This window comes from Hermetia illucens, chromosome 5 (assembly GCF_905115235.1).
Source record: "Hermetia illucens chromosome 5, iHerIll2.2.curated.20191125, whole genome shotgun sequence".
NCBI lineage: Eukaryota > Metazoa > Arthropoda > Insecta > Diptera > Stratiomyidae > Hermetia > Hermetia illucens.
Genome location: NC_051853.1, coordinates 38855715 through 38927803, shown reverse-complemented (window position 1 = coordinate 38927803; position 72089 = coordinate 38855715). Strand labels below are relative to the sequence as shown.

The following is a 72089-nucleotide window of genomic DNA, read 5'->3' as shown; positions in this document are numbered from 1 at the left end:
ATAATAATAAATAAATCCACGACGGATCGCATCCTCGTTTGTTACTTCCCCTGGCTCAGATATATGGTAAGGCGTGGTCTTCGATGTTCCTGGCGTGCCTTAACATTCTCGGCCCACCATATTAGAAGATCACCCTCCTTAGGAAAGTTTTGCAAGGCTAAAAAGGAGGAATCTGCTAGAAACATTCCCACTATCAGTCCGCCACGGCTCGTCAATCGGTGAGCAAAGTATCGTTCTTGTCATTAACGTACCAGAAGCATTCAACATCCACTGTGCATTGACGACAGCTTTTGACAATTCGATATAGATTTATCTCGCCACTCATATAGTCAAGAAACTTATGGTAGAGGCGTTTTTTTTCAAAATCCCCGAGGGCGTTTTCAACTGCTAATGAATCAATACAAAGGAGAGTTATTGTTAACAAAACCTGTGTTTAGAACATTTTAGTAAAGTTCTAAAACTAAAAGTTAGATTTTTATTTGTAAAGTGTATAATTTATATTAGCAATGAGTCGAGTAAGTGTTGTTGATTGCAAATCAGTAGTCTCTCGACGAGGAAGATCTTTCGTTTCAGTTTCCTCCTTTTCTTCAGCTCAGATCGATGACTCCAATATTGCCCCAAAATACACAAAATACACCGGAGTGCAACCGCTCATCAGTTGCTAGCGCAGTTCGCTACGTAGGTAAATACTGATCCAGTACTAACCAGCGAGTAATACCGAAACAGGAATCCGACTTCATAGCATCTCGACTTCTCGGCCACCGCTGCCATCTGGGTTCGGGACGAAGTTCGACTTCGTGTTTTGACCGAAGCGGATGGAATGGGTTTGTCTGGATTCGGTGTTTAGCGATATTGTTTTTTAGCGTTTACCTGACGCTGAATGCAACAAGCACGGAGGGGCGAATCTTGGTAGGCGGAATCTCTAGCACCATCGGTAGACGGGTGGCGAGTCCTGGAAGACTTCTCAGCAAGTGATCACTAGTAAATCGACCCGACGCTCGCCCTGCGTGTGGAACGTCGCGAGGGCGACATCTGGAAGTTCGTCGAAGCTCTTGGATCAGGCAGAGTCGCGTTGGAAGGCGTTCCTGCGGGGGGGGGGGGGGGGGGGGGGTGGAACCGTAATTTACGCACCGTATTTTACGGGCATTATTCCCCATGTATCTTGAACGGGTTAATGTAAACAACGCAAAAACGCCGAGGACTGCCCCCTTTTCAAAATGAGGTAGCTCGAGAAGCGGTTCTCACTAAGGAAAAAAGAAGGCGCCAGGTCCTGATGGCATCCGGGCGAAAGTTTACCAACTGGCATTCCGTCAACGGCCACACTGGCAGCTTGGGGCGTTCAACGCTTGCTTGAAAGAGGGCATTTGTTCTTGTATCTGGAAGGTGGCCAGACTAATGTTGATCAGCAAGGGAAAAGGAGACCCAGAGCTGCTGTCTACATACCGACCTGTGTGTATACTTGACACGGCCGATTTGTTAATTTAAAAATTACAAATTTGAAGGAAAATCCGAAGGGATTACAACTCGATCACGATAAAAGGTATCTTAACTATAATCTTAGTAATGTGCTTCAGCACTCCAAGGCGGTGTGATAGTTGAAATATTGTGGAAAAAGTAGATGCGGTTTTCTTTCTTAATGAATTTTTGCGTATTTATTAATTTACTGAAATCTGTCAGATATGAACACTGGCATCCGTTGAATCTGTTCAACTTTGAAATTCCGAAAAATATAGACAAGAAAATAAAAAGAGAAATAAATACAATAAATAAATTTCACCGGAAGCTCGCCTCTTCAGGTAAAAGGTTTTGTGTCATGATGTAATATTAAATATTCGGCAATATTTTTTTAAAATCCAAGATACACATATGTACATACATATCAACAACACAAATATTGTGTTCATCCTATCCATACAAACATTGTCTATTACCATATTAATAAATTAATCTAGCATTTCCACTTTACTCCATGCACAAAAAAACGTACTTAAATTAAAAGCCACTGGTAAGGTACACACATGTCTATTATACTGGTTACTACCCGCAAGCTTTATTACACATACATATACATTCACATGTCTACCTCGTGTAATTGACACTAATATGCAAATAATTAAAAACAGCCAAAAAAGGAAAACTCAAACGTCCCCATGGACACCCCGGTTCTTATAACTTTATTCGATGATGGCCTCATACACGTTTTAAGATGCAATAAATTTACCTGAAGTGCGAAACTTTGACTTTCCATAACTTTGTTAACAATAGTCGGATTGTTTTTCAGAATTGTCTTATATTATCGCCTATGATGCTGCCATATTTTGTACTTCTGGGTTGAACTTAAGGGGAGCTTCCCGGTAAGTGTCTAAAACATGGCAATATACTATTATTAAGTTTATTTGTGTAGGTATCGGAACGGAATGTATTTTGATGCCTAGATTTCATACAGATCATCACTGTGATTTTTTCAGATTTTTCGGTTGGGTAGCTTCTGAGAACGAGACCTGTTTCACTTTTTAGGCACATATTTTGAACCCTGCCTCCCCTATGTTTTACTCAATACCAAAAATAAGACCAGTTTCGGAAAACCCTATTCGAGCGTGAATTAGTCCCATTAGTATGTAACACGTAATATACCACTATAATAGATTAGTCCGGTTGTTGAGAGCCAAGGCGCCCTTTCAGATCGGCAGTATGCGTTCCGTAAAGCCAGATCAACCATTGACGCCATCAAATTGGTTACTGGTTTGGCCGAAGAGTCATGGAGCCACGGAAAGAGTAGTACCAGCAAATATTGCGTGGTAGCAACCCTGGACGTCAAAAATTCATTCAATTCCGCCAATTGGAGTCTAATACGCAAATTCCTGTCCAAGGTTGATATTCCCGCCTATCTCGCTGCTATCGTAGATAGTTATTTAACTGAAAGGAAACTCTGGTATGACACTGATAACGTTTTGAAATAATAAAAAAACTTTGTTTTTTCTTATTCGCTATCGCAAGTGTTGTTAGCACTGATGTAGAGAACAAGTGGTTCCCGAAATATCGGTACTTGCAAAAATAAAAATAGCAACACCAGCGAATAAGAAAAAACAAGTTTTTTTATTATTTCAAATAATTAATTGCTGGAAGCACCGTATTGGGGTCACTACTGTGGAACATTATGTACAACGATGTACTTAAGCTTCCCCTTCTGAGGGAAGCCACTGTGCTGTTAAAAGTTGGGTAGAGAGTTCTAATCTAACACTTGCGGAAGAAAAAACATAAGCGGTCCTCATCACTAAGCGCCGGAAGAGAAATTACGCCTGTGTTAGAATCGGGAATCATATCATTACTTCCAAGCCGACCATCAAATACTTCGGGATGGTCATAGACAGGACAGGAAGCTCAGCTATAGGTAACACGTGCAGTTTGTTTGCGATGAATCATCCACTGCTAGTATTTCCCTAGCGAGGATGATGCCGAACGTGGGAGGACCACGGCATACCTTTAGGTTACTTATAGCCAGGGTGGTGACCTGAATTATGCTCTATGCAACCCCAGTTTGAAGGGAGGCGTTGCGGATGTCAGTTAACACTAACAAACTGGGAGGACAACCCTGAGGGTATGCTCTGCCTTGAGGACTGTCTCAGATGATGCAGCATTCGTCATCTCTGGAATGATGTCCATCGACATCTTGGCAAATGAGATGGCGAATATATACAATGCGAAGCCCATCTCTCCCTTATCGCAGACGGAGAACGCTGAGAGGGAGAGATCCATAAATAGATGGCAAGAGCGGTGGGAACTACCTTATGCTGGTTCCGTGGAGCAAGGGGGAGTCGGGGGTGACTTTAGTGGGCAAAAATCCTACACTGTTGGGTTGTCCAGTCTCTTTGAAGATTTCCACCTCCTCAAAACAAAAACAAGTCGGGAAACCGGAAACTGGGCGCTTCAGGTATGAAAGGTTTTGTTTGCTTCTTCTGTGAGTATATTGAAGTGTAGAACTATTCCATTTGTACGTAGCCCGTTATGTAGTTGCATTTAGCATGTCTGACTACCCACTTCAATTTGATATTGATATTTAGTTGCAGTAAATTTACAGGAGAGAGTCAATTTTGAGCTACTTTAACTTTGTTAGTAATAGTATGATTCTGATCAAACCTGGTTATAATATGCTTCATATTATATTTTATACTACTGCCAACTTTTATAACTCTGGGTTAAACTTAAGGGGGGTTTACTCAATTTCCCCTAAAATATGATAATATACTTTTATTAACTTAACTTGAACAGATATCGATATGGAGTGTATTTTGAGGCCTGGGCACCATATGGAGGCAGCTTCATGAATTTTTTCAGATTTTCCAGTTGAGTGGTTTCTGAGAATGATTCCGTTAAAGAAATCATCACTTTCCACCCCTTCCACTCCCCGCCTTTTTAACAAATCTCAAAACTAAAACCGGCTTCGAAAAGTACTAATCGAGACCTTTCATTTGATATCCCACATGACTACATTCGGTGAAAAAAAATTTTACACCCTCCTTTTACACATATGGGCCCTCCTCCCCTAAATTCACTCACCGCATAGCACTCACCGCATGTCTAGGGGTCCACAGTTCCCACCTTCTCACCAAATTTCGTGTCAATCGGTATAGCCGTTGCTGAGAAAAGTGCTTGTGACAGACAGACAGACAGACGAACAGACAGATAGACATTGAACCGATTTTAATAAGGTTTTCTTTTGCAAACAAGGACAGACAGGCAGACAGTAAACCGATTTTAATGAGGTTTTGTTTTACATAAAGCCTTAAAAATGTAGAAGATAAAAAAAAAGAAACCATTGCATGATTTAGTATTTAATGAAAAATATGTTTAACCGTAAGAATAAGAAGAATTCAAACAAACAATCAAAATAATAAAAGTAAACCACCAAAAGAATAAGCTCTACTACTAGTGGTTAGGATATGTACCTTATTAGAATGTAAATTTTTAAAGCTTTTTTGTGTATATCTTATATGTCATATTCCCATATTTAATCTTACAATTAGATTTTCTAATATCCAGTATTCCCACCATATGTAGAAACCTCAGATATTATAACTCACTTTTATATATAAATCATAATCCTACGTTGTTTTGAGGCTTGTTTTGCTTTAACTCTCTCCTAAGAAGCGTCAGTCCTTCCATGCACCTAAGGTTCCCCCAATTATGTTTGAAGCTGCGGGAGGCTAACATTTCGATCGGGATGCATCGGGCTCCCAATGCAGGGGAAAGGGTGCAACTCGTCGAGTAGGGACCAGAATGGGCTCAGGACTAGTCCGAACCCGTCAATCCCTCCCGCGTTAGTTTTTTTTGTGATTCTGTCCCTACCCTTATTTGGTCCCTGTCCTGACAGGGAGGAAAATAAAATTTGTGAACCAAGACCCTCGGCTCTCATCTGGTCAAACTACTAGCATTCGGGTTAGCTCCTGCACGTGCCCTCTGGTTCCACATATTACCTCGTACAGTCGGTGTTCACGACTGGCAAACCTGTTAAGGGAGTTTGGTTGGCTGAGAGCCTTCGTGACCGTGTTGGTGCCAAGTTGATGCAACGCTGAGCTTCTATAATAACAAATTCCTATTTTCGTTCGCGCAGACGGTGAATTTAAAATACGTCAGATCTTTTTGCACATGCTGAGATAGACGACGTCAAACATTTTCTTAATTGACCGCTACCTAAATCCAATAAATGCCAAGCACCTCATATTATTTGTATTCAAGCAACATGAAGAAAAGGTATATTGTGACAACAGCTATTTTCATTAACGTCCTATAGAATCTCCCCGGAAATGTACCCTCAAGGAGAGATACTATACTTATAGCTAGCTTGCATTATCTATCCGGTTTCACCGGGTCAGGGCCCCTAGCAAGACTTATATTATATTACAAAATATCCCGATAATTATTGAGAAGTTTGGTCGCATTGTGCTCCACTCAGAGGCCTTTACTGGCCATGTAAATGTCCTGTGGTTCCGTCTTAAGCGTCCTTATCACTTCGCAGGTAATAAAATATCTCCCACATCCTCGATATCGCCAGCATATCATTGACAAATCATTGCTTTCATACAAATTTCTTATTCACAATCCAAACAGTGTTAATTTCTCAACTTGAAGTAGAAATTTTGTCCTCTCAGTAGCAAAGCTTTTGCAATGGGTTTTCGGCTCTTTCATCAGTTTTTGTGTCCCCAGAATAAATTGCGTTGAAATTTTATATCCTTTTTGTTACTTTCTACTGCTAAAAATAATTCTGAGTGCCCTGGAACTCACCACTGAATGAAAGAGTCTCACCTGCACAAAAAATCGAGCTGGTGCGGTAGCTTTTCTTTCCTTCCTTCTTCCAGTCTATTTTTCAAAGACACTGAATTCGAGCGGAAGCCGTCAAACTCTTCATCATTCTGCCAGTTAAGTGAGATTTCCATTTTATAGAATATTAAAAACCATTCATCAGACTCCTCTATTTTCTTTCATTTTCTGCTTAATTAGCTTCTAATGTATTTTTTCCATACAGTCAATTAGATAGAAAAAGCGTGCAGTGATGTCAGTGCCTCGTGGTTTTCATGGAATCCCCCGGCAAGTACATGAGAAAAGGGAATATAAGGGATGAGTTTTATGTATAAAATATAGAGTTTGTGGAGCCAATATCACAGTAAGTTGCTTAGAATATTTACTTCAATCGTTCACGTTTCGCGGAAGATATCAGAAAATATATTTTGTTAACAAATTTAGCCACGTTGCTTCCGCTCGCGCGAGATATTTTATGGGGGATGGCTAGGAGTTGATAAATGGGGGATAACTTCTGTAAGCCCGGTGTATTGTTGTTTATATACCAGCGAGGCTGTACTAGTACTCACCCCTGTGCTCTGAAATTTTCACTGCAGCTCACGGTGGATGGATTCCATAATTTAGTTGACAATTGAAAAAAGTCTGATACTTGAAGCATACACTGTTGATCCGTATGATATACAATGACTGGCATCTGAGTGGCCCAGATGGGCTGCAGCTTTAGCACAGCTATTTGAATGTTTGTTGGCTTGTAACAAAACCGTAATCGTAGCAATGTGAAATATGGAAACCCTAGCTAAGGGGTTGGAGAAAATGTTGGGGGCAAGTGCCGTGTGCGTAGCTATTTCTCTATTGAATTGACAAAGGGAGATCCGTGGCCTTCTCTCAACCTTAGTTGGAATCATGGTACTCCACTGCAAGCACCACAATGCATCCCACCCCCTATTCCGATAGATGTGCGTGCATTTTCCATTTACAACAAGTTTTCTATTTCGAACCAATCACCCTCGGTATTGAACAATGAAATACCCTCCATAATGGACCTTTATGGGCTTACGTACATACAGCGAGCTAAGTACAGTTCAATACACTTTACCCATGGTCTCTCCACCTGCAAATATGCAGGCTGAGCTACTATTCGAGCTTTTTCGATTTTTTCCGTTGCGTAGCGTTGCGTTCTCTTCATTTATGCGTGAATGAAAACAGCCCGGGGCTGAAAAACAAGGAAACAAGAAATAAAAACTTGTGGTTATTACCCACACATATGCCCACACTGGCTTCAATGCAGCCACGACTTTGCTGCAGTGGCAGCTTTGGCTTCCTTCCATCACTGATTCCCAACTTTTTCGAATTTGAAGCAACGTTCTTACGTAGCCTTCGCTTTAAGATGATGTTCGACCGCAGTCCTGCTTTGTAAGTTTTACTTCAGTTTCCTAGAATCTCATAACTTACTTCTGGGTTAAAGAAAAGCAACTCATGCTTTGTAATGTGTAATCTGAAGGACTTGAAGGAAAATCTGTTCTCGCCGATTCCCAACGTTCTTGTTTCCAAGGGCTGTAACTGCCCGAACTCATCATGCATACTCCAAATTGGCGGGGTTATGTAAACAGCCCACACCCCCTGCTGCATTCAGTTTCAATTTATATTCAATGCTTGTTTTATTCAAAAATAAAAAAATAGGAAAACTCGTTGCTTACTAGAAAAAGTTTTGATGTGAGGATGCATGAGTTGGAAAAGTTATCAAAACCATGAGCACGAGTAGTTCTCAAAATAGAAGAGGGTTGAAGTTAGGATGGGGGTTTGGAGATGTGAAATCGAGGGTTTATTACCTTTCAATCTTGCCCGGGGAAATGAGTTACGCATTTAATGATGTTCGAACTAATTAATTTCCAGGACTCGCAGTCAATTTATATTCGAAAAAATACGTCGCTTTTTTACTCAAACTTAAGTATTGCATCAATCATCCGCAGCAAGTGGGTGGGCCATGCGCCTATTTAAATTTAAATTAAACAGAAATTCAAGAGTAACATACCAGAATGGGTATACGTCTTACGTTTTTACATTACTTAATTATTGAAAGTTTTCCGGGAAGTTATACCTAACAAATTTCCTAGCATGCGAATCATTTCATTCTACATTTGTTTAGTTTTTTGGAGGAGTCGGAGCTCCAAGCACTTTTGTTAAGCCCATTGTACTATCTCGGATAATCACTTATTCAATGGTCTCCTAAGTGTGACGTTCGCAGGCGTCTACGAATCCGAGAACATTCTCCAGAACCAGAGAATGCGCAGATCCTTCTTTGAAAAACCCTTGCCAAGCAGTTTTCGTCTGAGACTCGAAAAGGCCGAGCAGCTATATATGAAGTGCAGGACCGTCTTTCCCTTTTCATATTAGCTGTATATAGTCGAGACAACTAACCCAATTTTTCCAGTTTAAGGACCAGTGTCCTGTAAAAGGCCCAACTGAGGTATTTCTGTCCCACTTCTCAAGGCATAACATGAATGCCGCTATAGCGCCCCCTCTTCTTTCACATAGATTTTCGGCTGCTGACTGACATTGAAATCTTGCATTCGAATGCGTGAATCCTTGCAATTTCACCCTTCAGAGTTGACTTGACAGTAGATGACCCAATGCCAAAAGCTGATTCAAGCCAAGACTTTGTGAATCCTAGCGTATAAGTTTCCTCTTTACCAATGAGGTTCGAGTGCCCTAGCACCCACATCAGAAACATTTCGTTCAGCCAGCCACGTTTCACAAGCAACTGATGGAAATTCCACACCAACCGACTTAATATGGCTGTCGGAACTAATTACCCCTCCATTACCCCCCATTCATTCCCAAATATGTTCTGCTACCAAGAAAATCGCACATATCTCTTATTGGGCTATGGTCGTCATTTTTTCATATAAACGCAGCCCGCCTTTGTTAGCAAAGTTTAGTCAGGGGTTCATTCATATGTCAAAATGGGCTTTATTATGGATGTATGCATCTGGTGGCTAAAGGGATTGGTACCCACGATGGAGCACAAAACCTGGGAAACGCCTGCTGAACCAACATCAACAGCTCTACTATCAAACGCTATCTCCACCTCCACGTGGTGACCCCTCTTTCTTAACGAAAAACTGCAGACGGAGAAGGATGAAGGCGAGTCTCCCTCACCTAAAAACGGGATAAATTGTGCCAACTGGTCCTCCAGGTTGGGAGATGGGTAGGGCTGACAATCGTACACGGAAAACAACTCAATTAACAGTGTCATACGAAATGTTTGCTGGAAGTACCTGGTTTGCGCGGAAAACGGTCCACAAACAAACGTGGGCCTCTTCAGGCGGGACCATTTTCAACCAAATTGACCACGTGTTAATCGAACGTCACCACCTCTCAACCTTGATGAATGTCAGAATATATAGAGGGGCCACTCACTATCTCGTTCGCATCGTGTTCCGGGCTCGAATAACAACACCACCTTGAATCCTCTCTGACAACAAAGTTAGAGGTAACACTGAAAACATCCACAACATATCCCTCCTTAACACCTATAAAAGTGAAATGGATGCCGCCGAAACCGAAGCCAAGAGAGATCCTGGAGATAAGTGCGGCCATTCTCAACGGACGTGGGCACGTGCGGCGAGTTCCCACGAACTCCGTCGAGCGGAGAAGCGACTTCACAGGCGGAATAAGGGAGCCAGGGAGAGCCAGCAGGTTTGTGAACTCGAACAATACAGGGAGCAACCGCACCAGGCGCGCAAGTTTTACCAACAAGTCAGCAGGATGACGAACTGAAGACAACGGACAAATACAGTCACCACCAAGAATAGAAGAAACAGTCCGTGCAATTCATCGGCTTAAAAATCATAAGTCGCCAGGAGTTGATGGAATTACAGTCGAATTGGTTATATATAGAGGCGACAAAATGCACCAAGCGGTTCGTAAACTGATGCTCAAGGTGTGGGACAGCGAATCAATGCCTGACGACTAGCAACGAGACATTATCTGTTCCATACATTAAAAGGGAGATATCACGAAATGCAGCAATTTTAGAGGTATTACGTTGTTGACTACCATCTATAAGGTATTCTCCGCTATCTTGCTAGGTGGGATGAAGAAGAAGAAATTTAAGGTCCGGCACGGATAACCGGCGGGAGTCGTCTGACTTGGTGACTGGGTCGGGCTCCCGTAATGGACAGCAAGGCGTCGAAACCGCTATTTGTAGGGCAGTTCGGCGTCTAGGCGCCATGATGACCAGGAGCATTGCTCCGCCTGCTGCATCTGTTTCGCCACAGTCTGTGGCGACCACTTCAGCAGGTTCGCGTAGGCAGCGAATGAAGTGGACTGAGGAAATGAACGACGGGGTGAGTACAACATCTTACCGCCCCTTGCTGCATCAGAGATTCGTCGATCGTTTCTCGCAATTTGCGCACGTCACTGTGCAGCGAGTCGCAAACCAGTATCGCTATATTACTCTCGCGGACATCATCAGGGAACGTGTTCGGCTTGAGGTCATCGCGGAAAGGGGGCGGCATAAATAACACCATACCAAATTGCAGGCAACAGTTTCAGTACTCGCCGAAGAACTCTTCTTCACCATTCGGCTGAAGTCTTCGCTACAGTTCTGGACGAATTCCAAAGAGCAACGACGGTATAACGAAAGTCATTGCACACGTGTCCAGAATGCAACATACGCGAACGGAAGTTTTTCAGATCACGCAGCGAATCCCAACAGAGCGTCCAGACAATGCAGTTTTCGGTGGCGGAAGCGAAAGGGTATTGGGGTGGACTTTAGAGGTTACGCGACCAGCATGCTGAGTATGAGCAAATTCGACGAGCCATGAATAGCTCGAAGAGCTGGAGGGGCCCAGGTGTGAATCGAGTGCAGAATTTCTGTTATAAGAAATTTACCAGCGCAGCCGTTTGGCACGCAGCGTAAGTGAGGTTATGCGTCGACCGGAGGATTTTCCATCCTTCCTCACTGCGGGGATTACCTAGTAGTTGTAGGAAAAACAACTAGATGCCAAAAAAATCTCTTTAGTTCCTATACCGATTATGCCAAGGCTTTCGATAGCGTCCCACATGCCTGGCTAATTGATGTCCTACATCTGTATCGCATTGATCCAAAACTAACTAATAATAAATGGCGACAGTCATGAAAGGGTGGCACACCACCTTATTAGTGCATTCACCTGAGGGTGCCAATACCTCAGAGCCTATCAATATATGCACGGGCATCTCCCAGGGGATTCTTTGAGTCTCCTTCGGTTTTGCATGGCACTAAACTCTCTTTCATGGCTACTGAATGATGCTAGGAGGCATGGTTTTGCAATAAAGTATTACCTACGCGCTAAGTGCGGAGTGACACACGTGATGTACTTAGATGACACCAAGCTTCATGCTGGTACTGGCGACCATCTTAGAAGTCTGTTGCGAATGATAGACATGTTCAGCCGTGATATTCGGATGGAGTTTGGGTTAGACAAGTGTCGAATCCCAGCCATCCGCAAAGGCCATCACGAGCCGCATGCCGGACATAGCATTGGTGACCTCCACACCGAACCTATGACCGAGAAAGACTTCTACAAATACCTAGGAATTTTGCGAGGAACTCACGCTCGAGTTGGTGATCTGAAAGATGCCTGCTATCCGAATTCCTGTGACGTGTAGAGCTGGTACTGAAATTGCATCTGTCGTGGAAGCATAAAATAAACGCATTGAATGTATTCGCTATCCCTTCACTGGCTTATGCACTCGGAATATTGCCGTGGATGAAGACCCACCTGGAAAACGTCCAACGGCGGATACGGACAACTATGTCCAAGTTCCGAATGCATCATCCAAACTCTGCTGTGGGCCGGATGAACCTACTTCGTGACATCGGAGGTAAAGGCGAGGTTATGTGGCGGCACAACGTCATTGCCAAGCCAACCCGCACGCGGCTGTCTGTAAGGCAGACTGTGGGCTGACTCCACTTAACTTGAAGGATCAATCTTTCAATCGTCTGAGTGGGGTGAAGTCGGACCAAGAGCGGATCGATGAATGGAAGTCGAAGGCAATGCACGGTGAACACGTGAATTGTCTTTGGCAGCCATTTGTCGATTTGCATTTGTCGACCAGATGGATGTGTGCTAGTGAGCTCTTTGCTGAGACGGAGGGGTTAATCTGTGCCATTCAGGATGGCATGTTCGCAACCGGACCTTATAAAATCATGAAAGAACGGGTGGAGAACGACCAGTGCAGAATGTGTGGTTCAACGTTGGAGACGCTGGAGCATCTCATTTCTGGCTGCACTGTTATAGCACCAGTGCAATACATCACCCGGCATAATGCTGTATATAACGTTATCGGTTTACCGATATGAGCCCCAAGCAGTACTTGATAGTTCTGCTTACAGCATTTATTGGCCAGTTCTGACTGATCGCCATATTCCACATAACAAGCCTGACGTATTGTTAGTTGACAAGACGGGTCGCTCCGCGTATATTTTCCAAGTTGCTATCCCCATAACAGCAACATTGAACGGAAATACGTGGAGAAGAAGGTGAAGCATGAGCCACTGGCTCGGGAAATCAAAGAAATTTGACGTCTTGAGCGGGTGGTTGTAGTTCCCATAATATTTTCAGCTACAAGTATTGTACCTAAATTCTTCACAGCTTCCCTTATGTCCTGGGATTTTTGCACAGTCTGGTTCAAACCATGCAGAAGTACAGTACTCTGCATACGTGCTCGATGTTGCGGGGAGTTCTCGACGGATCCTCCCATTGACCTACCGCAGGCCACTGCCATCAGCGCCCTTTTAGTTTATAAAGTAGGTAGGATCATCCGAGCCTAAATGCTTGGCACTTAGTGCTAGCAACATCGAACTATGATCCGCTGACGCGGGCAATCAAAGCAATTTGGCGTGTCGAGGGGTGGTTGTAGTTCCCTTAATATTGTAAACTACAGGTATTGTACCTAAATTCCTTACGGTTTGCCTTGATGACCGGGAACTCTCACACAATCTGGATCAAACCATGCAGAAATATACCATTCTGCATACGTACTCAATGTTGCGGGGACTTCTCGACGGATTCTCCATTCACCTGCCACCGGCCACCACCACCAGCGCCCCTTTGTAATTTAACTAGGTAGGATCGTCCGAGCCTAAATGCTTGGCACTTAGGGCTGGTATTAGGTAAAATCCGTTTTCGGCCACTCAGGATGGTCGTTTGATCATCCTATTTCCCATAGGTTCATTACAGTGCATAGGAAATTTCCCACACAAGATGAACACAAAACCTTTATGCCTGAGGCGTCCAGCGTCCGGTATTCCGACTTATTTAAACTTTCCTCGGATCCGATGGACTGTTCCGCCTCTAGCGACGTCACCTGCGTCCTGCGTCTTAATTACGTAAAATTTTCAACGTGCCCTTGGCAGAGCTCGAAGACTACTTCCATTCCCCGATTCCTAGGCTTTGCCAAAGTTAAAACGCACAACAACTTGGTCCTTTTAGCTTCTTTTCTTTAAGCAGTTTTAGGCTTTGGATAAGATTATTCCTTTTTCGTCCTCCTGAGGGCAGTAAGTAAGTATTTATTGTCCTCTAAATAAATAAAATAAAAATAAAACTGGTTGAAGACATTATCTTTGTAATCTGCTTATCCTCGTTCGAAATTGTCAGCGACTCATCTTCTTAGTTTAGTCCTGTCTTTTCCGGTACTGTTAGTTATTGGATTTATTTCTTAACTTCTTAACTAGTGTTCCTTCTAAAGGTACCTTTTTACTTACGCACAATAAGAGTTGGTATAATTTCGAACTATCGAGATCGTTCATCCGGACGAAGGTTTGATGAAAAAGGATCTCTATAGCTCCGCATAATTAGGAGTACACGATTATTAGCATTCTCAAAAATTTTCCATTTTCATAAACTTTTTAAAATGTTTTGTTGTTTATTCGCGAAGTAGAGTAACTGGATCATTCCGGAATGTGCACAAACACAAAACAACTGGGGTATATTCTTATTTGCTAACCACCATAAACTTTGAAGTGGAGCGTCACACTATACTCTCATTTATTCTCCTATCATAAAGTTCTCCAATTCAACATTTTCGCTGAAATTTCACTATCAAAAAGTCAGAAACTCCTGAAAAAAGTAATTCATTTTTGGAAAGTTTCCAAATCAGCTTACAGAACTTTCCAAGCCAATCCCATTCATTTATCTTCTCAGGCGTCGAACAACAGGTGTGCAGTCCCGAAAATTGCAAGCATACAAAATGGAATTCTCCCAACCACAGTTCAGGACCTACTTTTCCATTTCACTATATAAAGCCAACTCTCTGACTCGAATGAACTTTTCCGGATAATTTTCGGGACCTGTTGCATGCTATTTCGGCTCTATTTTGTCATGGCAGCTGCCTACCCCGACACTATATATCCTCCGGGTGCCTCCGTGCTCTGCAACAAACATGAGAGACGGAGGAGGATTTGTAGGATCCTTATCCATATTGCATCCTCATACGAACTCTTCGACCATTGTAAATTTCCCGTTCTTGCTAGTAGTGAGCGAAATTTGTTTGCATTTCACTTTCAGTTGGATTTTACGGTTTCCGTAGACCGGCAATTCGTTGGTAAGGGTATGAACCTGAATCGCCTGGGTGGGTATGCCGAAAGTTGTCATGCCTTTCCCGTTTGGCCCATTCATTCTGCAGCTTATCCCGTAATTCCTGAATAAGTCGGAGGGAAATGAAAACAAACTGAATTTTGGTTTTAACGCTGTTTGAATGGGCGTTGAATGGGTTAAGTGCATCAACGGTGCTTTGCAGAATAGAGCATACACGCTACATATGTATATATTTTTGGCTCGTTTGTTGTTCGGCGGCGTGAGTGCATGTCAAAGTGAAAGTGAAATTTTTGGCACATGTTTTGGATACTCGACAATAAAACTTTACTGGGAAGTTAATTGCAAGGCATTGGACTGCAAATTGTTGGTAAGAGTTGTTCAGGGTTTTTTGCAACATTTTAGCAGTTGACATTGCGTTATCATTTAATGAGGCATTTTTAAAACAAAGCCAAACACAGCACTTATCTGTGGCATAATCAAATTAATGTCAATTAGGATGCGGCTCTTTCTAAAGTATAAATAGTAGTGCCTTGTCATCACTTTTTGGGCATAGTATTCATAATATGATAAGCCCCTTCTCAGAATGCTTCTAAGTGGCCCAATATAAACAATTACTTCTGTTAGGTCAAAAACAGTACGAGGACGAGGAAGGCACTGGCCCGCGCGTATTAAATGGTGGCTATTTCGTGATAAGAAAGAAGAAATGATCTCACTTATGCGATCCACAAAGCGACCTGTGCAACCCTCAGGGTCATCAACCCAGGTAAACGGTCAATCAACCGAGACACCTGGCTTTAGAATGACGAAGTTGGAATAAAGGTCCGTGAAAAGAAACGCCTCTACCACAAGTTTCTCCACGACAAAACGCTCGCCAACTAGCAAATTTATAAGAACGCCAACCGAGAAGGAAAGAATGCGATCGCTGTCACCCGAGTGGTCCATTATAAAGATTTTTACGATAAATTGGACACTTGGGATGGCGAGAGGGATCTGCATCGACTTACCAAATCCCGACACCAACGCACACAGGATATCGAATGGTACTTTACTTGCCGACAGCCGAGACGCGAAGTATAGATGGCGAGAATATTTCGAGCAGATTTCAACTGGAGAATTTGTTCATCCTCCACTTCTACAAGCACTGCCGATATTTGGAGCAATTCTACCTCTCAGCGCAACTGGTGGTCAAAGTGGCAACGAGAAAATGAAACATTTCGACCAAACCAAAACCATGTGGCTGTGGAGAACCTTCTCAAGGTAGCACCGGGAAATGCTGTATTCACTTTGGTTTGCTGGCCCCGAGGCAGTAAGCGGATGCTCCATGGTCTAATTAGGGCGGTTAGACTCAAGCCTGCTTGGCTTCTGAAGTAGCTTCGGTCATGAAACCTTATCAGAGGTATACTGGTGCCATGAGAACTGGGATTCCCGTGAATTCTCACTTTTCCAGAAAAATCCGGGAGCGGTATGAATTCAACTCAGTTGTTTGTGCTTACGTTCAGGCGAACAAGAGGTCTTCGGGCCTCAAACGTGGTGCTATGGTTCAACACAGGTCCGTACTCCAAAGTTCAGTGAAGGTTTAAATAGGTCTTGCGTGCACCAGTATGAATAAACTGAGCCACGCACTCAGTATAGACTGGTACGGTTGTGCTGTGGTTGTGATTGGACTCCGACTTCCAAATGTTTGCAAATGCAGGTGGATGCGTTTGTCGCTGAAACCTAAATATTGGGCCTAGCGAATAATCTAAACAAATCCAAATTTATCTCCTTGAAAAGAAGCAGGGTAAACCCTCTGCTCACTAAAATTAATGACCATATCCTAGCCCATGTTAAATCCGTCACCGTTCTGTAAGATACCACTTGAACTCTATTCTTCCTAAAACCCTCAAGCCTGGTGGGTGGACTAATTTTTCAACTGGTTTTCTTTGGTTCTCCCACTCCAAAGATATTAATCTCTATAGATTTTTGGTAAAGCCCATCATAGAATATGCCGTAACTTCCACTATGGACCCTCTAAAATAATCTAAAGACAAACTCAACTCAATATCTATTTGTATCTTGTATCAAAGAACTTTTTAAATTAAAGGAAAGGAATCCTAAAACTTATCAATTGGTAGAGCAAAAACTCTGAAGAAAAAGGTGATGTATATGGACCAGCAGTAACCCATACCGGCACTGTAGAAGTCTATTGTAAATATCTCTTCCCATAACTTACCCAATTGTGCCTAGCAGTCAGACAATCTACCTTCCTTTAGGCATGCTTCAAAGCCTTTAAGCATGCTTCAAAGTCTTCGCTTCCAAATCCACAGCTTTGTTTGAAATACCAGCGAAATCCTGCACCTTGTTGTCACCGATGTACTTGTTGAATTCATGTCTGTCCATGTTTGTATAGCCAGCAGAGTAATTTTGGCAATATTTTCCATCCCCTGAATTCTTCTCCAAACCAAAAAGGGCTTTTCACGCGAATTCATGCAACCCAGTCAATACCTTTCCAAGGCTTTACACAATGATCCCATTAAAGTCATTGCATTCAAATATAATGATCTATTTACTACCGGCGGTCATTTTTATTTTGCGTAAAACTTCTCATGACCATACCTCTGAATTTCTTAAGATTCAGCCTGAGATCTCTGAGGCTTCTTACGGTAACGTTTTCTATCAAGATGTCAAGCTTCGGGTTTGTCATGGACTTTTAGAGAATGTCAGCATATGCTCCTGCAACTACTATTTTTCTTCAGGCCTCTATATAGTTCCATTAAGGTCTCCGATTTTGCTCTTTGAAGCCTCAAAACTTCGACTCTTCCATGCACCTTAAAAATTCTGCCATCTGTTCCGCCAACCTAATACTTCTTATCATGGTCTTTATGTTCCGATCCATTATTCCATCACCAAACGACATAAAAACTGTTTATTATGTTATTACACCTAATACCCAGTAATTTATAGGCTCTAGAATAATCCTTTCAGCTCTTTCTATTGTCCTCTTGCAGGTTTATAACGTACCTTGTATAGCAAAGGGCACTGTCGTAACGACGGGGCATCATTCTAATTCTAAGTAACTATGCTGCCGAGTTCAGTCCCATTCACTTCAACACGATTGTAATATTAGATGCCGCAGTATTCACTGACTACTAAGACACAATAACTTTTATAAGTTTTAGGCCGGGGTCCCCTAAACATAGTGCATCAGATGCATCTACGCACCCTAGTTGTTAGCTCGTTGAAAATTGTTTCAGCTTCAATTAACATATCCAGAGAAACTTGCACTCTTCCTCGAAGATAACTGACTGGAAACCGAGTAGATTCTATTCCATGGGATAATCAATAATCGCCCTTCCCAATGCATGACCTATTCACTGTCGAGTCTGCCTTGTGATCAATATGTTTTCTAGTGTTTGGTTTATACGACGACATATAGTATACATGACATAGTGAAAGCAACGAAAATTTGGAGCTTACAAGTAACAATGACTACCATTGCATGCGCTCTCATATAACGGTGCGAGATAACCTCAACTTGATGTTGGCTTTGGAGCATCTGTATATCCTGATTTCAGGCAAAACATGGAAGGTGGATCCAATACTATTAACATATCGAGTAATATAATATTCGGTGTTGGCATCAGCCTTCAATCATCAGTCTAAAAATGCAACTATAAACAGTTCAATGATCCCTCATTTTAAGAACGCAACTCTGCCTGTTTTCCTTTTCCAAACCCCAAACCATCTGGTCAAGGTCCATAGCTCAGTGGGAGAGCAAGGGATGTTAGCATAGGGGAAGGGAAGATGACATATTCTGTCGAAATCTCGCAACTAAGACATCACAAAGAACGTCACCAATAAGGAAAAGGAATAATACCGATTACAGACTGCAACCCTATCGGACTTCACATCTCTCCAAGAAAGCACTTTTGATTACCGCGCTGTTCTCATCTAAGTAGCAGAAAAGACTCCCCACTGTTGAACAACAGTCGCATCCCAGTAGCCAGCGGCTCTGATTGAATTTAGGAGACTGAAATTCTGCTGGTCCGCAAAAGGTTGCGGACCAGCCACGCAAGGAACATAAATGAACATCAAATGATGGTCTCCTTTTCCATTTCTTTCCTGATATCAGAGAATTATGAGAACTGATAGTGATGCGGTTGATCTAACCAGTCACTCGTTGTTCAGACTCAACTTACAGACCCTGTGCTCTAATACTGCCACCAATACTGAGGTGGGGAAAGTTTCAGAAATCTTGAAATGTTTCAGTGTTCCGTAAAACTTCGCTATATTTATGCTTTTAACCTGAATCGAAATAATGCAGTTAAAACCCTGCCTAAAACGGGTTCCTAGAGGCGGGCTCTTCGATGAAAAGTGCATGCTTATAAGAACAACGATGCATATCCATCAGGTCCCAAATTGCTGCCGATTGAAAACTGGTTGATCTAGTTTGATAATAGTTGTGGTCTGCTAGAGAAGGATACTGGCCTAAATACATTCTTGTCTGTGCAACTTTAAAATAGATGCAGATCACGAGGACCTACTTCGAAAAATGCAACTCCTACCAAGTGCTCCGCTCCTGGTGACGCTCGGGAATGCAACCTAGAAACCACTCCACATTGAGAAATGTGCAAAAGGCAAATGAAAAAGTGAGGACCTAAGATGTACATATATATTACTCGCTACATAGAACACCAATATATTCAGGTTCGCTCCCCTAGCAAACTCAAGCCATTTCTGAAACTATAATCATTTCATTGAATGCTTCCCTTCCACTATAAATCTCCTACTTATATACCCAAGCAGTTCTGTGCAATTATTGAAAATCCGTTGCCTATTCAACTACATAAAACGTGCATAATCTAGGAAAACGTCAGGAAATATCGGCGTGCTCAGAAATCAGTGGCCTAATATGGATCGAAATAAATCTTTCATGAATATAAATCTGCGAATATTGCAGAAATTCCCGTAGGTGAACGCATCAAATGAGCTGAATGGGCTCCGCACCCGCTCCATCCCGTTTAAGAAAATGCTGAGCGGAACTGTCTATCACCAAAAGCCCCGACTCCTTTTTTAGTTTCCATCCTAGCTATCCTCACTAATTGCTGATTAGAAGGCTGAAAAGCGAAATTTTATAACTCGCTTCAGATTCAAAGCTTCGACTTGAGCCGCTTTGATGAATGAAGATTTTTCTCCTATTTACAAATGGAGCCATCATTTTTTCATTTTCCTCTGCAATTTTTTCAACTTTTTTCGTTTCAGTCTTTGTCCTTATTTGCAAATATCGTAGGCGATTTTTTCCTATAATTTAGCGAGAGTTTGCCAACAGTGCAACGCATAATGCGAAAATTTTCATCCATCAGCAAAAGGAGAGTGCGTTAACTGGAACAAGCTGGCGGTGAACTAATGTGAAGGAGGATGGAAAACGTTGCGGATAATGGGGAGGTCAGAGCCGGTTGCGTAGGAAGATGTAGGACAAGACGGCGACAGGGGAGAAAGAAGCGAAAGACACAGTTTAGAGGATCCCACAAAAGTTGGGCTCGTTCGGGTTGGGAAGCATTCGGAGGTTGGGGCTTTTTCGCAAACAAGAGGCGAAGCAGCCAATTACCAGCAGTTGAGGAAAAACTTCCTTTTAACATTTAGCTTTTATTTAGCGAACTGAAATAGGTTTCAGAGACGAAAGATGCAGAATTGAAAGCGGTAAAGAAGTCGATTTCACGAAGGTTATTTGAAAGTGTGTACTTCAAAGATGGGTTGAATGTAAAAATAGTTGTCGTAAATTATTAAAAAAATTCTTGTATCAGATACACATGTACATAAGTTTTCACAAGAATCGTATTGATCCCATATCTAGCGAATCATGTTAGCATAGTCCATGGTGCGGTGTTCCATAATGAAGTCGGTGCTTCATGCTTCAAGTGTTGTGTTTTTAAATCAAGTATGTCATCTGACTTGCAACTGAATGAAAAAGTTGCTTACTTAGAAAAAAAAAGCCAATATGATCCTATCAACATTGGCGAAACGGCTCAACGACCCCCGCTTTCTAAGGACAGAGGACTCATAATTGGATAAACATAAAACAGACTATTAGTCCAGAATATTGAAATTGGAAAATTCCTGAGTTAACAAGTTGCAAATCTCAATAAAGGCTTGCATTTCCAGTTGCGTTCCTCGACTAGCATTTGAGGATAAGTATGAGTATTTGAAATAGGCAGGTAGTCCTCAATTCCCACATCCATATGATGTTAGACCGGACCAACTTACTCCCACGTTTTTTGGTCCACGGATTCCTAGTTTGGATCACCCAAGCATTCAAAAAAACCAAAATGAACTAACAGTTTCATCTATGGCAGAGGCAACTCTTCAGACGCTACCTCACCTCTGCGGTGGAAGCAGCGTGACCGAAAATGGCAACAGATGGAAAAACGCTCCTTTATATAATTGCAAAAACACGTCAAAGTCATATAGATGTGGACTTAGGAGCTTTAGTCTAGCTTAGACTCAAATAACTGGCGGTTTAACTTCAATATAATTCGTATTTTTGCGATTATATAAAGGAGCGTTTTTCCACCTGTTGCGACTTTCGGTCACACTGCTCCTAGGGCAGAGGTGAGGCAGCGTCTGAATAGTTGCCTCTGCCCTGGACGAAACCGTTAGTCCTTTTTGATTTTTTGCAAAGATGTTCCTTGATCAACAAAATCGCCTTAAAATGATTTAGATTTGGGAACGTTCAAATGGCATTATTTTCCATCTTGCAGCAAACTATAGATCGGTGCGGGGTATTTTATATAGTCATATTTAAGTCTTTACAACCCAACCGTCCCCCCCCCCGGGTAAAATTCTGAAGATATTAAATAAAAAAAATTTGATCATGAACGGAAAAATTGGACACCGCCTGCTATGAAGCAGGGGATACATATACTGGAAATCGTATCCAATCTCTAAAAGTCGAAAACGCTTAAAAGACATGTCGAAAGGTTTTGTGAATATCAAATGTCAGAAGTGAAGCCAGCTTTGGAAAGCACTAAAAGCGACCTTTCATGTGATACGCCACATGACGCGTGATGCATGTATGGAGACCACGCCCCTCCTTAGACTCAAAGAGAATGATATTACACACTGCGTCCCGTTGCATGTTCCCACTTTTCCATCAAATCTCGTATAAATAACAGCAACCGTTTCTGAGGAAAGTGCGTGTGATAGGCAGTCAGACAGCCAGAGGGACGGACAGATAGCAATTTCTTTTACACATATTTTTTTACACAAAACTATGAAATGAAAGCTGCACTCCAGCTTATGAATTTTTTTGGCTGTTCCTCTGGGAAAAAAATGGGGCTAGTAAAAATAATTTCTAAGGACGAATTCATGTAGTATCTAATCTACTCCCAAAAAGAATTCAAGTCATTCAGTACTGATTCTCCCATTGCAGTATCCTGTGGCGCCACTCCTTTGAGGCGGATAAAAGTAATTCGTGAAATTAGATTCGGATCAATGATAATTAAATCAAAATCACGACAAGAAATCCGTTTTTCCCTATTGCACTTGGGAGAGAGATCAACAAATAAAATGAAATAGATAGATCACAAACAAATACAACTTTAGAAATGTATGTTACATTTGTTAAGTCACAGATCATCGACTTGATGAAACTTTTTTCATAAAAAAACCGGAAGATACTCTTCTGTTTACATTCGTTATTACCACCGCTACTTCCACTATTCAATCGATAGGTCCAGGGGTATCTCGCCTTCGATGTTTTATCCCTTGAAGAACATACAAATTACAACCTAATTTGCTGTCCATTTCTCCAGATAAGGAGCCATCTTATTTCTACAAATATGAAGCCATTCCTGTCAGTCATCATGAGGGTAGTCGAAGCGTTGTAAGAAGTTCAAGATCAAGTTGCATTGAAATCAACGTCATTCAGGCAAGATTACATGCAAAACGCTGCCGGTGACAGAATACATCCCAAGGTGTTCCGCATCAAAATTCTCTCAGAGATTTTCTCTGGAAGCAATAAGTGAAAATACTTGAGATTAACTAACCAACAGGAAAATATTCTTTGTAGAGATTGCGCAGCTAAAGCAAGTAAGGGTAATATGACAAGAGAACGACTAATCGAAACCATGATCAGTGACGCAATTGCCTGTGTGCGGTCTTGGCCTGCCTAAGTCAAGGTCTTCAAACATCCTGCTCTTGCCTCGATGTTCGGCATCGTTATCAGCTGCCTCCTGGCACCCAGATTTTCGACTTTCCTCAGCCTAGGGTAAGGTCTGCCACGTGTTTTCTTTCTACCATAGGCATTGTCCCTATATATGATATGTACTTTCTGGGCCATCACCGCCTATTTAACCAAGTTACCGGTTGTAATTTTCGACCCTAGATGTCAGAAATTTTAAATGCATTCAAAGATGTAGTCTCCTATTTTTTTACTACTGGACGTCATTATTTTCACAGTGAGCGACATGGGGTATAGAAGGCTGTCTGGAAAACCAATGAAGGTTCGTTTTCCACAAAATATTACATGCCGATATCGAAGGCCTTCGCCAACGCATCCAAAGGAATCAAAAGGGTTATGACACGCAGTGACCGTAGACAAGCAAATATGCTCAGCATGAAACGGAGAGTCAATCCTCAACAAAGCTAAAGTGGTGTACAAGATGCAGAGGAAACCCCAACGCGGGATGTGGGAACAACCAAACAATTTTTAAACCGGCATAAAATGCGCCACTTTTTCATGAGATTAAATTATTAGCCAAGTCGCGCCACTTCGAAAAAAGGACCACCATGGAGGCCCTACACATCTCCCTAGTCAATAACAGCGCAAATAAAAAAAACAGATGTAAAATTACCAATAATATCAATCGCAGCAGTCTAGACGATGTTAGCAGGAAGAAGGCGCAGCTATAAAAGAATCAAACCCGGTTACCAAAGATTCCTAAATAATATTCTATTACTAAATTACCCTACCTACATAAATTGTGCAATTAAATCCCCTTATAAATACTAGGCCTACATCTATCTTCTTTTCATCCACGGTGGTCGTTTATCCAGGTACTTAAAACGACAGCATCACATGCGCACATTGAGGTTGTTAAGGTCAGCTGGTAAATACGAAATATTGATGAGGTAGAGGGTCAGTCCAAGGATACCTTGAGGAACTCCAGCTTGGTTGTATTTCATCCTAAATTTGCACTCCAAGAGAAAAAAGGGTGTTGAAATTCAATGCAACTTTATTGGAAGCAACTTCCTTATTTTAAAAACCAGACTTTCGTCGAAAGTCGGTGTGTAATTACGCGGTACTTCTAGCGATTAAATTATTTGAAATAATTAAAACCTGCTTTTCTCCAAGACTTGTTAGCACTGGTGAGGAGAACAAGTGGTTCCCGAAATATCTGTATTTGCAAGACCAATTAATAACACTAACGAATATAAAAAGCAAGTTTTCCTTATTTCAAACTTGTCGAAAGGTTGTGCTAAGTCCAAGAAGTCCAGTGGGTTAGGGACGATCCAGTGAACTTACTCGATTGTACCATGCTTCTCTCGAAAGGCAAATTGGTACTAAGAAATAACTTCATTTGCCACTGGATATGGTTTGATTTTTGAAGTTTTCGAACACGTTTGAGAGGTGTACTAGACTTATGGACATACAGGATGCAATCTAGAACTGAGCCTTCCGTCATTCGGGAATTGTAATCTCAGAAACCTTCCAAGCCTTGGAGTAATAGGCAACACGCCAAATTACGTTCAATATCTGGATCTCCTGTTTAATTGCGATTCCCGGACGTTGTTTCAGCATATTTGCCGAAATTAGGTTATATCCTGGAGCTTTTCTTGGATCCACTTGCCATTTAATGACATCACAAAAGCTTGTTTGACACAAAGTGAGAAGCCTCCCTTTCAAAAGTCGATGGGCCACTACGCTGAAGCAACGGGATAATGCGTTACAAACAGCTATAACTTAGAACCTAATGCTTCGATCGTTTCGAAATTTGGTGAGAATATTCTTGAGATAATTAACTTAGAGAATATGCAATAACTTTTTGCCGATTTCCGTGGCTATCATAACTGCATATAACTCCTCAAAAGAAAATGTCAAAATTCATGATTACCGATAGAAAAAGGCCGTATATTATCACTTTAGACCAGAGAAAGTCAGATGAAAAGCTTTGTGTCCTGATACAAAAAGAATCGCCAGACAGAAATGCATGTAGGGTAGTGAAGTGGATGAAATAACGAAAAAGGTGTGTAACTCTATTCCATTAAAAAACCGAAATTGAAAGTGATGGAAGATTCGCAAACGCCGAAATTTCACAATTAAAAGCAAAAATCTGTCCAAACTTTGTCAAACTCTTTCCTTATAAGCCCTGGCTTACACTATCAATCCAACACTCAGCAAACATAGCAGATAAAGCATTTGACGTATTCGCATCAAATGGATTTGAATCAGAATCTGGTATCAGAATCCCGGAACTCAAACTCGGATTACATTCCCTCCCGCTGCCCCGATGATGCGTATTTCACGATTTGAATCCTTGAAATGGGGCAGAATGGAAAAAAATGAACGAACGAAAATGCATTCCTAGAGGTATGGCAGGATACCACCTCGCCAGGAACAAGTCAAGTTGGGGAAGGAGGATGATGCGTGTGCTTATTTTGTACTGCGATTCCAAGGACCAGCGAATGCGTATGGATAATGTAAAGTTAGGGCTGGAGTCCGGAGTTCTGGAGTTAGAGTTTCCATACAGTCCGATGAATTTGCGTTTCGGTTTCGCAGTTTAGCCTTTCATTTCCTTTTTAATCCTTTGTCCTCCATCGAGTTTTTTCCAAGCTACAGTTGGATTTGTTTTAATTAAAACAAGAGGGCTAGGACGGCAGCGGTTTTTGTGGCATTGCACTCCACTGAACGTTCGTACGTTGCCTTCGTTGTAGCCGATTGATGAGTGCATTTTAAATAATGCGAAACTGCAGTTTTATGCATGACATGGTCATCTATGATCTAATAGAACAGTTTCAGTATAATTTTTTTCAGTTACGTACGCATTCTGAATTGGCTAGGCACAATATTTATTGTGTAATTCGTTTACGGCTACATGCGCTCCGTATTCGTTCTTTACAAATGAGAATAATGTGCGTAATGAATGCACAGCCCAAAACCCAGGATCCGTAATGGATTTGTTTATAATAATTGCATACCTGGTCGATTCTAGTGCATTGATTGAGTTTCTACGTAGGTGGGTTTTCAAGAGCGAAAATGTACTCGAAAACTAACATTTTTTTCCTCTATTATGCGGGAATAATTAATCCGAGGATCCTTTTTAGCGTCGAGAAGGATTGTAAGCACGTGGAATGTATGTAGTGAACGCTTCAATGTTCCTAACAAAGATTTATAAGATCGATTCAATGACCCGGAAAATCATCCCCTTTCTAAGAGAAGTTAATAAAAGATAAAACAGATCAGCAAGGCAAATGCCTTCTAGGAAATGCGAAGGAAGCAGCAAATAGGAATATACAAAACAATTTTTCGAAAACATCCTTTTGAAAGAAAGTAAATAGAATTAAGGATCAAAAGTACAAATTACTAGTTTCGCTATAATTTCGATTGATTGCAATGATAGACATTACTGGAAGTATAATCAGGATAGAAGTGGAAAAAATGTGAAATACGGGAGAGAGAAAGTCAATGAAACAAGGAAGCCTTTATTATATAGAAAGATGCAGACTGAATTGAAACGCTAGAAGATGCATTTATATAGAAATGGCCGACATTACAACGGGGAACCTAAGAGTATTACCGCAATCGATCTATGTAGGTTGCCAGATGGCAAAGACTGTCATGTCCTCGATTCTATTCAAAGGTTGTGTGCAGATGTGAAGTCATCTATAGCTGAACCATTCTAGTTAATCCAATTGCTTTACGCCCGGTATTCATAATAGAACCGACGGTTATGTTCACATCAAATCCCATTCTTACTTTTAGAGCAACTTCTCTATTCTTTCTTGTCTTGACTACCAAAAAATCTAATCTCATTTCAGACTGTTGTTAGTTAACCTCACTAAAGTGATTCTTTCCAGAGGGATTTCAGGAATACAAATCTTCACCTTTAAGTTGAACACTATTCACTCTCAACACTTCAAAAAGGTTTTTTTTTTCTTCCTTTCTGTGGATATGAATCCTTTCGTTAGTTATCAGGACATATTTGATATCCCCATCTTTGTAATAAAAAACTAAGATGTCTGGAAGTTTTGGATGGTGTTAGAAATACGGGGGAAGCTGGTTACTTCTGAATCTTTCCGTAAATAACGCCTCATTATCATTTGATTGACAAACTCTGACAGATACCATGACCGTCCGGTTGTGGATAAAATCTGGCTCAATAGGTTACGGTGGACGGGTCACCTAATCCGTATGGATGAGAATGATCCCACCCGGAAAGTCTATAAGGACAATATCTATGGTAGAAAAAGAAGACGAGGCAGACCCCGCCTAAAATGGAGCGATGGCGTAGGTCAGGGCGCCAGACAGCTTTTAGGGATATCGAATTGGTGGACCTCGACGCAAAACCGGGATGTCTGGAGTTCCTTATTAAGGCAGGCCTAGACAGGATACCGGTTGTTGCGCCGTTGATGCTGATGATGATGACAGACTCTGGAAAGGAAAAATGCTGCTCTTAGATTTTCTATTCACTGTCTTTGTTTGTATTGCACGAAAGAAAGGCAAGAGGAAGTGGCGAAAGCCATACTGAAAGAAGGTGAATATTAATGACGAGATGGATGGGTGCATTTTCGTCGATTCTTAGATCAAGAGTCTACCATATCGTGGTTCTTCCTTGATAACAGTGATATTAACGATGGTAAGAAAACAAACAAAATTTTGTCAAAAATTTTGGTTTAGTTCCCTGAGTAGTGTTAATGACTCATAGAGATATGGCTCAGTTCCCTGACTGTGATTGTACTTGTGACAGCTCTAGAGGGGAACCTGCATTTATTAACCTCCGTGTCATCTTTTGAGAGCAGAGGCAGATCGGATTCTCAGTTTTCTTTTCTTTTTTACCCTGAAAGAAATATTTCATTCGCCTAAGCCTGCATGAAAATCCAGCAATTGTGAATATTACTTATAAACTTAAACAACAACAAATCATGAAACTACCACACTTTTTGCCTTTATTCCTGTGTTCCTTAATACAATAACCACTGTGACATTAGCAACCATTCTAACAGCAACACGGTTGCTTCATCGGGTGGCAGTGTTTCCTCGCCACTGAAACGCCTACGTTTTGATCCCATCTAGCGTCCCGACTAAAGTTGATTTTATTACTGCTGCCATACCTACGTTGCCCCGGTCGCCTAATCCTCCTACACCTGCCAACATTCCGAGCTCCTATTCCGTTTACTCCAACGGTCTGTTCTAAAATTCGATATGCATATGGATCGCCTCAACTTCCATATTGAGTGCAAGCCAATTTCGAAGGCCTCAATATCGCTATCGTTCCCAATCATTTTGACTCCCTTAAAATGCGACCAAACCCCCGGCACTTTTTATACCATTTTATCAAACCTGTTTCTTTTTTATGTGCCTTCCTTCTCTAGGCCCCGGCCCCTTCTGGCTCACAGCTAAAATCCATAAAAGCTCCATCTGAAATTCGCAGCCAGGAAATAATATAAATCGTCCGGAAATCAAGGTAATTTCTCTCACATTAAAGCTTCGGGAACTCCATTATAATCGCTGAGAAATATAATGGCGCTGGTTGTGGGGTTCTCACCCAGCCTTGACATTCTCAGGATACAAACTATTTCGGTCTTGCAGGTTAGAGAGGAGGAGGGGAAGAGGAAATCGTCAAATCACAGATTTAACTCCAATTCATGAAATGAATATAATTCATTACTAAGGCATTAAAATTAAATAAAAGAAAAAAAACCACAAAAATTTAAAGTTTTAAAGTTTATACTGAAAAAAATATACTAAAATCAAAAGAGAAATAAATTTAAAAAAAACATAAGAATAAACTGAAAATGTAACAAAATATAAAAATAATAAAATAAAAATAAGGGTTCCTGATACAAAAAGCTCACCAGTATACACGGCCGAAAGAATTTTCACATTTCTCGATTGCAATGATCCTTAGAAAGAAAACGGTTCACTACCCCGCAGACACAGGATCGATTACTTGCTTGCCCTGTTTTTATTCACAACGGCCACTATTAATGGAAGGATCAACGCCCACCTTGAGGCCAATAACATTCTGTCCAAGCAGCAGAAGGGCTGTCGAGTTGGAGCATACCACCTTGATGGTACGTTCATTTGAGGTTTCATCCGCCCATGATCGATTCATTGAGTCCAGCGAAGCTTTGGCTGGGTGCGGTAGAACGCGGCCCCCTAGGCATTTTGCTCGGTCTAGTAACAGCCACGATAGCATTCTCGGTTGTTATATCGCCAATGGACTGCGCAGCACATTTGTGGCTTAAACTAAGCCGCTCCTCCTCTTGCTTCCAATCACTGTTTTTTTCCTTCCGGGCCAACCGTAATGTAAAGTTTGTTACTGTTCATTAACTATTGCTCACCCTTGACTGATGTTAGTTAGTTCAGTTAACTAGGGGGAGCCGCAGCTCCGAGCACTCAGACCATTGTTAGGCCCATTGTACTATCCCCGTAAGTCCTCCTATTCAATGGTTTCCTGCCTACGGTGTTCGAAGGCAGAGAGTGTGCAGATTCTTCAGAAAACCTTGCCAAGGTGTATTCGTCTGGGATCTGAGGATGCCGGGCAGCTGCATAAAAAGTGCAGGGCCGTCTCCTCCTCCTCCTCCTCCTCAAATTGGCTGCACATAGCCGAAACCACTACCCCAATCTTTTCCATATGGTAGTTTAAGGGGCAGTGTCCCGTCCCTACTAGGGTTTTCATGTCCCACTTCCTAAGGGACAACAAAAATGCCTCTCTAGTGGCCCTAGGCTCTTTCACAAGGATTTTCGCTTGCCGGCAAGAGTCCAAATTTCTCCACTCGGTTGCGTGAATCCCTGCAATTTCACCCTTCAGACTAGATTTGACAGTAGATGGTCGGATGCCACGAGCTGGTTCTGGCCCCACCATTGTGGATCCAGACCCTCGGTGAGTGAGTCTGTCAGCCTCCTCATTACCGACGATCTTAGAGTGCCCCGGCACCCACATCAGAAATGTTTCGTTCAGTCGGCCAAGTTTCAGCAGCACCTGATAACAACTCCACACCAACTGGCTTGATATATTGTTGCCATTTAGTGCTGATAATGCCGCCCGACTGTTGAAACAGATTCGAATGGTGCGAACCTTGACTGATACTTTTGGTTTGGGTTACGCTTCCACAATTTTACACTTCCCTTGAGCACTGATTGATTAGCCGCATTTCCGCGCTTTATCTCTGGGACTTCTTAAATTGACTAACTTTGGGGCAAATGGTTGAACGATCTAACTTTCTTTGAAATAATTAGACTGTTTTTACTTTTTCGCTAGTATTTGAATTTCAGTTCGTAGAATATATGACAAAGAGTCGAACAAAATCATCGCAGATAATATCCTATTTCCCCCATACACGTCCCATTCGAAATCTTCACCGGATTAGTCAACCCAATCCACTATTACGCGCTCGACCTAACCACTCAATTCAATCGCGTAAGCGCCACAAGAACATCTTGATTCATTTTCAATTCACCAGCAGAAGTAACAAGTCGGGAAACCGAAAGCTAGACGCTTCAGGTATGAAAGGTTTTGTGTATTTCTTTTATAAAGAAATTTGGGTGTGCATTTGTCCCATTAGCATGTAGCACGTAAAATATGCATATATTATGTGAAAATAGCCACTCTCAAGTGATATTGACATTCATAGTCTTGAATTTGCAGAGGAGCGACAGATTTAACCTAGTATAACTTTGTTAGTAATAGTGCGATTTTCACCAAATTTAGGAAAAGGATTATGATCTATACTGTAGTCTACATTGTTGCAAAATTTTGTGATTCTAGGGTGAATTTAAGGGGGGTTTTCCTGCCAATTACTAAAAATTATAGTAATGTACTATTATTAACTTTATTTGAACAGGTATCGGTATGCAGGATATTTCGGAGCCTAGGCACCATATAGTGGCAGCTCCTTCATTTTTTTCTAGATTTTTCGGTTGGGTAGTTTGTGAGAATGGGTTCGTTAAAAAAATGGTAACTTTCAGCCCCCCGCACTCCCCACCTTTTCAACAAATTCCAAAACCAAGAACGGCTTCGAAAAGTACTAACCGAGACCTTTAATTTGATACCCCACATGACTATATTTGATGAAAAAAAATTTACACCCCCCTTTTGCATGTATGGGGGACCCCCCCTTAAATTCGACGTAAAAGGATGTAACTCACTATATGCGTGAGCGTTTACAGTTCCCACCTTTCTACCAAATTTGGTGCCAATCGCTACAACCGTTTCCGAGAAAAATGCGTGTGACGGACAGACAGACAGACAGACAGACAGACAGTAAACCGATTTTAATAAGGTTTTGTGTTTACACAAAACCTTAAAAATGCTTCTTGGGGCAAATTAGGCAACCCCAAATTTAAAAGTCAATACTTAATCCTAAGACGTCTATTTTCCTCAACTACCCAGTGTCCCGCTAATTTTGCTTCTCACCTAGACCTTCAGCTCATAATTCATCGTCGATTGGAACAATTACAAAGTAAATCTTCCTCTCTCATCCTCCTCTTTTTGGATGCCTCGAACCGAACTCACTACAAAAGCAAAATCTCAGCAGCGTTGAAGCCACTGGAAATGTCTAGCGTCAAGTCTGTAATACCCACCCAGGCCTCTCCCGTTTTCATCGTTATCGTAGGCTGCTCTGTTAACTCGCCTCCTTTCCTTATATTTTTTCTCTGTCCCGACTGGTTAGAGCTTGCCCCACCTTTTGCTCTGCCACTCCTTACCACATTCTTGTATGTGATATTTTAGCCTCCCTCTTTGTAAGTTTTGCCTTTAAAAAAAGCCTCGAAAAATGTAATTTTTCACAAAAGTAGTGCTCATGATCTCCTCAATAATTACCGACCTATTTCGCAAAACTCTGTTCCAAAACTTTTGAAAGGCATGTCAACGACTTAGGAGGGAAAACTGCCTAGACAAACCTTGAATTTTTACAGGACAAAAAAGATGGCGTTCGGTCGACGGCACTTTTCAGTTCAGTTCAGTCTGGTACCAAAATCAATTGAGCGATCCTGACTCGACCTCAAACCAGATGATTCATTTTTTATCCTGCTTTTTCGTCCGAGTATCTCCTCCTGTATACAATATTCTTGCCTCTGACTTTAGCTACCGTATGGCTAAGGAGCAACATGACTTTATGAAACGTCAGTCCACTGCTGCTAACCTACCAGACTTCACTAACTTCGTGGTCAAATGTCTAAATCGCATAAAGTGCACGTTGTCTATAGGATCATCGTCCAAACTCACTTTACTTAATATTCGTGACCCATTAAATGTATGGCCTTCTATCTCTGTAACCGTTCTTATAGCTTTTTTTTGACAACCGCATATACCATTCCTTTTCTCATTATTCTGGTGTACTATGATATATGAACGACCTTTCTCCTTTGCTTACGGCTTCTTACTTGCTTTACACACATGACCTTTAGCTCTTTTCCTCTGTAGATTCCCCAACAGACTGTTTGTGGCTGCACTCGAACTTAGGCACTCTGGTTCACTGATGCTCTATTATCGAGTTAACACTAAAAATCAGTAATTGACACAATTGCGATTGATGATAGCGTTTCGAAGTGGTCAGGTAAGCTGAGAAACCTGAAATCTGATCATTTCGAAAGAGTAATGAACTAGTCACTTGTGAAGGGAACGCTGACATTCTCAGTGGATTGCAGCAATTCTGGAAAAACAAATCGAAGGGTGCAAAGATTACGTAACCTATCAGAGGCGAGTATTTATTGCATGAAGATCGCTGATTACTTTTTCCATGCCTTCTTTTCCTTCAGAGGGTGGGACCCACAAAGAGAACAAAAGTAACTCCCCCAAATGAGGATATACGGACCTGCGTTCCATGCTGCACTCAAGGTATTCTTATAACAGAAAAGATGAATATGAACAGTAGCAAGGTAGCTGAGGCCTCTTGAAAAACAACCATTCTCGGGAAAAATTATGAAAACACAGTTTTATTTTTTGGAAAATATCTATTTTTAAACACTTGTCAATTCGTAACAACAAGCACCATTTAATAAACATGGCTCTAACTCCTTCCATTTCTAAATTCTTTATTTAACGACGACTGGCACAAATTCACCCTACCGCGCCTACTACCTGTTTCGGCTGTGCTAACTCAATGACTCGTTTCGATATTTTTGCCTTCAATGCATTTGGTGACACTTTGCCAGGATCCCTGAATTCAAGTTTGGCATATTCTTTAGGCGTTGCTAATGTTTTCACACGTTCCGTTGTTCTAGCCTTCAGGGCGTTCGGGGAAACTTGGAAGGGATTCTCTCTAGTGTCACTCACCGCAGTCTTCTTTTCGCGGTGTTTAGCGAGTTCTTTGGTACGCTCAGATGCTAAAAATTAAGACAAAGAAAGATACTATCTACTCAATAGAATGCCAGGACAGCAACTTTTACATGTAGGTATAAACTTTCCCTTGCGCTTAATTACTTGTCAAAATTGAAAACTTACCCTCATATTTCTTCCCCCTGAATGTCCTTGGCCTTTTAGGAGGTATTTCCCTGGAAGGCTTAGGCTTACTCAATTCCATAATTCTCTCCGTAGCTTCATACTTCAAGGCTGCAGGATTAACATCTGGTTTTGGTTTATATTTATCTAATTTTCGCTTTGGTGTTGCTAGAGCATCAAGCCGTCCCTCAAGCTGAGACATAGGTTTCGACTTACGCTCCTAAATAAAGCATTGTCAAACCTCAAAAAATTGGTTTTTAAATATTTTACATACAACTGGCGGTGGCTCGAAAGCTTTTTTCGGTGTAGCCAATTTTTGTAGGCTCGCACTATGCTTCTCCCAGTCCTCTTTTGTCCATGGCTTAATTGGGTTACTAACGCAATCATGGAAATGAGAATTGAATTAATTATTATGACAGGAAATAAATAGAAATTCACTAAAGACTGGATAAGTGTCTGAAGCTGAAAATAAAAACCAAAAGAGAGGGAGTAAGTTGCTCCCCATTTAGTCCGGTCCGGCATCAAGTTGATGCGGACTTAGGACCCCACAATTCACAAAAAAAAATATTTTCAGCTCTGGCCAAGTTCTGGTCAATAGGGCGGATTTACACTCAATATGATTCGTAGTCATGTTGTGTTCTGTGAATTATACAAAGGAGCATTTACCATCTGCGAGCGGATTCGATCACGCTGCTCCCAGGGCAGAGGTGAGGCAGCGTCCGACGATTTGCCTCTGCCCTGGGAAAGCCCCGTAAAGCCGTCATCGCCTAATAAGCTGGTCTTACGCTCTCAGAGCATAATATTGAAGCGGTTCTAATCATGAAACGAAAAAAGGAAACTTCGATAAAACAGGATTGGTGACCATACTAACAACCAGCGCCTAGGAGTTATGATTAACCAGACGCTAAACGTCAAACCACATTTTGAGATATCAATAATAAAAGCACCTGGAATCGTCCGTTGCTGACGATAATGTTTCTAAATACAGGTTGCCTGAGGCAAAGCCGTTAGCTTGTTATCTCGAAAGTTGTCAACTCGATTTTGCTATATGCAGCTCCGATATGGGCCTTAGCATGAGAGAAAAACTCTTATACGTAAAAGAAAAAACGTGGTGAAAAACAAGAAGCTTCGAAGCAAGCCATGAATAACAACCCTGCCTTGCGTCTCACATAACTGTATTGCAGGAGCCACCTTTCGGTTTTAAACATCCTTACCATCCAGCAGAGAGGCAAACACGAACTACGCATCAATTTTAATAAAGATTTTATTCCCCAAAAACCCCAAAAGTGTGTGGACCAAAGAACGTTGTGAGGTAGGAGAAATTCACACTCAAAAGTGAACAAATGTTTTCCGGTAGATGCGATCTGCAAGGTTTACCATCTAAGGGAAACTTGTAAGAAGGAAACTTTTTAAGATGACATGAACTGAACGGAAGTACTTTACTGTTTAGTATATCCTAGAAGAATACATATATCAACGAACCGATGGGATGATTGTCAAGACTCCAAAAAGGGGGACCCGTTTTTAGTTTGACAATTGGATGGATATCTGCGTGCTCCCGGCCGTCGCAAAGATAGTAGCTGAAATAATCTTGGAACGTGTCAAAGAACATCTCGAAAGCTTGATTGCTCCAAATCCTACTGCATAGGACAACATTGCACGGATCATTTTGGAACAGTGCGTGGAATTTAGATCTTCGCTGCATCTGCTCTCCATCGATTTCTTCAAGCACGTCGACTACTATGATGACATTTGTACATGGTCATGGACCTTGGCCCAATGACTTTGGATTTAGAAAGACAGGCAAGTAGATTTGGACTGAAACAAAAAACCAAGGTTCTTTGACGGGTCATCGCACTCTCCCTATTTGTATTAATGGCCAGAAGGCATCGATCAATTTGCTTTTCTAGGAAGTGTAGTTTCTGCCGACGTTGGCAGCGAACTGGATGTTGCCCAACGCATTAACAGTGCAACATCCGCTTTCGCTGCCCTGTCTAAATTCTGGAAATGCAGTTATCCCAACACCAAAAGCAAGTTGAGACTGTTCTGCGCTAGTGTGAAACACACTGTTACTCAAAAACTTCAAGCTTTCGCCAATACCTGTCTTCGTTCTATCATCGGAGCACCCTGGCCTGACACTATCTTAAATGAAGAACTCGGTCGGCGGACAGACCTGGCATTGTGATCGGAAGGCTGAAGTGGCAGTGGATTGGTTACACATTAAGGAGGGGTGACAATTGCATTGCTACACCATGCAGTGCAATCAACTCTCTCATGATGACCAAAGAGTGGGTCGGCCAAGGCCATTTGGCGCAGAACAGTAGAGGAAGAGTGCAAGCGTCTCTGGAAGTCGTGGGAGAGCTGAACAGCATTTCATGTAATAGCAAACAATGACGCATAGATGTGGTTTATGCGCTATACCCCACTGATGATAACCATGTATAAACAGTAGATGTAAATCACACATGCCGGACTTTGGAAATAAAAGATATTTTTTGGTTTAAATTAAAAGGCAACATAGGATTAGAAATAAGATAATTATTCTGCATATGGTATATCCATATTTTGAGGGCTAGATGCTCTCTTCCTCAGTTTTCAAAATCTTTAATTTAATTCAAAAAAGAAACATTCGGTTCCTGCAATAAAAGGTAAGCGGAAATGAAGTAAATCCTCTTTTCTTTAATTTGCACTAAAACTGAAAATTGGTTCAGAAGTTTCCCATAGTTTTACATAACAAAAGAAATCCTCTTATTTTTGTACTACTTTACATAAGGAAAAGGATATTATTGAACTGGATATACTTACATTATAACAGGCGGCATAACATTTCCTAGCCGAGCGTACATTGAATACATTCCCCGATGTATATATTTATTAAAGCGTTCATAAATTACAGGCGATATTCGATGCTTTAGGCCATCTCGAGTTGCAATTAGTCTCCTGAAAAAAATTAAAGGGGATGAAATATGCGACCACGTTTATCTTTAATCTAGGATAAATTAAACATTAAATCGTAATCACCAAGTTTATACCGGAATGTTTATTTTATTATCTTTGATGTGATTTTTTGAAAAGCAAGACTGTTGGTGATGTAGTATGCAACGTAAGCAGCTTCATTGGCTATCCCATAGCTTATATTTTTCACCTCATTACACCTCGATGCTATATGCTCTAAAAGCCAGACCAGGAATCACGCATATATCGTTAAACCAAGCCAACGCCATGTGGACTTCTTTGACTTATGGATTTCCTACCCACGCCCACGCCGATTCGTAATTACACAATCCCTGTGTGGGTTACAACGCGTTAACCACACCCACGTGCCATTGCTGTATGTTTCTGGCAATACGTTCCAGCTACCTTCACGATTTCCAGAGAAACTTGCACTCCTCCTCCACACTTCTCTGCAACGTAGTTCTAGGACCGCACACTCGTCGGTCATTCTTGGATAGTGGGATCAATTACATAGCATAATTTGTAGAGAGAAAATTCGGACCCAGGATAAAAATTATGCGAAAGAACGAGGATGAAAATAATGTAGGCCCACCTATTATCCTTTTGTTCATTGAAATTTCTATTCTGGACCCCGAGAGAACTCCGAGGCCGCCGGGAATCCCCTCTTTTCCATCCCCTCTCTCTCTTATCAGCACTAGTTTTTGTGGTAGGCCAAAATACTGCAATGAGACAATGCAGTCATTAACTGGTGGAATCTTAGTGCTTTTGAGTAACAGTGACCCTATTTGTGAACTCTTCTCTGCGAAGTATCTCGGAGTACGTTGGTCTGGCACTATTTCGAGCGAAAAACTTCGTCGGCACACAAGCCATTTACCCGTGAGCGATATAATAAGATAGCGGAAGTGGCAATGGATAGGTTACATAAATTCTACTCGTCCAAGATGACCGAGGTATGGCCGGCCTCAAGAGCACTTGGCGTAGAGCAGCGGAGTGGGAGTGCAGGCATCTCGGAAAGTCTTGAAATGAGTTGAAGTGTGTTTTAGGGTCGTTGTCGCACCTCATCAAGGGGTGAACCGCATACACTCTCATGTTCCGCCCATTAATGCAAATAGGAAGAGTGGGGCGACCAAGTGAATGTCGTCAGCGTATTTGATTCTGATGGTTGAGCGAGACCATAGGAGTGGCCGCAAAATCAAATGAAGCTTCCAAAGTGGGTAATCTTTAGAAGGCCGAATCCAACAAGAGAGTAAAAATGGGAATGATTCGCTGGAACTACTACACCAAAGCAAAATTCATGAAGTTTAGTATGCGCGCCAATTATAAATGTGTTGGTACCATATACGACGTCCCAAAAGAAGTTGCATTTTGAAGGCCCGTTTGAGATTGTTAACACTAAAGTTTCCATCCGGGGGCATTCCGCTGAGACTTTTATTACATGTAGCAAATTTCAACCTCCAAGATGATATGAGCGTGAAACATCGCCTTATTAGGTAATATCCTATTACTTTCTGAAAAAAGTTTTATAACAAAGTAATATTACTTATTGTAAAATAATACCGCAAACATCACCTTTAATTACCCTGACCTTACATATGTCATCAGCATCATCGGGAGCCGATATCACCAAATATTACTTACAAATAGGTATCAATGAAGAATCAATAAAGCAAGAAAAAACAACAAAAGTTCTCATATCCCATACTACAAAGATCATGATTTCTGTGAACAAGCATTATTTCGCTTACTTGGCATAATTAAAAGTTTGCCAATCATGCACATTATCGAAATTATGTTCCCACAAAAAAAGCCAGCTGAGAGGACAAATTCGGTTGCGAATCTATTATGTACTCCAACATCAGCAGTCGACATTCATTACCAAGCGTAATGTTATCAGTTAATTAAAGTCAAAAAATCTGCTTCCTCCAAAGCTAATCAGTCCGAAGCTAGCCGAATGCCAAACCGAGGCCAAAAGGACAATCAATTATAACTACAATAGATTCACGTGCGATACTCACCGTCGCCATCGCCCCCACTAGTACTATGAAGAGCGGTGTTGTTTGGTGATGCTTTGTAATGTGATATCCCATTACAAAGCATTACCTATCCCAGTTGTAATAACACCATCACCGGTGATGTTAGGTAATAAGGTGGTGTCAGATAATGCGGTGGAGTTAGGTAATACGGCGATATTGTAATGGTTGTATCGCGCTCGGTGATGGTAATGCAATATTACACTTTAAGGTATATCACTTTTGTGATATTACATACATCACGCACCAGTCTCTAATGGAGACACTAAGTATTAACAGCGCATTACTTACTGAGGCGTATATCAATTTCCAACGTCTTCCAACCCTACGCCTACTGTGGATAATAAATATTGCCATTTAGGATATTTAAGTAAGGCGCCCTGGAAAAAACAATCCATTCCCATATTTAAGCCATAAAAGACCATAAATGCCACTCAAGGTAATGGAGGAGTAATGAAGGAGGTTGCGCTGCGTCAGTAGCATAACACTTTATAGGCACATTCAAAATGCGGACGTTTTGCGATTGATATGGGTTTCTTTCATTGTATAAAATAGTCATGTTCATTGGTAGGAGCATTCAAATCGACAGGAAACTACTCTAAGTCCATCGAAACCACAATGACTTGTGTTCCTGGACCCGGAACCTTTTGTTTCCACTTCGACTAAACTCATCATCTAGAGAGAATTGACAAACCTCATCCAGCCAAGTCGTCCGCGCTGACAAGCTATTCGGTATCAACGGGAAGCCTAAGAAAAAGAAGGATAATGCAGGCTAAATAAGAGAGAGACATTTTTTTCCCAAAATTGAGTTTAAACCCAGTCTTGAATAATTTCGTTTCAAAATGTCGAGTATTTATAGAATTATTTTAGTATATCAGTACGGCAATATCCAACCTCAACGGAAAACGTTTTTAAAACAGTATTCCTACAAAAGTTGAAGACTAATTCACAATTAAACGTTATAACGATTAATTCTGCTATCCGCGACCGCTTGTGAACGGGACAAAGGCTAAATAAAAAGCATATATTCACATTTTCCTTAAAAATACCATAAGGCAATTACTGGCATTAAACTAAAAATCAGTATAAACCAAAAAGGAAGTACCTCACTGGGCTAAATGCCAGTTGTTCAGCACGTGTTGACAATTTTTGATCATCTCTAATTATTTCAACCTTATCTCGCCAATCTGGTTGAGTAGCGTAAACATAAGGCCGGTATTTCATCCGACGATATTTTGGTACGGCTAATTCATGAATTCGCACACGTTTTGGTTGGAAACCTTTCCATTTTGAATATAAATTTTGAAATTTCCCACAAAGGTCCCCATAAAGAGTCCTAGAGGGCTGGTTGCATTTATGTTGGGGTTCTTCCTCTTTACACTCTTTTTTCTGTGTCATTCTCTACATGTGATTTCACTCCTTTTTTCAATTACAAAAATTACATTCGATTTAACTACAACACGAAAATTTTGATTTACTCTTTTAAAAGGATTATTCTGGAAATATTTAAAATTTTTATTCGAATATTCAGCTTAGAATTTCTCAGACACGTCAATTTAGATAAAGCTTTCAATTTTTATAATACTATTTTTGAATTTTTGACATATTTTAATAAATTCCCTGTAAACCCTTTGATGTATCCCCATGCCCAAGTATCCATTATTTCTTCAATAATGTAAAAATTAATTACTGGGATTAGTTGACGCACTGATTTTTTGTTCCTACACGGAGATTTAAAAATTTTAGAAGAGCATTTCCACTCCGCGTGTGGAATTCGCACCTACTACAAGCTACCCCGGTCTCTTCCGCTACAACTCCGCGGGGCCACCATTTAGATGCTAATTAGGGGCAGGGTTCGCCTTTAGATACTCCGGCTTCTTTTGCTCTTTTTCGCTTTCAAGCAACCGTATTCCTTGAGAGAAACTATATAAGGCTCGAGTAAATCTCCCAGCGTTTGAGCATAGTGTTAGAAACAAACCTATGCGTACACCGAATCGTCCCATCTGCTTTGCCAGAGGTCATACGACTCTGATCTTCTTGTACTCCCGTGACCTGTACACCCCTCCATACGCCTTGCATAATACAGCGCACTCATTTCTTCACTAGGATCATGTCCTCCACTACTAGTACTGACTCATTTTATGCAGTTCTAAAAGTGCTGTAAACCCACAGAGCATCACCTGGTAAACTGAATTCACCTGCTTCCTTGTCAAGCAGAAGGGATCGCATACGGAAGGATACTAATCTTCCAAGCCTAATGAGCCACTTTGGTAGTTTTAAGTCTAACTTCCAAGAGCATGCTATTCAAGGTTCATTCAATTCTTTTGGAGCAGACGCGTGTCTACTTTAATTTACGAAAAAAAAATGCTTTAAAAAATTTTTTGTATTTATTGGACGAGTTGCACGAGGGTATATATAGGTATAAAGGATCAAAAAAGTTTCTTTTAGAACGTTGCCTTAGAAACTGAGGTTTCTTTAATGTAGGTCCAGTGTCCATCTATTTTCTATGCCAATTACCGACTAAGGCAAAACGCTAATGAAGCAGGTATTCGAACTATATACTTTAATTCTTCTATAGTTATGTAGTCCTAAAGTCCTCCCAACAGCCTTTCTATGAAAGTGATCTGCCACAGCCAGTATATGAATAGCCTCTTTTCCTCCAACTTTTTACCTATTCACTGCTATTTTCGTATCGTGGAGAAAATGTGTGCGTATGACGCTACAATATTGGGTAGACACAAACCGGTAACGAAAGTTGGAAGTTTAAAGTGACTATAACGCTCCCTACACTGCTCCAGAGAAAGCAACAAAATAGACATCATCTGTAATCACCTTGGTCGACCATACTTCATTCTTACTGAGAATGAAGCGGCCATTAAAGTTTTGCACATATTAACGATATCCTCTAGGCTGGTGGTGCAGTGCAAAGCCAGGTTGATTGCTCAAAGTCACCCTACTTTGAGTTGCCGGTTATAAGGGAATAAGAGCCAGCGGACTGATCAGGCAGACCTCTGCTCGTAACAGTGCCTCGGTGGTTGTAGTTAATGTCCCGCTGAAGGCTGGCCAGGGCGGAATCTACTCGCACTACTTAACATTCGGGACATTGGCTTATAGGGGTTCGTGATGCGAAACTCCGCATGCCCTACAATCGGCATTACCGTAATTGCATGCAGAAAACACAGCCCCTCAGGCACTTCCCTTGCGATTTCTCAGCTCTAGTTAGAGCCAAGCTGCGGACACTAGGTAAACAATTCATTGGAGACCTCAAAGAGATCTCTGATTACAAAGTGAGGGAACCGCTATCCTTCGCAAACGCGACGGGCTGGCTCTGTAGGTTTTAGCCGGATGGATTTTGCTCCCTTCCCTCCACAGCAGTCATGGTCTTGGGAATTTGTGGCATTAAAACGGCGAACCACAACACTAATTAGGCTCTTTGGGAAGATCATTGATATCTACCTACCTATCTAGTTCAAATAATTGACCACTATTGAATCCCAGTGAAAATTCGCGGCGGCCACACCATTAAAAAGTTATGGTGCCTCAAAATGGTCTTTTACTTTGATGTCATCATGGTAAAGTTTCAATTTTAATCCTACCCGCGAGGGGAGGGGGGTTATAATAAAGTGGGATGTAGAAAGTACCCCACTAAAGAATTTCACCCGCCTCCCACCTTAAAAAGGTTAGCACTATTTTGATGGCATAACGTTAGAATTTAATTTTGAACCCCGCACTCGGAGGTGATAAGGAAGATGTGGAGAGAAAAAGCAGGATATCATTTCTTCTTGCTCCCTTTAAAAAAAGCGTGACGATCACCTCCTTACCCCTACTTAAAAATCGCGATATCATCATGATAAAGTTTTATTTAGCAATTCCAATACCGTAGGGCGATAGAGTAAAGAGAGTATGTACGTCGAAAAATGAGGTATTCCCTTGTTAACCATTACTATCAATGGCGCAACAACCGGTATCAGGTCTAGGCCTGCCTTAGTAAGGAATTCCTGGTATTCCGGTTTTGCGTCAAGGTCTATCAATTCCATACACCTAGAAGCTGTTTGGCATCCTGGTCTACATCAAATCTCTATTTGAGGGAAGGTCTAACACGTCTTCTTTTGTATGCTTAGGGTTTGGGACAGCGAATTAATGCCTGACAGCTGGCAACGAGGGATTACCTACCCTATGCATAAAAAGAACGAATGAGGGGGAGCAATTATAGAGGTATTACGTTATGGAATTCCATCCATGAGATATCCTCCGCTATCTCGCTTGGCCGGAGGCCCGGTAGGTTTGAACGGCCATACCAAAGATCTTTCACTCCAGGCAAATCAGCAATAGTTATGTTGGCAATTTGTTCCTGAATGCTGGTCTCCAAATCTTGTAGGATGAACGGTTCACATAAACAGGGCATTTTAAAAAGGCTCTGCAGGCTACCAATAACCGCAGATTTCATCGTCATAGCTGTTATCCGTTGTGATTTTCGATCCTAGATAGGAGAAATTATCAACTGTCTCAAAGTTGTAGTCTCCTATCTTTATTCTTCTCGTTTGAGCAGTGCGATTTAATGTTGCTGGTTGGTTGGTTTTTGGTGCTGACGTTGCCACCATATGTTTTGACTTGCTTTGATTGGTGTGCAGCCCAGGATTTTGCGCCGCCTGCTCGATCTGGATGAAGGCAGTTTATACGTTTCGGGTCGTTCTTCCCGTGATGTTGATATCGTCATCGTTGGGTGGAATTAAATAGTATCGTGCCCAGGGCCAGGTTAAAGAAGTCTCGAGAGTGATTCTGCTGCTTTTATGTGGTCAGGGTAAGTCTTATAAATTTCGTCGCGATACCGAATTCTCTCATGGCCGTGTACAATTTTACCTTGGCTACGCTATCATATGCGGCCTTAAAGTCGATGAAAAGATAGTGTAACTGATGACCATATTTCAGCAGTTTTTCCAATACTTGCTGCAGAGAGAAAATCTGATCTGTTACTGATTTGCATGGTTGACTGGAGTGAAACCTCTTTGGTACGAGATAGTTGAGAAAGTATTACAGATAGTACTCAGCAACATGACATCTCTATAATTGCTGCACTGCGTGATTTTTATGTATATATGGGACATATAATGCCTCGTTGCCAGGGGCCACGCATTGTTTCGTTGTCCCATACCGTGAGCATAAGATGATGAAGCTCTTGGCGTAATTGGTCGCCTCCATATTTAACCAATTCGGCTGCAATTCCGTTGGCTCCTGGCGACTGATGATTTTCAATCCGATGGATTGCACGGACTGTTTCCTCTATGCTTGGTGGTGGCAGTATTTGTCCATCGTCTTCAGTTGGCTGGACCTTCAACTTGCCGTTGTTCTGGTTGCTGAGCAATTCATTAAAATACTCACCCCATCGCTCCAATATGCCCATTCTGTCGGAAATCAGATTACCTTCTTTGTCTCGGCAGATTGAGCATCGAGGTATATAAAACTTCATTCTGATGACTTGTTGGCAAAACTTCCGCGCCTGGTGCGGTTGCTCCCTGTACTTTTTTAGCTCACAGATCTGTTGGTTCTCCCAGACTTTTGCCACCTGTAAAGTCGCTTTTCCGCTAGAAGGAGCTCGTGATAAGCCTCCGCACGTACCCACATCCTTTGAGAATGTAGCATTGTCGGTATGCGGCATTCTTTCGTTCCTTTGCTAACTTACACTCACCGCCAAATCAGCCATTCCGATTTTTTTGCCACCAGGGGATAAGTAGATTTGTCGCCGTACGAATGATAATGTTCTTTAGGTGGTTATGAAATCATTCGTCGATGCATTCTCCAGGATCTCTGTTGACTGCGGTTATTGTGACATCCACTTCCTCCTTATATGTATTGTGGAGGCTGAGCTGTGGATAGCTTCAGTGTTAACTCTCACCTGATTGTCAGAGGAGATTCCAGGTGGTGTTGTTATTCGGGCCCGGAGCACCATGCCAGCGAGATAACGATCCGAGTCTATATTGCCCCCCAATATGTTCTGACATTCATCAAGACTGAGAGACCAATATCTACAATCTCCTTTGTATGGGCGTGAACGTTAATGAGGCTTATATTTCTAAATTTGCCTGGCAAAATGCATAGCCGTTCGCTTATGTTTTCAAAGTTATTTTTTCATTTTTTGGCTGACTAAGAAACCTACTCCGAGCACATGATTTACTGGATGACCGTTATAATATACGGTTTAGCGGCTCTTCTCCAGGAAACCGGTCCCTGGCAGCTTGGCTCCTCCTCTGTACAGCGAGCGCACGTTGCATGAGAAAATGCGCAAATCGGTACTCCGTTGTCGTTGCCGGGTTCGTCGTTCTAAAGTTCATCCTTCCCGAAGCTCCTTCTGTAGTTTCGTAACGTTGGTTTTCCGTGTAGAGTTGTCAACCCTACCCAACCCCCAACCAGGAAGATCAGTTGGTACATTCATCCTTCTCCGTTTGCTGCTTTTCGTTAAGAAAGAGCTCCCAGCGGTCACTACGTGGAGATGGAGATAGTGTTTGGTAGTAGAGCTGTTGGTGTTGGTTCAGAAGGCGTTTCCCAGGTTTTATGCTCCATCGCGGGTACCAATCCAGGTTTCGCCCTGGGACCTATACTACTCTTTGACCACTTGCGAATTATCATGAACCTAAAATCGCTTTTGGCCACGCCGCTACCAGGGCAGAGGTGAGGCAGCGTCTGATGGCTTGCCTCTGCCCTGATATATCCCAAGCAATTACCCTTGCAGGGTGAGGCAACGCATTGACGAATTATTTATGCCACAAGTTCGCAGATATCGACCCCATGCCTCCTGGTTACATCAGAATGGCATGACGGCAGATATAGCCAATGAAACGATGGATTCGTTGAAATCTTTCCAAATCAAACCATTTCAAAGGACGTCGATTTCGTTTGGATGCATACAGAAAATATTTTTAGAAACCTTTTTGTAAGAAAAATTGTACTATTTCAATTTTCCTGACCACCGCAATAATTCTTTCTTGCTACTTCGGACGTTGAGTTGTACGTCACGAGCCATGGCCCAATTTTCAATAGTCATTTCAGCCTTCTACTGCTTGAATACTCAAACAGGTTCGAAGTAGTTTCTTTTAGCACGTTGCTCTAGAAGCAGAGGTCGTCGTTAGCGTCGAGGTTCTACAACCCACTTTGGGTTTTGGCCTTCAGGATGTCTTTCCTGTAAGCATCTCGATCCATCCATCTATATTCAAGCCAATTATCTGTAACAGTAATGCACTTTCCATAAATTATAATTTCGTCGTAGAAGCAGTTTATAAGTTATATCTGCCGAAGTTCACCTCTTCTGTGGCTGTGTTAGCACTTATGAAACGAATTGTCAAAAGAAGATGCTCCAAGAAGCGTATAAGAAACAATTTCAACATCTATTGCTGATAGCGGTTTACCCCTTTTCATTCAATGGGCGCCCCGTTCAAAGTTGGTTTTCTATGGTAACCGTAGAAAAATGACATTGTTTTCCGTAGTTTCAGCTTCAGAACCGAAGCTTGATCGAAAACGCTTCTACAAAGATTTTGGTAGACAATCTACACTTTCACGCGGTGCAACCCCAACCTCCTCAAAATATAGCAGAAATTAGGGAAAAATTCATTATCAGAAGAAGCATTCTTCATGGCAAAAATAGATGAATTAAAATTGATTAACCGCCGTACAGCTCGGACATTGCTCCAAAGGGTGGATGGAGCAAGACGGCAATCGAGAACTCCTTCAGTTCGAAACCGACCAAATTTTAAGCGGAAGTAATTTTCTTAACGCATGAAAAGTTGGAAGAGGCTATCGAAGATAATAATACATAATTACTTTTTTGAGCCATGATTTGTTTTCGCTACTGATCTGATTTTTTACAAGATTTGATTGAAAAACTTTCGCCCGTCTAATACGAAACGAAAGGTTATGATTTTACATAGAATAAAGAGAAATAAAACAACCAATTGAGGTTTCCAATTATGAGATTTTTAATTTAACCTGAAGAAATTAAAATAAATTGACAAATACTGAAAACAGTGTCCTATGCATTCTTACGACGAATATTTCATAAATATTAAAATCAAAAAGAAAATATTAGAGCGATAACAACGAAACAAAGAACACTTTCTATCAAATAAAAAGTATTGGATTCGCTAAATGTCAACAATGTGGCAGACAATCCTTTTTATTGTCTCATCACTCAGTGGAGATTATAGATAACGGCCTTGGTGAAGTCCTGCGTTGTAGATTGACCGCCTAAATCTTTGGTTCTTACTTTTCCCTGTTCCAAAACTTTAGTAATGGCATTCACGATTACGTCGCTGTACGAGTGCAAATTTATATGCCGGAGCAGCTTGGCACCGCAGAGCAACATGGCGGTTGGGTTGGCAACATTCTTGCCGACAGCTTGTGCGAAGGTGTGACGTGCACCCTGGAAAGGAATTAAGGATTAATAAATTGCAATATTTTTGTTAAAAAAGGTTCTTAATACGAAGAAACTATTCCAAAACTAATACTGCCAACGAAAAAGTTGGGACTCACCGGTTCGAAGACAACAGTTTCAGCTGAATAGGAAGCGCCAGCTACCACACCAGCACCACCGACTAAACCTGAGGCGATATTATCAATAATGTTACCATATAAATTCGGTGTAACCATCACGTCGAACTGAAACAATATAATTTGTTAGTAATCTGCTGGGATCAAACTGAATTTCACAAATTCACCTGGTTAGGATTCGAGACCAATTGCATAGTTGTATTGTCTACGATCATCTTTTCGAAATGAATACGAGGGTAGAGCTTGGACATTTCCTCAACACACTTCAAGAAGAGCCCATCGCCGAGCTTCATGATGTTCGCCTTGTGCACGGCTGTGACCTTCTTGCGGTTGTTCTTTGTAGCATAATCAAACGCGAACTTGGCGATCCTCATTGATTTCTTGGCCGTGATGATTTTCAAGCATTCAACGATTCCGGGTACCGATTCGTGCTCCAACGCAGAATATTCTCCTTCAGTTTGTTCACGGATGATGACGCAGTCAATGTTCTAAAGATAGCAAAGTTTGGAATATGAAATTAGCAAATATTTCAGACTGTGATGATTTTGCACAAACCTTATGTCTGGTCTTCACACCTGGCAAGCTTCGTACGTGTACAACGTTGGCGTACAAATCAAGCTCATTTCGAAGCTTCATATTCAAGGTTTGTAGCTCTCCCTCCACACTGTAATCGGGTGTTGCGAGAATTCCCTGCAAAATGACCAATTTTGGATTATATACTGAATGGATTTGGTGTTAAGAATGACATACCTTGATGCAGACTTTGTTCTTCATAATGGAGCTGGTCACATCTTCAAGTTTTGCGCTAAGAATTGGGTTGACTTCAGAAAGGAAATAGGTTTCAAAATCGACGGGAACATCAGCTGCCTGTCAAAGGAAGAAATAGTATTAAATTTCATGATAGGGGATGGTCGGTGCAATATGATGACTGTATGTCCATATTATTGGCTAATTTCCTATGGTGTCCGTCATGTTAGGTCCGAACGTGGAACGTTGAAGTCTGTTTACAACAGTTGCTGAAAATATAATACCAATGGGTAGTTGGCTCTCTTCAGCCTTTTCAGGCTTTACTGTAAAAAAACTGATTATTTATGAGCCAAAGAGCCTCCCATCGGTATTTACTACCTTCTCCCATCTCTCAGGCAGTGTAAAATTATGTGTCAAAAGAAACTGGGCATGTTTTGAAGCGATACACGAATCGATCCAACCGCTTACTTCATAAGAAGTCAGCCACGCCGTGTGACATTCATCGAAGCCGGTTAGTTAAGTGCGCCCTACTCAATCTTGCGTAAGTCCGTTATTTTAATTTGAATGGACAAGCAGTTTTTTTGTCGTATAAATACATACATGAAGAAAGTATTAGCCATGTTAGATTGTAGTTTCTCGCAGTGGTAAGTTTTTGAAGTGCATTAATTAAAAAAAAATGGCAAAAACACGTAAAATGAATAATATCCACAAAGGAGAGTAGTTGCCTTATTCCATGAAAAAAGTAGCACACGACAAATAGCGGGCATTGTGGGCTTGAATCAGTCCTCTGTAGCGAACTTTTAACAAAAATTCCGGGCCACTGAGTCTATTGCCCAAAAAGAGGGTTCTGCAAGCACGAGAAAAATTACATCAGCCGAAGGCAGATTCATGCGGAGATTCTGCCTGCAGGATCGGTTGAAAAGTTCATTGGATATTAAAAACAGCTCAAGGATGCCATTGGGACAGAAATTGATGCATCAACGGTTCGTCGGACGCTCAGAGAGAAGGCGGATTTCATTGCCGACGTCCCGCAAAAAAGCATTTTTTAAATGGAAGAACGCGGAAAGAACTCTACCTAAGGGCAAAGGACGACGAAAATTGGACACTTGAACAGGGCAGATTGTAATATTCTCCGATGAATCCCAATTTAATATTTTTGAATCGTATGGGATCCACCACGTATGGAGAAGATCAAGTCAGCGATTCAACACTGAATGTATCCAGACCACAGTACGCCAGCCGGTGAGCAGGATGATCTGGGGCTGCTTTTCGTTTTATAATGTGAAAGGACTTTCGTTAATTGATCGAAGAGTCAATGGTCCAACTTATAAACGAATTTTCGCCGAGCGTCTGATACCTTGCATTTGAGAGCAGTGTCAGTATTCAAGTGATTCTGCGACCTGCCACAGGTCCCACATTGTAACTAATAATTTTTTTCCTTTCTCTAGTTGTTTCATAAGAAATATTGGAGATGTTCCAATTATTTGACCGTTTTTGCTTTGCTGATATGAAACATAAACCTACTTTTCAATAAAGGTCCCTCCTGAAAAATTTTACATAGGTATGGAACCCAGTCCTTAACGGACGATTCGAAGCAGGCCCCTTCTGTCGGCACTCCTGACCCCAGGCTTCAATCGGCGTGAGGCTAAAGTCTTGCCTATGGGTAAGCACCTGTCCACGGACAGCAAACAGCCTTCGGGCAAACCGCTTCCGGACAAAGCACAACCCAAGAGCTGTATCAAAGTTGAGGGGAAAGGATCGTTCGGGGCACCTGTGGCTAAGGGGAAACCGACGATTCTCACTCTTCGAGACAAAAGGCAGCAAAGAGGGCACGGCCGGCAACGGCTAGGCCTTCATTTGTAGCCAAGGCTATCGAAGTGGATAAATGGGTCCCGTATGACGACTCTAATCCATCCGGTTACGATACTAAGCAGGCGAACGGCTTAGGAGGAAACTGCTCCTAGCTGTAAGGACTGCATCATCGCAAGACATTAAGCTTTGCTTTGAGTCGGTAGGTGCAATACTGTAAAATGTTAGGCTAAACTTTGCCGACGAAGACACTAACGAGTGGCTCAGGCAGTACTGCTCCTCCTCCAATGATGTGTGGGAGGGTGCACGACTAACCTTGAAAAGGGTCTCTGAACTACCACCATTAAAAAAGTGCTTCCTCTGGCTTCCAGAAGAAGAGCAGAATGGTGCTGGGGTTCTGGAACAACTTGGTGTGCAGAATAACCTCAACACTTCCACCTGAATGCTTCTAAGCAGCAAAACAGGGGAGAGAGCCGATAGGCCGGAAATAAATTTTTCTCACTATCGGCGTTCCCAAACCCGATGTTAAGAAGATTCGTGAAAAATCGAGCTGTCGGCTCTACTACGGGCTAGTGACCGTCTCGTTACAAATGTCGGCTCCTAAAACCATTGAAGGGGACGTGCAGCCTTCGGCATCTTCATCTGAAACGCAGATGAGGTGCCACATTTTCCAAATAAATTTGCAGTATTGTAAAGCAGCGACTACATTTATCAGTCGTCGGATCAATAGCTGCAAGACCTTTATATTCCTCATACAACAACCGTGGGTTGTCGGTGGGGTAGTCAGAGGGCTAAACTTCTAACATGCTGACCTGTTGTATGCCAATGGAAGTGATCGACCCCGCTCCTGCATGGTAGTCTCGAAAGACTTCCAGGCTAATTTGGTTAACGACCTATGTGATGGCGACACCACATCGGCTAAATTAACCATAAAAAGTCAACAGGAAAATAAAGAGATACTATGATGCTCTGCATATTTCCCCTGTGACGCAGAAGACGTTCCCAGTGGAACATTGCATACTACCAGTGATCAGACAGTAGCAAATTCCTGGTAAAAGTCAGACGATTTGAATGAGAAGAATTCTTAAGTTTGATTTTTAGAGCGTCTTCGTTGAAAAATTGCTTCCCGATCAACTGATAGTTCAAAGAGTGAAGTAAGTAGAAATATGATGAGATAAGGCTAGGACAGTACAAGGATTGAACCAACTGCTGCCATCCTAGAATCGTAGTTTTCCTGTGAGTTTAGCATTGCAAGGCCCATTGTTTCTCTCTTGAAATATGACGTTACCTCTTTTCACCAGGGATCTTTCAATACTGCCCTGAGACGCTCTAGCTAGGCACAGTATACTTCAGTTGTTTGGGTTGTGTTGCATAGTAACATTACCCAGTGAATAGCCCTTCGAATATACCATCAAATACACATTAAGATGTTACGATTGTGAAATTCTGCTCTTGATATCAGTGGTGGTGTTTTTGTCTTCTTGTAAACGATTCCGCGGCATTGACATTTTTGTAAAGAACCCATTTGCGATCCCCAGTTACTAAATATATAAGAGAGCTTCCGATTTTGTCTATCCACGTTTGAAACGCTATTATTCCAGCGGTCTTCTTGTTCCTGAGGGATAACTCCTGGGGAATGCAGAAATAAAATTTTACAACATAACTCAGTGATCGTATTTGTCTTTCTATGGTAGTACAGTGTACGTTCAATCCTGTTGTTAGTTCAGCAATGATTTATTTATTCTTCTCGTTCAATTCCATGTTTAACGATTTCTTTACCAATTTTAGAGTTAGAGATTTCTTCGCGGAAGGTGGTTACTGCAGCGTGAAAAAACGACAGGAGCAACGTTGCGAACCTTTCACCTCGACATTGTCAAGGAACATCCCAAAGTCGCACCCTTGATCTTGCCTTCTCTAACCTTTCTGTGCTTTGCCTTTCCCAATCCCCTCATGCACCCTCTTACGTTGCCCCTGACGCCAAGCATCCTGGTGCTCAGATATCCCGACTCCACTCCCTTGCCGCCCGCAAGTCTACCAAGTTTAACTGCTTTAAGGTGAACTTCGAAGTTCTGAACTCAGCCCTGTCGGCAATCAACTGGGTTCCCCTTCCAAGCACTCATTTTCTATACCACTTTACTTGATCGTCTTATTATGTTCCCTTCTCTCCTAAGAGTTTACGCTCTTACCATGTCTGGTTTACCACTGAAGTCCACAAGAAACCTTGTCAAAAACACACAGCGTTTTAGAAATTCCTGTCTTCTAAAGTCTATCCTGATTTCAAATCCTTAATACGTAAGTCCAGAAACGAATATCTGACCAGTGGTGAAGACCCACTGGAACACGAAAACTTCAAACCTTTCTGATCCCACATTTGCAACTCCCACTGTCTTGCCAACCTCTCTCTTCCGTTCATTAAATTCTCTGGCTCCTCAGCTAACTTACCCCAGCTATCTTGTGATTTCCTCTGCCGCTACTTTTCTGCAAGCTGTGTTCACTCTCCCTCCCGCTAGTGGATGTAGCCTGCCCGGCTTCGCTTACCATTCCCATCCTTACCGCTCTCCTTGTCGAGTACCTCTTGACGAACTTGATGCCAATGTCGTCCCTGGCTACGATATTCTTCCAAACCTCTCCTATATTAAAACTGGTCAGTCCATCTCTCTTCCCCATCCCTTATATTCAACAAAAGCCTCGAAGAGAATCATTTTCCTGACTTGTGGGAAGAGACTCTCATCATCCGCATTCACAAAAGTGGCGTTCGTACGATTGCCGAGAATTGCCGTCCCATTTCGCCCCTCTCTTAATAATAATCGTTGGCGCAACAATCCATATTGGATCAGGGCCTTGAAGTGTGTTATAGGGCCCATACACTATCAAACAAATTGCGCAACGCAGGCCGTTCCGCAATAATTTGCTAATGTATGGGCGCGTTTGACGCGTTGCGCAAATGTTTGACGGATTTCAAACATGTTTGGAATCTTTTGCGCAACGGAGAAGTTTGCGCAACGCGATGTGTTGTATATGGGCATATTGTGCTTCGTTCGGCAATATTTTTCAGCCGACCGCTGAAATATAATTTTCATAAAGGTAGAATTTCAACCTCATCTCCGGAGGGGTGGAAAGGAGGAAAAGGAACTCGATGCGCCCATCGCCATTACAAAGTTATTGCCATTCAAAATGGGGTTGCTTTTACATCAGCATGACCAAGTTGAATTTTCAAGGTTAACCCGCGAGGAGGACGGAATGAGGAGAAAGGTTTTCTTTTTCTAACCTCGTTAAAGGACAGCGGCAGCCATCATCCCTTTAAACGATAAGGTTTAATTTTGAGCTCTATTTCTGCAGTGATAAAGGATGTCCTTTCTCTCAAATTCCCTCCGTCTAATGGGGGGTATTTTGATATTATCATTGTAAAGTTGAGTTTGCCAACCATATCCCCGGACAGTAAGAGTGCAAAGAGGATATATAGAAGGAAAAAAATAGTCCTCCTTTCCATTTCTCTTAAAGTTACAGCACCTCGAAAAAGGGCTAGGTTCGAATCATAAATAAACTGTTAGAGTAATTATCGCCCCAATGTGGAAGGGAGGCTACAAAGGAGGCCACCCACTTACCCTCCTACCCCTCCCGATAACAATACAGACAGATGCAATACCATTTTAATTTCATGTTACTCATACCGTTTCCAACTTGTAACTAATATTTGAACAAAATTTCACTGAATGTATGGGAAATGCAATTGCACAAAGCAACGTTGCGTATCTCCCCGTTGCGCAATTTGTTTGACAGTGTATGGACGCTATTAGCGCACAGCTGAATCGACTGGTATCCGACGTCAAATCACGATATAAATCCCACTGCCAACAATGAGATTTGAACCGTGGCCTCCCATACGACAGCCTTGTGCTCTAACCACTCAGCTATCCGGGCACCTCTCTCTTCCTGTTCCAAAATCTTGGAAAGATATGCCACTGGTCATACGTCCACTTTGACCACCACATAGTGAAAGAGCAACACGACTTTGCTAAGCGTAGGTCCAGGCCTCCCAATTTGCTTGACTTTACCAAATTTGTCGCTAAATGTCTAAATTCACGCATACTATTTACACTGACTTTGCTAAAGCCTTCGACACTGTAAATCACAAAATACTTCTATCGAAACTCTCGTCTCGTAGTGTTCCCATACCTATTGTTCCATGGCTTGCCTGTTACCTTTCCAACTGCTCCTGCCGTGTCTCTTTTGATGACTGCACATCCCGCTCCTTCTCCCTCTTCTCTGGCGTCCCGCATGGATCTATTCTGGGTTCTTTATTATTTCTATTTTTTACCAACGACCGTCACCCCCGCCCCCTTCGCTTTAATATAACCTAGACACTCTGGTTTAGTGCTAATATTCAGAAAGTGTCACTCTATGCACTACTCGCTTAAATCCTCACCCATTTCCTTCTCCGACTCTCTAAACGGGCATCCCTTATAATACCTAAATTCCACTCAAGGCCTCGGAATCGCTTTCGACAATAAGCTACGCTTAGACACCCATTGCCTTAGGCATCAACCGAGCAGCATAATTGTCAGCCTTTATGATTCGCTGCACCCCTTATTTTGACTCCACTCAACCCTCCTTAGCTCTCTTCAATTCCCTCATGAGGAATCATTATCAACGGGGAAACAACCGGTATCCGGTCTAGGCCTGCCTTAATAAGGAACTCCAGACATCCCGGTTTTGCGTCGAGGTCCGCCAATTCGATATCCCTAAAAGCTGTCTGGGGTCCTAGCCTACGCCATCGCGCCATCTTAGGCGGGGTCTGCCTCGTCTTCTTTTTCTACCATAGATATTGCCCTTATAGACTTTCCTGGTGGGATCAACCTCATCCATACGGATTAAGTGACCCGCCCACCGTAACCTATTGAGCCCGATTTTATCCACAACCGGAGGGTCATGATATCGCTCATAGATTTCGTCATTGTGTAAGCTACGGAATCGTCCATCCTCATGTAGGGGGCCAAAAATTCTTCGGAGCATTCTTCTCTCGAACGCACTGGCAAGATCATTGTCTTGTACAGTAAAAGGTTTGACCCTATGGTGAGACGTTTGGAGCGGAACAGTTTTTGTAAGCTGAAATAGGCTCTGTTGGCTGACAACAACCGTGCGTGTGAGGAATACCCTCGAGTACTGCTCCGCGATCTGGTCACCTTCCCGTAACTGTCATTGCCTTGTCCTTGAAAATGTGCAACGTAAATTCACCCATTCTCTCTTCTTTAATAAACGCCTCATGTCCACTTTCTGAACCTCCCTTTCCTAGAATAGCGTAGATCCTATCTGGATTTATGCACATTTTCCTCGGGTCTGATGAACTGCTCTAAGAGTAAGTTGGACTATCCCGAAATATCGTTAAACACCCCACGTAAGACTAGATTTAAGAAAATTTAGCTTCTTTCAAAATTTGCTGTCAACATGACACCTATATGGAATCCTGATAGAGCACATGACACAGCATAAACCGTAGTGTCTCCAAGGGTGGAAGGTACAGCCTATTTAAGGTTTTTAAAGCTGGAAAAACGAAAACCGCTGCTCGCTAGTAATAAACGCAAAATATAGCGAATCGTTTGAATATTGAATTCAATTAAGTTAACTGAATCTAACTAAACTATCCTAAGGACTTTTGTTTTGGACACTCCCTAGAAAGGGGTAGTTCCCTTTTTATAATATTTTTACTGTTTATAAGCTTGAAAATCAAAATGCGAACACCGAAAAGCCGCTCTAACATTGGAAACACTCTTCAATAAAATACATTAGCCAACTGAAGCCATTTCCATTCACTTTTGCTATAATGCCAACATATTTGTTCTCTGGATGGATTCCTAATTGAAACTGACTGAACCATAGATTTCTTCAAGCATTGGTCACAGTTCAATTGGTGGAAATCCCACGACTTCGCGATATTAACTAATTAATTTTCATTAGAATTTTTCTAAGGGGAAAGTACAGAAATGCTCGGGCAAAGTTGGTCGCTGTGTTCTATCGCTGCAAGTGCTGAGCTCCACAATTTCAGTGAATCAGAAAATTCCCAAAGTCGCCAAGGTCAATTTGGATGTTCTAGGAATAACCCAAGCCCCAGCTAAACATATCTCACGAAACCAATTAAACAGAGTTAATAGACTCCTACCTTGAAAACCTCCTGCAAGGAGTAGACAATTTCGGGGCCAACACCATCGCCAGGAATCAATGTGCAGGTCGTCCGCTTGGCGCCTTCGATTGGTGCTTGCTGGAAGACATCACGTGAGAAAAGTGTGCAAAGCATTTCCACAAAGCGCTTACCTGTTGTTGGGGAGCCGGGGTTGTATGCAGCGACCGAGCAGTCGAGCTAGCGGAGGCCTGAAAATATTCACAAGATCCAGGAAAATCCCAGTCATAACCTCACACTCTTATGTAAACACTTTTCCGTCGGAACTCGACGAATTCTCACCTGAAGCAGCGTGCGAGCGCAAATCCGTGAAACTAACGCCATGTTGCACTAACCCGGGATTTTATTATCGCAGAATTAATTTATTATAATTAAACGCTCGACTAAGAATCAATTGCCTGAACTCCCTGCGACAGAACAACCACAAGAGTCTGGATGCCGACTACGTTCGGTACGAGCAGCTGATTGACGTCTGGTCCGAATGTTTGAACTAGTGAAAGACAGAGGTCGAAACGGCGAACATCGTTACAGTAATAAACTGGTTGAATGTGGTGGAATCATACAATTCCTCCTAAAATTTTAAAATTGAAATAATTATTTTTGATTGGTGTTAACCACAAGATTTAGATAAAGAAAATGTATGTTATTAGAAAGAAGATGTATGAGACTTTACCTCAGCTGGATTGGCAGCTTTTAGAGATAACGGATTGGTGGACTTCGGCACAAAACCTGGATGTCTGGAGTTCCTTATTAAGGCAGGCCTAGTCCGAATACCAGTTGTTTCGCTGTTGATGAGGATGATGCTATCAAAAAAGGGAAAGCCTTTATTAGAGAGTTATAAATGCAGGCGCAGAAAATGGCAGGAGTGTCTGCTCGTTATGTTATTACAAAGCGATTTGAATAAAACTGTGATGACATCGCAGTTACATAATTTAGCCTGTGACACAATTGGTCTTCACAGAATTATCGAATAGATAATCCTGTGAAGAGTAATAGTAAAAACGAATAATAATAAAATTTCAACTAACAGGAGTATCCCATTCATTCGAACGTTAATGACTGGAAAAGAATATTCCAAAATCAAATTTGATTTTGACTGTATTCCATTTAACAGATTAATACTGTAAACATTTTTTGAAAAATTGATTTTTTTCTTTTTGTATTTTTCAATTCCATAAAGTTTTACAAACCACGACCTACATTTTTATAAAGAAATTTAAAAAATACGAAAATTACAGTAGATTTAGTGCACGAGCATTTATGGCTTTTCGCAGGTGCCAGCAGCCAGGGAAAATAAGTCGTACAAACATAAATCACTCCGGGAGGAATATTACACCTGAAAAATTAACCGACGATGATTTATTCAATGGTTGTTTGGGAAAGAACAGTGTCGAAATAACAACAAGTGTTAGAGTAAGAATGGGGTCCACCCAGAACTACTTCATGGTATAAAACTTAAAAGTTTGTCTGTGGAGAGTTCCCGCCGATATACGAACAATTGCGTACTATAGAGTTTGAGCCTTAGTGGGTTCGGCAGGTAACAGGTAACAAAGGTGAGTAAAATTCCTACTTAATCATGTCATAGTATAAAGGCTAATTTTTTAAGGTTTTTTTTGCAAAACAACTCCCCCTACCCCGTGGAATCACCTTTAGGTACTACATCACGGGGCAGAGTTAGCTTACTTTAGCTAGGTCTCCTTTCGTCTACCCGCGGTGTTTGTAACCGCGCCTTCCTCACTTCTTCTGCTTTTCGCAGTTTATCCTGGATTACTGGGATCATGGAATTGATCGCACCCCAGTCTTTCGGGCCAGCTACCACTTTCCGCACATAATTTTCCGATGATAGCACTTCACCTAGAGTTTCCTCTAGGTTCCTCCTTTCTTCCACGAACCTAGGACATTGGAAAAATACGTACGCTGGGTCCTCTGGGACACCGTCGTGGTTTGGACAATTAGGTGAGGTGTCCAATTTAAGCCTGCACAGGTATTGACGGTATCCCCCATGGCCGGTGAGAAACTGGGTCAGATTATAATTGATCTCTCCATGCTTTCTCTCCAGCCACTCCCCAGGAAGGGATCAACCTGTAAGTCCAACGACTCTTTTCTGACTGGTCCCATCGCTGTTGCCATCTGCTTTTGGATAAGGGAGAGATGGACCTGGTGTTATAAATGCTTATCATTTCGGTTGCCAGGATGTCAATAGGCATCATTACCGAGATGACGAACGCTGCATCGTCTGAGACGGTCCTGAAGGGCAGAACACACCCTTAAGGCTGGTCTACTGTGAACCGTACTCAGTTTATATGCATTGCCTCAAACCTGGAACGTGTTTCCCCAAACGGGGACCGTATACAGCATGATGGAACTCACCACCCTGGCTACGAACTGCCTGCAAGTATGCCGCGGTCCACCTACGTATTAGTGGTGGATGCTTTTTCGCAAGTATGCTCTATGTGCTGTTTAAAATTGAGTTTTCCATCTATCATCACCCCAAGTATTTGATGGCCGACTTGGAAGTGATGACTTGATTCCCGATTCTAACGCACGCGTAATTTCTTTTGCTTAGTGATGAGGACTGCCTCCGTCTTTTCCTTCGCGAATGCCAGTCCAGCACTCTCTAACCAAGCCTTAACAACACTGATTGCTTTACTTGAGTACAACTCAGCTTCCTCGAGATCCTTTGCGACCACAACCAGTGCTATATTATCGGCGTAGCCTACCACCGTGGCCTCCTCCGGAACCGGAAGATTACAGGCCCAGTACAGAGCCCTGTGGGACACCCGCGGAGACAACATACTCCTTGGCTCCAGCATCGGTATTTTACCAGAGTGTTCGCTCATGCAAGTAGCTATCGATAATAGCAGCGAGGTAGGTGGGAACACCAATTGTAGTCAGAGGTTCCAATTGGCCACATTATCAAGAACAAACTCTCCGGTGTTCGCGGTGGTAAAATTGACACGGCAGATAAAGTCAAAGATCGGGGTTCTGAAAAAGCGATTCGAAACCGCGCTATAAAATACGGCAACAAAATTTCGACCGTGATGGAATGAAGACCTGTTCAAGTTCAGGAAGTTAACCAGAGAGATCTTCAACATCTTCTAGAGGCAAAAATACAAGCAGGAATGAAAGGACTGCCTGAAGTGGTACGTGCGTGCTAGGAAACGACCCTGCCTGGAGTATTGTCAGAAATCATATGAGCCCATTCTTTCCTAAAAAGTCGGAAGGAACATGGACGGAATCTTCTGGTAACACCTTGGAGCTGCTAATTAGGACGGTTGAGATTATCGAATCGGTAATAATTGAGGACAAAATCAACCGATCTATAAACAGTTTTCCGCATAATATTGTATGTAAATCTCTGGGGCTTAGATGGCGTAATGCCGGTCATGCTCCAGAAACCACAAGGGTTGCGTCCTGGCCTGCAGAAATTCATCGGAGTTGCATTTCGTTTGGACATGTACGGTACTGTTAGAGACGTGTGCAAGCGGTATCCATGTCAAAAGGGAGACTTTTGGCCAATCGGTCTAACTTTTTTCGTGTTGAAGACTCTAGTGAGTAAAGAAATTACGTGGGTTGACGCCATCTTTTCGGAAACTGATGGTTTAAATTCTTCGGGCAATGAACAGAAGTGGAATGAAGGTGGTGGCGTATTCCGACGACTTGGTGATATTTATGCAGGGGTGTCAAAATCGAGTTAGGAAAGGTGTACGTGTGTGCTGCAAGATATGAACTTGATATAAATCCAACCGAAACAGATTTAATGCTATTTACTCTCAAGGCAAGGGTGACCGAATTTTATATTGTGCGCCTAAAGGGGCAAAAATTGGCATTTTTATCCAATGTAAACCATGTGGGTGTGATTTAGTATCCTAAGTTAAATTGAAGACTGGGCGTAGAACTGAGGAAATAGAAGGCTTATAAGTTTTTAAGCTTGTTGAGAACGGTTTTCCGATACACACAGGTGAGGTTTGTCGCATCCTGACATTCTATTGTGTGGTCGGCCGTGCTGAGCAAAAAAATACAATAGAACAAAGCTCAAAAAACTGTATGCGTAGATGTCCGACGGATTCCTCCATTATACTTCCACATCCCCCGGGGGGAGGGGGGGGGGCATATTGGATAGGCTGCATCGTGCTGTGCCCTACGAGTATAATTACATCCTAGTCAAAGCACCTCGGAAACCCTAGACATTCCCAACGGACTACTTCACAAGGAGGCTGAAGCTGTGGGTTTCCAACCAAGGCAGAGTGGAAGACCCGGCGGTGTGTTGCGAGGTGATGACAGAGTTATGGTCTATGGAGTCCGTGCGTCTATGGAGTCCGTCTGTAGTCGAACGGTGCAGTCTTCCAAGATTTGTCAGTGTATTCTAAGTGAAGGCACTGGCGATACCGGAGGCCTGCCAATGGTTGGAGAATGATCCGAACGCCAAGTAGCCATTAGAGTTTTGTACTCAGTGGCGATATCTTCCAGGCTAGTGGGCAGTGCAGAGGTGCAGTGTGAACTCAAAGTCACCTTCTGCGGGCTCTCGGTCGTAAGAAGCAAAGGCTTACCGCTTGCACTAAGTCAAGGAGGACCTGACTCTTCTAAAATAAGATAAGTCGATTGCGATAGTCTTTGGGCCAGATACGCGTGAATACTTGCAGGATTGAGGCGGTTTGTACGGGGCACTGGTCTATAAGGGACCATCTCGCCCGAAATCGGAATACCCTCCAACTCACATTGTAGAAGTTACAAAAGGGAGCGAAAACCTTCAGACATTTCCTCTGCGATTTCCTAGTTCTAGCTGGAACAAGGCTGCGGACATTAGATCTTTTGGGGGATCTCAAGGAAATCTCTGGTGGTAATGTAGAAGAGATATTGTCCTTAGTAAACGTTAGGGGTTGGCTCTAAAAATCTAGTACGGCTAGATTCTGCTCTCTTTGTCTTTTCCACACATGTTCCCAGATATAGACCGAGCCGTTCTTAGAGTTGGTTCTTTCAAAAACGTCGAATGTGTACATGTGCTCCCGCAGAGCGCTTACCAGTAATCAAAATAATGTAATCAGCTACGTATACTGAAAGCTAAAGGGAAAGTCGACCTCATTCTATCTAATTCTGTGTTACAGTTCTGTCACTTCCTTCTTCCTGCCTTAGGGGCTACTCCATATTCATATTATTATGATTAGCATTGGAAGGGTTTTTGTAAAAATATCTTGCCAATATCAAAGCCATCCTCCATCATTGAGAATAAGCAAATCTGGAGCCCTTGCAAAACACAATATCATTAGGATGAAATACAAGTGAACAGGGCCCCTGGGCACAATTTGGTGTCAGGCAGCTTTTCAAATGGAACAAAGGACCACTCATCGAAACTGTTCTATCATTCTGCAACAATAAACACTTAGCTTCCCAGCAAAATGTTATTGTTCCTGGAAATGAGGGCAAGGGACTTCGTGGAAACGACTAGTTATTTTGTCCTTTTGTGCCAACCGACACGAAAGGACCAAGACGGTCTGCTCGGAATATTTCGAATCCAATGTTTTTCTTTACTGGATACAATCTGCTTAATACCAGGACGAAGACCGATGTGCTACGTGCATTCTCTACTAAATTACAACTAGCACTTAGATTCCCTACACCTTGGAACCCAATAACGCATTCAAAGTCCTCCATTACATTCCGTTGCTGTTCACGTTTCCGGCTATTTGTATGGTTCCTTGTCCAGTCGATTTGTTTCTCTATTTTCCCTTGCTTTAGTTAGTTGGTGGACAGTGAAAAAGGGATATTTGCTTTTTGTGTCCGAATTGAAAAGCTTTCGGCTTTAAGGCTTAATCTTCGGAATTTTACATGCCGACTCCTTTCCGTTACCTGGCCTTTTGGGATCCACGTAGTTTATTTTAACGATTTCTTTGAAGACTAACGAGAAAGGTAAAAGCATCAGTGGCTAGAGCTTTGGCTGAAAACTCTCTTCGAGAGTGTAGAGTGGACAATACCTTGATAATCCTTGGATAGAAAGGAGAAAAAAAACCACCTGGAACCCTAGCACCAAGGATTAATTCATTCAATTCAACGAATAATTGATGACTTCCGGCATCGAGAGATGATCATTGGAACTTGGTCAAGGTTTCCAATATTCACATCGCATCGCAGTAAGGAGAAGTATCCTTCAAAGGAACTTATTTCAACTCACCTTACTAACCTGACTTTTTATTTCTATGTAATTTATTCAAATTGGATGGGATCAGAACTTTTGAACTAGTTTTACATTCTCATCATGCGATGCGGTTCCTAATCTTTTTGTCATAACTGCAGTTCATTTTCAGGTAAAGGGTTCAGGATGCTACCCCTTTTATCACGTATATTTGAACAAGGAGCTGAATGGTAGGAGTAATAATCGTAAAGACAAGTCATGAAAATAAATGATAGTTGCAGATGCTACTGACTGATGAGAATCGGATTTTGGATAAAGTTGGAGTTTGATAAATCTACGAATACTCCATATGCGCAATGGCTGCAGGAAGAGTGATTTACAGGAGAAAGCGCAATTGTATTGGCAAATCGCACAAGGAAATTGTTTATGCGGGATTTGAAAAATGTCAATGGAAAATAATTGATAAGTAATGTGAAGAGTCCTTTTTTATTGTTTTTTTTTGGTTAACATCGGTTTGTTACATCATATTGCAGCGGCAGGCCATTCTCTCCTTTCTTTTTCCCAGAGTCAAGCGTTTCAATTTTTTTGCGTTTTTGTTACACTTTTCCTCTTGTGATGATCCACCTGAATTCCCGTCAATACGGAGTTTATCATTCACCAGTTTTTCTCCGACTGTAATAATCTTTTAAGGATTTATGCTGACCACCAAAGGATTCCACAAACTCATCGTCTCTGAGAAAGATCGCTGAGAGAAGTATTTCACATGCTTTATGTTTTCATCCAACCTAAATCGACATGTTTTCTTTCTGTAATTTCCTGAGACACCTGCCCTCTTTCACTACTCTTCTAAAAGTATCAGCTCAGCATACTTCGATGATACGTTGCAGACAAAAGTTGAGGAATGCTTGGAGTTTTCAAGTGACAGTGGGGATATCTTTCCATGTGCTACTCGCATAAAGGAACATAGAAAGAACATTAGCATAGCATGGAACAGTCTCCACTGAATCGCGGTGTTGAGTTAACTGAATTTCTAGATTTTAAACGACGCAGCGAAAGCTCCAGTTCGGTGTCACCGTAAGCAGAGACCACGCTCCCTAGATATACCAATTGGTTCATGCCTTCGATGCTCTGTCCTTTAGTGTAGGTAAGGAGAGGACAATGACCCGTCAGACTGAGAACCTCGGTTTTGTTGGTGTTTATTTTCAGACCAACTCCACCTGCCTCTCTTTTCAAATCCAAAGCCATATCGTCAATGTCCATGACCCAGTGAGAGAACAAAGGGGTGTCATCGGCGTAGTCAATGCGCTTGAGGAAAGATGGTCCATTGAACTCCTCCTGCAACCAAGGCAGCATGAAGAACGCCACCGATAACAAGTAGAAATAATATTGGTGATGCAACCATTGCGGGCTCCGTTTGGACCTCAAATTGTTTCCAGTTTTACCTCGATGCAGCATGCGACACTTCGGCCCATCAAATGTCGCTCTAATCATATCTATTACTTTCTCCGGAATACCTCTCATGCATAGAGAACGCCAGATATACTCCCTGTTCGCGCTATCAAAAGCTTTCTTTCTCAATGAAGAGCAGGTGAAGCGCAGACCTAAACTTTTCCCACTGTTCCAAAATGATCCGTTCGGTGTTCATGCGGTGAATGCAGGAGGATTCGGAACGGAAGCCAGCCTACTCTCTGTCGATGAAGCTTTTGAGGTGTTTTTTGATGAGTTCCAATATTATTTTAGCTATTATCTTTGCAATGCAGGCAGCAGTGAGATACCCCTCCAATCGTCACACACAAAACGGGTACCCTTCTCAATGATCATCTCCTTCTTCCATTCTCTGGGAAAGATCTCGGATTCTTAAGATTTTCCTATGAGTGTAAGCAGTAGGTCTGCAGTAACTGCAGATACAGCGATAAATAACTCTGCGAGAAGGTCGTCAAGCTTTATTCCCTTTGAATGCATTGATGGCCAAAATGATTTATTTTCTGCTTGGAGGAACAGCCCGCATCCGCATGGTACAACCACTAGCCACTTCATCCACAAGAGGTAGAGCTTCATGGGATGCGATACTATTAAGAACCGTGGAGAAGTGTTCCTTCCACCTGTTCAGTTGCTTGTCATCGTAAATGAGAAGTCGACCGTTAATGTTCATCACAGGACCATCGAAAGGTTGGTGCAAACATGCTAGTTCATTTGTGATGCGGTATACAGTTCTGAAATCATTGCGCTCTACGGTATTTTTCGCTTCCCTGACCATCGTAATAACAAATTCCCTTTTGCCAGTGAGCACACTAAGCTGAATTTTTTGGAAATTTGCTCAGTGTCAGAGTTCGAGCGCGTCATGCCCGGCATTACTCACATTAGGCAATAGAGCTTTGGACCTCTTCCTTGAATGTTTCACTCTTTCTACATATATATCACATTGCAAAACACTTCAAAAGGTGGGCAGTACCGTAAGCACACACTTGAGGAAGGCGATCAGAACCAAATCTGCAAGCGACATATCTGAAGTGGCTTTTGCCACGAAATTTCACCGGAAGCTATCCGGCACCATTGGAACCGGGCTGGCGAGAGGGGTATGCACTTGGCCCGGCTATTTGAGGTTCACCTTCATATGGCAGTTTATAGTTGTATCCATACCGTGTGCAGAGCTCCTTATGAACTCAAGCGTATGGCCGTATCCTTTAATTGCCGCAGAAATGTAAGATAGGGCTCGCGTCCACTGGTATGCATGAATGAATACTTAACCAGTACTCAGTATAGAACAGAACCACTTTGACAGCCACCACGGGGCTCTAATTGTGATTTCCACATTAATCCGTGCCCAGAGGAAATCGTGGGAGCATTCTCACTCAGCAAGTACCCACGTTAAACTCCCAGGACCTTAACAATTTAAAGGTGGTAGGGACCACAAATTTATAGAATTAACAATAAAGTTTCACCAAATTATTTTTCTAACCTCGTATTCACCTTTTCCGCTCCAAACTGGTTAACATGGATTTCGTTATTTTCCGCGAATTCTAGGTTCAAGCTGCTGAGGCACACAGTCGACAACGTCGAGTGGTGCTCTTTGTGAACCTAGACGCCTTCAATTCTGCGAGGTGGTGAAACATGTTTGAGGCGTTGGAAAATCGTTTCCATACTCCAGGCTGCCAATTGCGGATGTTGAGGGACTATTTAAAGGACCGTGCCCCACTCTACGAGTCCCGGGAAGGACAGCGCAGAATGAAGGTAACATCGGGGGCGGCTCATGGATCTATCCTTGGTCTGAATATTTGGAATGCCTTATATGATAGTTTTCTACGACTCGAGATGCCCGATGAATCGCATCTGGTCGGATACGCGTATGATCTTGCTGCGCTGTTTGCCACACGCATGGTTAAGCAGCACACTGGGAATGGTGATGCATCCAGCGGATTGATGACTGACCGTGGATTCTTCTTAGCTCTGGAAAAAAGCGAAGTCATTGAGCTGACCAAGGAGAGGGTTTCACAGTCCTCCTTATTTAGGTTGTTCAAACTATGGTCTTGTCGAAACCGACGGTGAAATACCTCGATACCATGATAGATATCAAGATGGGCTTCTTCGAGCAGATTCACAATACCTAGAATGTCTGCGATTTGCCGGCTGATGACCAATGTCGGATGTCCTTCATCCAGCAGGAGTTGCTTGCTGATGAGCGCGGGTCAGTTCGTTATCCTCTTACGGTTTCGAAGTTTGGGCTAATTCCCTCAGAAAGGAAATGTACCGCAAGTACCTAGTGCAAAGGCGGGGGGCACTGCGAGTTGTGTCCGCCTTTCGTATCGTCTTGGAGCTACCAGCAATGGTGGTAGCGAAAGTTATTCCGATCGCTCTCCATGCTGCCGAGCGAGGGCTTATATACCGCAGAAAAGGCGAGAGAAATAAGGAAGCTACCGCTTCTGAAGAGAGAGTCCGAATGGCAGCAATTTTGGGAAAGAAATCGAAAGGTAAATGATCCTCGCATCTCATAAATAACATGTTGCCGTGGTTTAGTCGAAAGTACGGTGAGGTTGACTATTACCTAACTAAACTGCTCAATGCAGATGGGTATTTTCAATCTTAGCTGCACACATTTGGGAAATCACGGTCTCCTGACTGCATTTATTAGAGGAATGTGATGGATGATGCCCGCCACTCTATTTTCTTCTGCAAAAGGTGAAAGCACCATCGCAATCACCTCTCCATGGAAGGACGTATTGCGTTCCCAGGCGCCATAATTGAGGCTATGCTGCATAGCGACGACACGTGAAGCTGAGTGGCACTCAAGGCATTCTTATGGCAAAAAAGAGGGAGGTGAATGAAATAAATTCCAGGGTAGCTGAGGCTCACTGAATCCACGTGGTTTTGCTCGTATACTGAATAGGCCTGAGGTAATACGTCAAACAGTTCCGGGTCAGAGCCCTGGCGCTCCAGGGAGGTGTTTAAGCCGGTAGTCTGCCTGAGAGACTAGTTCGGCACTTTTTGTGAAGAGGCATTTCATCCCCCTACAAAAAAAAAAAAAAATTGATCTATTATAACTTTGTTAGTAATAGTGCGATTTTCATCAAATTTGGTGGGATCATGCTCTATGCTGTAGTCTACATTGCTGCATAATTTCGTGATTTTAGGGTGAGCTTAAGGGGGGTCTTCCTGCCAATTACTAAAAATTATAATAATATACTATTATTAACTTTATTTGAAGAGGTACCGGTAGAGAGGGTATTTCGGAGCCCAGGCAGCTTCTTGATTTTTTTTCAGATTTTTCAGTTGGGTAGTTTCTGAGAAAGGGTCCGTTAAAGAAATGATCACTTTCAACTCCCCGCACTCCCCACCTTTTCAACAAATGTCAAAACTAGGACCGATTTCGAAAAGTACTAACCGAGAACTTTAATTTGATATCCCACATGATTATATTTAATGAAAAAAAAATTACACCCGTCTTTTGCATGTATAGGCACCCCCCCCCCCCCCCCCCTTAAATTCAACGTAAAAGTATGTATGCATTATATGCGTGAGCGTTCGCAGTTCTCACCTTTCTACCAAATTTGGCGTCAATCGCCATTACGGTCTCCGAGAAAAATGCGTTCGACGGGCAGACAGACAGATAGTTAACCGATTTTAATAAGGTTTTGTGTTTCCCAAGAGACCTGTAGATATGTATCTTTCTTACTTTGTTCCGCTTGTATCCTGAGCAGTTTTTGCCTTTAAATTATGATTTGTTTTGTAATAAAATAGGACAAGGTTTTGTCCGGGTTCAACCTTTCAAAAGATTAACATAGGAAATAACTGATACTTTCTTTTGACTATGAAATCACTAGTGCTGTAGGCCCTCAAATATTCTTTTGCTATCCAATATCCACTTCAAATAATGCGATGAATTTGGTAAGCATTTAAATTGAAATTCATCTTTTATCAGATTCCAGCAATTTACAATTTCACAATCAAACTTTGCCTTTAGAATGCATCCACCTTTATCCCGCCCGAAAGAAAATATACCCTGAAACGACTAGCCCTTGCCAATATCTCATGGAATGATTGAAATTGATAAAAGTCAACAAAGAAACTGTAAAGTGCACATAAAAGTCAATGAATGTTTAATTAATTTAATAAAGTGAACACAGACTTACTGATAGCAATGGTAGTGACGATGATAGTCCAGAGCCAAGGCCAACGAATATGCAATTTCGTCTGCTCAGCAATCTGTACCATATCCTATTACTTTTGGTCTGTCTCCATGCCGCCTCTGCCTGTCTGTATTTACAATATAATTTTTCATCCGATTTTTTAAATTCTTTCTATTTACATAAATGTATGAACAGCCAGACCTTTTAATTAACAAAATCGGACTTCACCTCCCGGGAATAAAAAGCATTTTTCACGGTCTTCGATTTGTTGGGAATGCATTTACTTACCTACCCACCTGTCCACGTGCGGAAGGAGCGCAGTAATGTAATGAAAGAAAGGACATCCAACATAAATCCTTATCATTGTATATAAAGAAACGGAATATCAGCATGGAATTCGCCAAGCTAAAAGATGTTTTATTCTTGCATACCTACATCCCTCCAACTTTAGATACACATCCCTGGATTAAGCCTACACAGGCAATAGTCTATTTATCGTTTTGCCAAAAATCTTGAAAACTCTTTCGCTCACTTCATCTATTCATCCATTGAGGTACACTGTTTTTCTCAGACCAAAATCCAGATTAAGAAGCTCAAGGAGCAAAGCCGGTAGGAAGGAACAGTAACAAAAGTCAAATGAAATCAAATCAATTTATCAAGAGCCACCCAAACAAATCCTCTTTGGGTTCGAGATACGGTCGGGGGATTTGATAGAACAAAAAAGTGCCAAGAGTCTGGAGAACATTCCAATACGGTATCCAAATATAGAAATATATGTGACGACATTTCTCAAACGTTGTGCGATTAAATCTTGCCTACCTACGACGGAAGACCCACGTAAGAAAACGGAATTCAAACTGAAGTCTGGTCGCCTCCTGTCGTACTTCGAATCCTTTTTATTTCTGGCATTACTGTTCCTACGAAAAGGATGGAATTGTGTTGTAACAACGGCTTCGAAAGTGGGTTTCACTCACTTATCCTCCTTTTTTGAGCTTATTTTTCAAGAGATCTGAACTGAGGACTATCAGGACGATTGCAAGGAGGAAAATTTCAATGAATTATTCCATCTTCTCCAGAATGTCTCTGAGGGAACAAAACAGCATTGTAAACATCATAATAATCGTAAAATATGTTACGGTCTGATTATTATTGTCCGAGCCTGGATGAGGATAAAGGAGATACGGGGAAACCCTAAAGTCCTTCTTAGGATCATCTTACAGGCTTGTCCCGCCTCACTACATAATGATGGTTTATATCCAGCTCGTTGGGGGTTTAACAATGAGAGACACTCTCGAAAGTTGAAGTCATTTCCTAAGACCATTAGAGTCCTTGTTATTACGCAAGCAAATCCTTATCGAAAGAGCTCTTGAAACTCCCAACGAGATAATGAACAGTTGCAGGCGAACTTGGCATTTACTTTACCAAGAATCAACTTTAAGGAAGCGAAAAGAAAAGCATGACAAACTGGTGAGAATAACTGAATGGAATTCCTTTTGTTGAAATAGTGCCGAGAGAAATAATAAGACACACCTACATACAGAAATGAAGTGGACCACGCTCTAAGTCTGTGATAAATATCTTTGGAATTTCCCTGCGAACGACAAAACACTACAAAGGCCAGCACGCATTTTATTTATGATGGGGTGTGGAGAAATGAAAACTCGTAGAATGTCCTTGATGCTTTCGAGGAAGTTGTCGCTATAAAAATTAAATTTAAAATGATTTACACACCAGTCAAGGCTTTTCATTTTATTTTTTTAACATTCTTTTGCAGATCAAATGGAGGGTTTTCATTCCTGGACTTTGAATGAGGACATTAAGCGAAGTTTGCGAAGAGAGGATTTGCATAACCCTACGTTGTTCATGTCTCCGCTGAAGAGAAAGGTTTACTATTAGAGCTAAACATGAGTTGCAGCTTTATTTAAAAATGGCCTAGAAACCACCTAGTTGGCTGAAGTTTAATTTATTGTATTGCTAAATGGAATTATGAGGGGACCGTTGAGTCAATAATGAGATATTAGAAACGGGGGTGGTTTCCAGTTGCCAATTCTTAAGGCTTGAATGTTTTAATGTACTGAAAATTTTTTTTTATATTTCGGCTACTTATCAGGAACACTGCCAAAAACTCTCCGCGAGACTCCGCACGTTTTAAGAATGTTTGTATTATTTGTGTTAGAGCTCCAGATATTTTTTCATTTGTTTGAAAAATGGACATTATTCGAATAGAATTCAGTTAAATATTGTCCCCCGAAGGAGGAAATCTCGACTTACGCTTTAAACTAAAGCGGGAGAAAGAGCTTGGTGGACCAAGCTATAATGCGTTATACCATCAACATTGTTTCGAAATTGTGTAATTCTGTGTAATTTTAGCTAAGGGGGATCAAAATAATAGAGACGGGTAAGGTAGCCCATGGGGTGAAATTGAACTTTTTCAAGTGCAAGCCAATCACAGTTGCGGGAAAAAGACCAGCAAAGGGTGCAATACTTTAGAAGGTTTTGAACGAGGAAGTTGAAAAACGTTAAGAAGGGTTAGTTAGGGCCAAATTCAGAAGAGGTACGCAATATGAAGCTAGGGAATTCTAGAAGCGCGATTGAAGACATCAAGGCAGTGTCTTCCGAAGGGAAGCTTATCATAGAAGGTTTTCCCGAGGCCTTGGGTGAAGCTCAGGGATGATAAAATTTGGTCGCCAAGAGAGTAGCAAAGCAGAGTGGTTGACGAGTTGAGAAGGTACACAACCAGTGGCATTTACAGACGTTTAGGACCAACTCGCAGATAGAATACCAGGAAACCAGGTTGCCTATGTTCGACTGTAGCGAAACACAATTTATTGGGTAAGGTACAGACCAAAAACGCTTAGGGGCATTGACAGCCAAGGGTAAGTGAAAAGAGGAGGAAGATCGTTGATGATGAATAAAAATAATAGTGACTGTAAATGGATCATTGTGGTATGTTTTAGGAAAGTGACAAGGAACGGAATATGCCACTATCAGAATTAATATTGCAAGGAAGGCTAGATAGGTAGCAGGTAAGCCATGTAATGATTGATAGTGGAATGATAAGTGAGGTGGGATTTGGAGAGAAGCATGGTGTGATTACCACAGGATTGAGAAGTCCTAAGTATGGGTCCACTTGATGTCGGACTGGACCAAATTGGGAACAACTTACTCCCTCTATTTTTGGTCCACAAAATCCGCGTTTAGGACTTGGCACCCAAACTTAAAAAAATATTAGGAGAAGATAGCTTTATGGTTTCTTACCAGGGCAGAGGCAAATCCTCAGGTGAGAATTTGGACATTTGGCTAAGGAGTTGGTGAAGTTTAGTGGATCCTCGTTTCACGAAGTTGTGTTGCTTCTTAGTTAAAAGAGCGCCAAAGTAAGCAATCAACCAGTCGTTCACCTAAATCTAGAGGATTCTGGAACAGAAGAAGATGAACCAGGACGGCAGTTCCCGGGATCGTCACTTTTGTGTACAGGCACAATGAGAACCTCGTTCCTTCGGCTAGGGAATCGACAACCTCTGAGGCTTTGGTTAAAAAGTATGCAGAAGCGGGGAGAAATGTGTTGAATTTTTTAAGCAATAAGAGAGTATGGTGGCTCCCGAGACCGAGTTCTGTATCAGCAAAAAGGTTACTAACTAGATACTCAACTAAGGAAGTCATAAGGAGCGGTGTTGTAGAAGTTGTTATAGAAGTTGTTACATCTAGTCGACGGAGAGAAGATGGAGGAGATGAGTTATATATAAAGGAAAAATAATCGCATAGCAAGTTACGCAATAATTAAGTCCAGTCATCAGAGGAGCTTTCGCAGTTGATGAAAGTGGGAAAAGGCTTAGAGGAGTTGCGAGTGCTGCTGATGTGAGACTAGAAGAGCTTGAAGTTTTCACATGACCATGGGGCTTCGTCGCTGGTCATATACTGCCTCTTGGACTTACTTATCAGTGACGGAGGTTTTTATGGACTTCAGTGGTGAAGCAGAAGGGGTACGAATGCAGGAACCTGTGGAAGAAAGAAAGGTGATAAGGAAGTAGAGTAGATAGAATGACATAAAAGGTGTCGCTAGATTGTCTGTTTACGGGAGTGAGGATGAGATCTCAGTTGATAGTCGTCGAAACTGAATTCAGGCTTTGAAATAAGCATCAAGTGCGATGTAGATAGGAACATTTAGAGATTGTGAAAAGGTTGGAGTGAGTAAGACCAAAAGTGCGATTAAAGTAATATCAATCGTGCGTTTTAGGTAATATCAGGTGAGATTGGACAGAAGAGTGACACAAAAAGGCCGGGATTTGAACCTTTCGTCAGCTTCGCACACTAGAGATGCACCTGAAGTAAGTTGGCTTCACTCCTGATATAGATGGTCGCGAATGTCATCGGGGGAGGTAGAGTAAGTCAGTCTGGATGCAAAGTGTTGCTTTAGTGGAAAGTAACTTGCACCAGTGGGCCATTGGAGAAAGGAGAAAGAGTACCCGGAAAAATGGCAGTTGTATGTAGCTTGGATGTTGGAGGGGTTTATCGTCAATAGGGTGACATATTGGGAAGTTGCAATGGATTTAGATTCAAT

The 72089-nt window shown here is 42.0% G+C and overlaps 2 protein-coding genes across 2 annotated transcripts; both read right to left on the bottom strand.

Annotated features, from left to right (window-relative positions):
• Positions 1-33016: 33016 nt before the first annotated feature.
• On the bottom strand, positions 33017-40109 carry LOC119657479 (testicular haploid expressed gene protein-like). Its single transcript, XM_038064399.1, has 5 exons — positions 39614-40109; positions 36329-36463; positions 33798-33897; positions 33527-33743; positions 33017-33408 (listed from the first exon to the last, which is right to left on the bottom strand). The coding sequence occupies exons 1-5, from the start codon at positions 39904-39906 to the stop codon at positions 33143-33145; spliced, it is 1011 nt and encodes a 336-aa protein (XP_037920327.1). The 5' UTR covers positions 39907-40109; the 3' UTR covers positions 33017-33142.
• A 6342-nt stretch (positions 40110-46451) lies between these two features.
• Positions 46452-56251, bottom strand: LOC119657923 (isocitrate dehydrogenase [NAD] subunit beta, mitochondrial). Its single transcript, XM_038065111.1, has 8 exons — positions 56060-56251; positions 55912-55968; positions 55760-55858; positions 47797-47913; positions 47602-47736; positions 47214-47534; positions 47029-47154; positions 46452-46918 (listed from the first exon to the last, which is right to left on the bottom strand). The coding sequence occupies exons 1-8, from the start codon at positions 56099-56101 to the stop codon at positions 46688-46690; spliced, it is 1128 nt and encodes a 375-aa protein (XP_037921039.1). The 5' UTR covers positions 56102-56251; the 3' UTR covers positions 46452-46687.
• Positions 56252-72089: the final 15838 nt, after the last annotated feature.

What these genes read in the sequence shown, in the direction of transcription:
- LOC119657479 (XM_038064399.1), bottom strand. Translation starts at nt 39,906, where the DNA reads ATGACACAGAAAAAAGAGTGTAAAGAGGAAGAACCCCAACATAAATGC. An exon ending in CTGGCATTTAGCCCAGTGAG is followed by an intron (nt 36,464 to 39,613) that starts GTACTTCCTTTT and finishes AATTTTTTTCAG; the next exon opens with GAGACTAATTGCAACTCGAG. An exon ending in CAGGGGGAAGAAATATGAGG is followed by an intron (nt 33,409 to 33,526) that starts GTAAGTTTTCAA and finishes CTTAATTTTTAG; the next exon opens with CATCTGAGCGTACCAAAGAA.
- LOC119657923 (XM_038065111.1), bottom strand. Translation starts at nt 56,101, where the DNA reads ATGGCGTTAGTTTCACGGATTTGCGCTCGCACGCTGCTTCAG. An exon ending in CCCCGGCTCCCCAACAACAG is followed by an intron (nt 55,859 to 55,911) that starts GTAAGCGCTTTG and finishes GATGTCTTCCAG; the next exon opens with CAAGCACCAATCGAAGGCGC. An exon ending in GTGTGAAGACCAGACATAAG is followed by an intron (nt 47,535 to 47,601) that starts GTTTGTGCAAAA and finishes TGCTATCTTTAG; the next exon opens with AACATTGACTGCGTCATCAT.